The 71,749-nt window shown below is 35.5% G+C and overlaps 4 protein-coding genes and 1 long non-coding RNA gene across 13 annotated transcripts; 3 read left to right on the top strand and 2 right to left on the bottom strand.

The window, feature by feature from the left end:
* The first annotated feature begins 11,641 nt into the window (after nucleotides 1-11,641).
* LOC108994191 (mitochondrial substrate carrier family protein E) lies at nucleotides 11,642-16,906 on the top strand. Of its 2 annotated transcripts, none has more exons than XM_018969308.2 (9): nucleotides 11,642-11,750; nucleotides 12,436-12,551; nucleotides 12,788-12,851; nucleotides 13,120-13,269; nucleotides 14,013-14,223; nucleotides 14,888-14,933; nucleotides 15,947-16,067; nucleotides 16,181-16,253; nucleotides 16,489-16,906. In XM_018969308.2, the coding sequence occupies exons 1-9, from the start codon at nucleotides 11,681-11,683 to the stop codon at nucleotides 16,721-16,723; spliced, it is 1,086 nt and encodes a 361-aa protein (XP_018824853.1). In that variant the 5' UTR covers nucleotides 11,642-11,680; the 3' UTR covers nucleotides 16,724-16,906. The 2 variants fall into 2 exon arrangements, with proteins under 2 accessions (XP_018824853.1, XP_018824854.1); XM_018969309.2 differs by having other exon boundaries at nucleotides 11,644-11,750; nucleotides 12,794-12,851.
* Nucleotides 16,907-18,824: 1,918 nt separating this feature from the next.
* Nucleotides 18,825-22,120, top strand: LOC108994190 (DNAJ protein JJJ1 homolog). The gene is made up of 3 exons (XM_018969307.2): nucleotides 18,825-20,632; nucleotides 21,342-21,400; nucleotides 21,522-22,120. The coding sequence occupies exons 1-3, from the start codon at nucleotides 18,944-18,946 to the stop codon at nucleotides 21,577-21,579; spliced, it is 1,806 nt and encodes a 601-aa protein (XP_018824852.1). The 5' UTR covers nucleotides 18,825-18,943; the 3' UTR covers nucleotides 21,580-22,120.
* Nucleotides 22,121-23,106: 986 nt separating this feature from the next.
* LOC108994189 (histone deacetylase 5) lies at nucleotides 23,107-30,445 on the bottom strand. 3 transcript variants are annotated; one of them, XM_018969303.2, is made up of 14 exons: nucleotides 30,104-30,445; nucleotides 29,811-30,012; nucleotides 29,473-29,619; nucleotides 29,210-29,322; nucleotides 28,211-28,422; nucleotides 26,967-27,031; nucleotides 26,540-26,710; nucleotides 26,253-26,339; nucleotides 25,102-25,222; nucleotides 24,898-25,016; nucleotides 24,220-24,413; nucleotides 23,879-24,008; nucleotides 23,573-23,637; nucleotides 23,107-23,435 (listed from the first exon to the last, which is right to left on the bottom strand). In XM_018969303.2, exons 1-14 carry the CDS (start codon nucleotides 30,283-30,285, stop codon nucleotides 23,270-23,272), a joined length of 1,974 nt encoding a protein of 657 aa, XP_018824848.2. In that variant the 5' UTR covers nucleotides 30,286-30,445; the 3' UTR covers nucleotides 23,107-23,269. The 3 variants fall into 3 exon arrangements, with proteins under 3 accessions (XP_018824848.2, XP_018824850.2, XP_018824851.2); XM_018969306.2 differs by having other exon boundaries at nucleotides 23,320-23,435; nucleotides 23,859-24,008; XM_018969305.2 differs by lacking the exon at nucleotides 26,253-26,339.
* Nucleotides 30,446-36,725: 6,280 nt separating this feature from the next.
* Nucleotides 36,726-38,360, top strand: LOC108981666. The gene is made up of 4 exons (XR_001994595.2): nucleotides 36,726-36,793; nucleotides 36,951-37,040; nucleotides 37,399-37,494; nucleotides 38,104-38,360. It is a non-coding gene; the product is annotated as an uncharacterized LOC108981666 (long non-coding RNA).
* Nucleotides 38,361-38,558: 198 nt separating this feature from the next.
* Nucleotides 38,559-48,761, bottom strand: LOC108994206 (pentatricopeptide repeat-containing protein At5g61990, mitochondrial). 6 transcript variants are annotated; one of them, XR_001996655.2, is made up of 9 exons: nucleotides 48,563-48,749; nucleotides 44,122-46,948; nucleotides 43,544-43,665; nucleotides 43,038-43,328; nucleotides 41,889-42,163; nucleotides 41,749-41,819; nucleotides 39,801-39,996; nucleotides 39,543-39,630; nucleotides 38,559-38,898 (listed from the first exon to the last, which is right to left on the bottom strand). XR_001996655.2 is itself a non-coding variant. In XM_018969330.2 (3 exons), the coding sequence occupies exons 2-3, from the start codon at nucleotides 46,934-46,936 to the stop codon at nucleotides 43,321-43,323; spliced, it is 2,823 nt and encodes a 940-aa protein (XP_018824875.1). In that variant the 5' UTR covers nucleotides 46,937-46,948; nucleotides 48,563-48,749; the 3' UTR covers nucleotides 42,639-43,320. The 6 variants fall into 6 exon arrangements, 1 of the variants encoding a protein (XP_018824875.1); XR_001996657.2 differs by lacking the exons at nucleotides 38,559-38,898; nucleotides 41,889-42,163 and adding an exon at nucleotides 40,425-40,473 and having other exon boundaries at nucleotides 39,114-39,630; XR_004800897.1 differs by lacking the exons at nucleotides 38,559-38,898; nucleotides 43,544-43,665 and having other exon boundaries at nucleotides 39,114-39,630; nucleotides 48,563-48,761.
* Between the last annotated feature and the right edge of the window lie 22,988 nt (nucleotides 48,762-71,749).

Genomic DNA, 71,749 nt, shown 5'->3' with positions numbered 1-71,749 from the left:
TAAGACGCCCAATAAGCCCATACTGCCAATTCAGAAAATAATCCGAATGAAGGACTGGGGAGAAAGAGGATTATACTACTATTGTGATTCCAAGTGGAATCCAGGCCATAAATGCAAGAATCCAAAACGATTTTTTATTGATGAAGTGGATGGTGATGATGAGGAAGAGGGCGGTATACAAGTTCGGCTTTTAGAGGCAAACTCAAGAAAGGAAGCTGTCGAACTCCCTGGGGTGTCTGCTAAACCTAAGGTATCTCTCCATGCATTGATTGTTTCATCTAAACTTAGGACCATGAGGGTTAAAGAGACGATTTTAGGTCAATGGGTTGTGATCTTGATTAACACAGGCCGCACTCGTAATCTTTTAGACCTTGATATTGCAAAAAGATTTCAGATTCCTATCTATTTTGAGGAGAGAGTTAAGGTACGAGAGGCAAATGGTGATCAGTTGATTAGTGAAGGTAAAGGTTTGGGAGTAAGTGTGAATATTCAAGAATTCTCTTTCACTCTGGATTTGTTCGTGTTGGAATTGGCTGGCTGTGTCATGGTTTTAGGAGTGCATGGTTACAAACCCTTGGCACAATTTCATGGAATTTTGAATAGCTTGATATGCACTTCTCTATGGATGGTCAGAGTGTCACCTTGCAAAGGATGGTCTCAACCCAGTTGCTGGAAGAAGGCCCTTGCAACTAACTTAATAAATTAGGGAGGACATGGGTCATATTGCAATTAGTTGATAAAAGGAAACTTACACCTAAATAGGATCTTCCAAAGTATATTAAATGGGTGCTGGGGCAGTATGATGATGTTTTCATGGAACCTAAAGGTCTCCCCTCGTATTGATCTCACGGCCATGCCATCAACTTTTTGTTGGGAGCCAAACCTATGTTTGTAAGGCCATATAGATACCCTTTCTTCCAGAAAGATGAGATTGAAAAGACTGTTAAAGAGCTATTGAATTCAAAAGTGATACAACCTAGCCAAAGCCCCTATTCCTCTCTCTTACTCTTAGTTAGAAAAACAGATGGCACGTGGCGGATGTGCATGGATTGTAGGGCCCTTAATCATGTCACTATAAAGGACAAATTCCCTATACTAGTGGTATAAAAGTTGTTGGATGAGCTGAGTGGATAGAGGATGTTTTCCAAGCAAGACCTCAAATCTGGATACCATCAACTTCGGATCAAACCAGAAGATGTGCACAAGACAGCCTATCAGACCCATGAAGGGCACTATGAATTTCTAGTCATGTCTTTTGGTTTGACAAATGCACCCACAACTTTCTAAAACTCGATGAACGAAGTATTTAGACCATACTTAAGGTGATTTATTTTGATATTTTTTATGATATATTGGTATATAGCTGGAGTGAAGAGGAGCATCTCAAGCACCTAGAGCTGACCTTGGACATCTTGAGGGAACATCAACTATTTGCCAAGTTGTCCAAATGTCGATTTGGTTGTTAGGAAGTTGTGTATTTAGCCCACTTGATCTCAACTCAAGGTGTTCAAGCTGATCCAGACAAGTTAAAAGCCATGGTGGATTGACCATGACCCAAGACCTTAAGGGTCCAAAGGGGTTTTCTAGGTCTTACAGGTTATTACAGAAGGTTTATTAGGGACTATGGAAGTATTGTTACTGCTCTAACTTCTCTCTTAAAAAAAGATAGTTTTCATTGGAGTGAAGCTTCTGAATTAGTCTTTGGGAAGTTAAAGGAAATGTTCACTAACCCTCCACTATTAGCCTTGCTCGACTTCTCTAAATCTTTTGTCAATGAGTGTGATGCCTTGGGCAAGGGGGTGTGAGCTGTCTTAATTCAACAGGACATGCCAATCTCCTTTTTCAGCCAAGCTCTTAAGGGCAAAACCCTACTCTTATCTACGTATGAAAATGAACTATGCCTTGGGTCATTTGTGGTTAAGACTGACCATTAAAGTTTAAATACCCACTAAACTAGAAAGTTGGAACTCCCATGCAACAAAAGTAGTTGAGTAAATTGTTGAGTTATGACTTTGTTGTTGAGTACAAAAAGGGCCAGGAAAATAAGGGCGAATACACTATCTCGCTAGGGGGAGGAGGTAGAAGAGGTCTTCTTAGCCTTAATGTCAGTCCCTTATGTTGAATTGGTGGAAAAGGTTATGACAAGGACCCAAGCCAATAGGAATTGATCACTAAATACCACCAGGGTTAGTTATCTCAACATTACTCTCTCCAAGATGGACTCTTATTCTACAAGGGGAGGATTTACATCGCAAGCCCCAAGTTTAAGCTAAGCTTCTGCAATTCTTCCATGGCAGTTTTTCTGGATTTGACAAGACCATCCACTGAGTGAGGAAGGATTTTTATTAGCTTGTATTGAAGTCAAATGTCAAGAACTTCATCAAGAGCTGTGATGTTTGCCAACTTCACAAAACAGATCACTCATTTCCAAATGGACTACTACAACCCCTCCATATTCCTTCTCAACTATAGACTCATATTACCATAGATTTTATAGAAGGGTTGCTTAACTCTAATGGTTTCAGTACCCTAGGTCCCTATGGGTGGTTGTGGATCAGACTGTACAAAATCTCTGTTAACAGACCTTGCCCAAAATTTCCAACTAGTTCCAACTTGAATTAACTTAACCGAACTTAGAGGAACGGAATTTGAAAGTACCCATATGTGTTCCAAAAAGTTTTGGTTTGAATATCAAACTATAGCCGATTTAGGTGTTTTTCCAAATTAATTGAAAATCATTTGGTAAAAGGTCTTGTTTGTGCCGCTCCATAATACTTGCTCTCCTCGATTTACAAGAATAAAGAAATCACCTTTTGAGCATTAATGGCTCTCTCTCTCTCTCTCTCTCTCTCTTATACTGCTTGCAGTCGAAACCCTAGGTCCTAAATCAAATGCTATTTCTCTCTATCTCCTCTTTGTTTTATATTTCTCGTAGTGTCTTTTTTGTGCTTTGCTCTGTGTTGCCCAAAGCTATAAACCGTGCATTTCATCAAGATGTATAGAATATTGAGTTGTTTCTAATGTGAGCCAAAATGCATTTCTTAAAGAAGTATAGAATATTAGAAATGCAAGATTATGGCTGATGATAGTCCTTCCAGATCATCCACTCCAGTGACTGAATCCTACATACGAAGCTTGATTAGTTTGACTTCCAAGAGTGAGATCGAAGCGAGGGCGTACTCTACAACATTAACACTTAAGAGTCCAGTATTGGAATTGATATGGTACTCTTTTTCTTTCTACTTTTTTTACTTCCCTCTTGTGGTTTTCTAACCTCAATACCCCAAGGCCAAGAGTCCATTCTTGGAGGAGGACTGGGTGAGTTTTTTTATTTTGAAGTTGTGTGGTTATTTTATACGAAAACTTCATTTCTTCTTTTATAATCTGCTTCTCCATCCTTCTGCTTTCCAAGCTCTTCCATTTTCTTGGTAGCAATCCATTTCTTCAAAGGTTGAGACTAGACACGGTAGCGCACCTAGTTCGCCTATAACAGATCGAAGAACAGACCACACGACTTAGCCATTTGAGATTGTCTATGGTCAGTACCCGTTAGGAGTGCTTGACTTAGCCCCTATTCCACGTGTAGGTTGTTTCAATCACATGACCGATGAGATTGCAGAACACCTTAGGGGCATCTACGAGCAAGTGAAGCTGGCCATTTACAAGAGCAATGCCAAGTACAAGGTTCAAGCCAATAGTCATCATCGTTAGGTACTTTTTGATGTTGGTGATTTTGTTTGGATGGTATTAACTCGTGATAGTTTTCCTCTTAGCGAGTATAATAAGTTCAAAGAGCGGAAGATTAGACCCTGTGAGATTCTACAAAAAATCAATGATAATGCCTATAGGTTGCATCTCCCCAGCCATTTGAATACTTTTGATGTATTTAATGTGAAACACCTAAGACCTTGTTTTGTGGATGAAGCTACTGTGAACTCGAGGACGAGTTCTTTCCAATCCGGGGCAATTGATACAGGAGGATCCAAGTCAGATGATGCTGAGTTTTTAGATTGCAAGTTGATGGCACTGTGACACCTTGAGGAGGCAGATCAACACAAAGATGGCAGGAAGTTGTGATCTTTCCCTGACTGGAGCAGTTTTTGACACGTTTCGGTATTTTTGCCATAACTTTAGTTACGGGTATCAGAATCGTGCATATGACCTCAATTCGAAAAGTTCTCTTTGGCGCGCACGTCGTGGTCACCAGCTACGCTCGGTGTGTATTGTTTTCAAGGCCAAAATATACTGTTACCCCACTAAATCCCTATTTTTAGTTATTTTTTATCTTTTATGGTAATATTTCATTTATTTCCGAAACGTGCCCAAAACTGCCCCAATCAAGGAAAAATCATGATTTCCTACCAGCTTTGCACTAATCTACCATCTCAAGATATTTCAGCGCCATCTACGTGCAATCTGATAAATCAACATCATCTGACTTAGATCCTCCAACATCAGCTTTCCATTGTTTTCTAATTTTCTATGTGTTGCCAAAATCAGGAGGAAAATGAGAGAACCCATTTTGGGTTGGAATCGATTTGGAACACATTTTTTTGAAAAACTTCAAGTCAAAAATTTCTAAACATTTATTCGGGTTCAGAAAATTATTTCGACCCGTTCAAAATCAAGTCAGGTCTAAATAAATAATCTGGTCCAATCGGGTTGAGTGAACAACGCTAGTTGTGGATCGCCTAACCAAGTACGTTCATTTTATTCCATTGGGTCATCCTTACTCAGCCAAGTCAGTGGCTTAGTTATTCTTGAAACATGTATTCAAACTTCATAGTTTACCTCAATCCATTGTGTCAAACAGGAATAGCATCTTCACCAATCAATTTTGGAGGGAATTGTTTAAGGCTTATAGGATTCAGCTAGCCTTCAGCATTAATTATCACCCGTAAACCGATAGGCAATTAGAGGCAATGATTTACCACTTGAGGAAAAATGTTTGTTGGTCCAAGAAAAAATATTTGTTGATCCAACCATCCTCCTTTCATCATCTATAAGTATTAGAAAATAAAAAATACAATTTATACTTATTATTTTACACATATAATCATTCGTACAGACGTGTCAACTACTGAATTAGTGAAAATTTTAAAATTCAAAATTCGAATTTTGAACTAAAAAAAAAAAAACTGAAAAAATGGGCTTGACACTCAATACGTATAATATTGTGCGTAAAGTAATGCGTACATATAGTACTACTCTTAAAACATTCTCTCTATTTAATAAATAAATTTGATCAAATCACAATAACATTAACAATTCATAATCAGTATAATAGTGCCAATTTTCAAATAATTTTTTATTTTTAAATTGCAACCAACTTGCTTTTCTTCTGTCCATAACATGATAGTCATGAGTTGATATTGTCACAATTATTCAACTAAATTTAATTGTTAAATAAAAAAACTCTAAAATATTATTCGAAGTGATATTGGCATCAATAATTGTTTTTATCAATTTAATAAAATAAATAAAACTTCAGATAGAAGAAAAACATTTTTTTTCCTTTTTCTCTCTATAAAAGAAATAAATAAAAAATCTAAAAAAAAATTATTTTTTTCTTTCCCTTTCTTTTCATAAGGAGGGAGGGCATATTTTAGGGGATGTTTGGAAATTTTTTTTTATCTCATCTCATCTCATTTCATATTATTTTCTTCTCAAACTTCATTCAAATACAAATACTTTTAAACTAATCATTGCAACTTTTTTCAAATTTCTAAACAAAAAATAATTCAATCTTTTCAAATTCTAAAATAAAAATTATATTACAAAATTATATTCTAACAATATTTTAAGTTTATAATAGTTTTTATTCAACTTTTTGTCTCTCATTTATCAAAACTCAATAAATATTTAACTCAAACCCTCACTACTATTCACAAACCATTTTATTACTATTCATAAAATTCTAATCTCATCTCTTTAAGGGCCCCATTTGGATAGTGAAAGTGTTTTATCTCTTCTCGTCATTACAACTTTCTCAATTTTCCAAACAAATATAATAAACAATTCAACTTTTTCAAATTAAAAAAAACTATTATTAAAAAATATTATTTCAATAATATTTTATTCAACTTTCAATTTTCATATGAATCCATTTCATCTCATTTCACCATCCAAACTGCACATTAATTGTTGTCCAGTTTTTTATGGATATTATCTGGGATGTCTTATTAATGCATCTGATTCCCAAGCAGAAGCTACTGCAACAGAGTGCTCTCAGGAACGTGAGCGGCACTCCAATATTCTAACAGATTTTAAAAGGAATCTCTCAAACACAAATAAGGATATGTCATCTGTCTAGTGTCTAGAAGGTTCTCTTGTAACCAATCGAGTAATTGTACACCGTTTGATCAAATTGTAATCAAATTATCCTCCTTGAAATACTTGTATAAATATAGATAGGAAATGCAATGTAAGTGCACTACTGAATTACAGAAACACGAATGAAAGAATGCTTTCTTCATTCAAACTTTTATTCAAACACTTTTTTGTGTTGGCTTTTCGTACTCTGCCATAAATTTAATATGGTACCAAAACTACCCAAGGACTAACGTTCATACATTCATAATTTTTTTTTCCTTTCTCATAGCCAACCCAGAAAGTTCTGACGTCACTCACTCTTCTCCTTCCTCCTCAGCCAACCCCACCATCATTTCCTCATCATCTCACTTCATCACCATTAAACTTACACATGAAAATTATTTGTTATGGAAGGCCCAAATAGTTCCATTCTTGAAAGGTCATAGTATTTTTGCCTTTGTTTATGGCACTAATCCCCCCCTCCTTCGGTCGTTGACAACTTGCCGAATCCAGATTACAATAACTGGGTTTTGCAAGATCAATTAATTATTTCCACAATCAATGCTTCACTGTCCGACACCATCCTTGCACAAGTGTTAAATTGTTCTACCTCTCAAGAGGTTTGGCAAACGCTTCAGACCATATTCTTAGCTCAATCTTTTGCACACATAATGTAGACAAAATTCCAATTAGCCACCCTCATGAAGGGCTCTGACTCTATCACTACTTATTTTAACAAAGCCACATCTCTTGCATCAATGTTGGGCACTGCCTGGCCAGCCACTTTCAACATCTGAGTTTGTCATCTACTTGCTAGCTGGTCTTGCCAGTGATTTTGACTCTTTAGTCACCTCCTTAACAACACGCCTCGAACCCCTTTCTACTCCTCAAGTCTTTAGCTACCTCTTAAATCATGAGTCTTGTATTACACATCAGACTAATACTCAGCTTTCAGGAACTTCTCTTACAGCTAACTCTACTATTCGACAGACTCATTCAAGCTCAAGCAAACTGTGGCAATGGATCCTCCTTTCGTGGGTGAGGCAGAGGCCATTGTGGCTTTCGTGGAGGACATCCACCCCAATATTCTAATCGATCCACTCTTGGGCCCGTGTGTCAAGTTTGTCAACGACCAGGCCACTTTGCACTTTCTTGCTACAACAGATTCAACCATGCGTATCAAGTACCTGCTCTTCCCTCCAACACTGCCAACAACAACTCTATGTCTTCCTCGGCTCCTTCAAGTATATGGTTCCTAGATACTACAACGATGGATCATTTCACATCAAACTTTTCCAATCTAAACCTAGATGCAACGTCGTACCATGGCTCGACCAAGTCAGTATTGGTGACGGCAACACCCTTCCAATCCAAAATATTGGCTCTACTCAAATACAGTCCCCTTCTGGAAATTTCTTACTCCACAAACTTCTTCATGTCCCGTTAATTACTTAGAATTTACTTTCAGTTCGTCAGTTATGTCTTGACAATTCAATGTTTTTTTATTTTCACTCTGATTCTTTTTCTGTGAAGGATTTGAACATCTGGGCTCCACTTATTCAGGGTCATGTTAGAAATGGCTTATACGAGCTGCCCACTGGTGTTCCCACCTCAACCACAACTGCTTCTACCACTCCACAGGCCATGCTTGGTGAATAGACTACCTCTTATCATTGGCACTCCCGTCTTGGACATCCCAGTTCCCGCACCACTTCATTTACAATTAACAATTTCAAGTTTCCTATTAAAAATAATAGTCACATGTCACAGTGTTCCACTTGTCCCTTAGCTAAATCTCACACTCTGCCTCATCCCCCACCCCTTTTTGCTCACTCAAACCATTTCAACTTGTGTTTCTTGATGTTTGGGGACTAGCTCCTATGCCCTCCTTTCATGGTTCTCGATTTTACTTATCTATAGTAGGTGACTATTCCAAATATATATGGCTATTTTCACTTCAATCTAAGTCTAATGTGTTCCAACTTTTTCTAATTTTTCTTAATTATGTTTGTATTTTTTTCTAATATTGCATCCGTACAAATCGATTGGGGAGGGGAGTTTAGGCCTTTAAATAAATTTTTTTCAATCAAATGGAATTGTGCATTGTGTGACATGTCCTTACTCTCATGCCCAAAATGACAGTGTAGAATGACCACATCACATTGTGGAAACTGGGCTTGCACTAATGGCTCATGCTTCTATTCCACAAAAATACTAGGCTAACACCTTTTTAACGGCTATTTTTTTAAATTGTATGCCTACTTTCATTCTCAACAACAAATCTCCCTATCAAATTCTTTTTCATTGTGTTCCAGATTATCACTTTTTACGGATTTTTGGGTGTCAATGTTGGCCCAACTTGCGCCCATTTAATCGTCATAAACTTCATCTTAGGTCCAAACCTTGTGTTTTCATGAGCTATAACCCAGATCATAAAGGGTATCTATGTCTTCATATTCCCACGAGTAAAGTCTACATTTCACGTGATGTTCAATTTAATGAATCTCTCTTTCCCTTTGCAAACAATACTCACATCTCACATACGGACTCACTCTTAAATCAGCAGCCTCATGGACCGTCACTTCAACTCAGCCCATTTCCCCTTATCTCACCTTCCGCTACTCATTCTGTCAACAATCAACAATCAACCCAATCAAATGCCTCAACCCACAAACACGGAAACACCCGAATCATCTTATCTCTCTCCAACGCTTACCTCGGCCCAATCATCTCCTAATCTAACTCACAGCCCATCTCCTTCAGCTAGGTCTTCATCCCCGAGTTCCTCACATCCTTCTGCGCTACAACCTAATACTTTCCCAAATCCTTCACCGCAACCTTCATCTTCTTCCACTCATCCCATGCTCACAAGGTCCCAGAACAACATCCATCACCCATTTCACAGTACTGATGGCACCATCTCTTGGCCAACGTCCAAACCTTCTACAAACCTTGCTATTTCATCCTCTTCTCCGATGTCAGAAGAACCATCGTCCTTCACCGAAGCTTCTAAGTACCCGAAATGGCACTCTACCATGGCCTCTGAGTTTGATGCTCTCATTCTAAACCAGACATGAGATTTAGTCTCGTACTCCTCCAAGCTTAATGTTCTCAGATCCAAGTGGGTACTCAAAACGAAACGGCATGCCGATGGAACCATCGAACGACGAAAGGCATGCCTAGTTGCTACTAAGGGGTTCCATCAACAGGCCGAAATTGATTTTACGGAGACCTACAACCAGGTTGTGAAGCCAGTAACCGTTCGACTTCTTCTATCCCTAGCAATTTCTTCATCTTGGTCGTTGCACCAGTTAGACGTTCAGAACGCCTTTCTACATGGAGACCTGGAAGAGGATGTGTTCATGCATCAGCTGCCGATGTTTGCAAATCTAGATTTTCCCTCTTACATATGCAAGCTACGTAAGTCTATCTATGGCCTTAAACAAACCCCTAGGGCTTGGTTTTCGAAATTGAGTAACAAGTTGCTGTCTATTGGTTTCCATGCTTCAAAATCTGACCCGTCATTGTTTATATTTCAAAATTCCACTGATTCTGTCTTTATGTTAAATTACATAGATGACATAATTTTGACTGGCTCGAGTACTCTACTTATTTTCCAAATTCTTACTTCTCTGTGTGCATCATTTCCAATAAAAGATTTAGGATCTTTACACTATTTTTTAGGTATAGAGGTTCTTCGAAATGCTCAAGGCTTATTTTTGTCCCATTCCAAGTATATCATTGACTTACTTACGTGTACAAACATGCATAATCCCAAGTCAGTCTCCACTCCCATGACCACTACATCCAAACTCATAGCCTTAGAAGGATACTCAGCTCTATCGCAGCATTGTAGGGAGCTTGCAATATCTTTCTTTCACAAGACCAAATATTTCATTTGTTGTAAATAATGTCTGCCAATACATGCATAGTCCTAGAATTCCTCATTGGCAAGCTATTAAAAGAATTCTTCGTTATTTACGTCTTACCTCTCATTTTGGTTTACATTTTTCTGCCTCATCTACTTTTAGGCCTCGTTTATTTTCGCAAATGAGATGAGATGAGTTGAGATAAAAGTTACAAATTGAATAAAATATTATTAGAATATATATTTTTTAATATTATTTTTGTTTTAAGATTTGAAAAAATTGAATTGTTTATTTTATTTTGTGTGAAAATTTTGAAAAAGTTATAATGATTATCTCTCTACCTTTTCTGATGTTGACTGGGTTGGGTGTCCTAACGATCACAAACCTACTGGTGGATTTTGTGTGTATTTTGATTCTCACTTGGTATCTTGGGGCTCTAAGAAGCAACCTGCGATTGTTAGATCATCCACCGAAGCTTAGTACAAAGTGGTAGCCAATACTACCTGTGAGTTACTATGGCTACAATCATCATTACTTGGTGTGCTGGAAATTTTTTTGTCCAATCCTCCGACACTATGGTGTGACAATCTCGATGTAATTATGGTGTGACAATCTCGGTGCAACCTACCTGTCAATGAATCCAGTCCTTCATTCTTGAACAAAACATGTCGAACTTGACTATCACTTTGTTCAAGAGAGAGTTTCTGCCAAATCACTTTGTTCAAGAGAGAGTTTCTGCCAAAGCACTCAAAGTGTCCTTCATTTCAAGCAAAAATCAACTAGCCGACATCTTTACAAAGCCTCTCTCCACTACGCGTTTCAATTTTTTTCTCGATTAAGTCTTACCATCTCTCCGGTGTTGCTTGACTCACGAAGGGCTATTAAGGCACCTGATTCTCCAGCAGCAGCTACTGCAATATAGTGCTCTTAGGAACGTGAGCGGCACTCCAATATTCTAACAGATTTCAGAAGGAATCTCTCAAGCACAAATAAGGATATGCCATATGTCTATTGTCCAGAAGGTTCTCGTGTAACCAATTGAGTAATTGTACACCATTTGATCAAATTGTAATCAGATATCCTCCTTGGAATAGTTGTATAAATATAGATAGAAAATGCAATGTAAGTGCACTACTGAATTATAGAAATACGAATGAAAGGATTCTTTCTTCCTTCAGACTTCTATTCAAACACTTGGTGTGTTGATTTTTAGTACCCTGCCATAAATTCAATATTCCTTATGCCTTTATTTGATTTTTAAAAAACTTATGTATATATATTATATTGCTCAGATAATTTTTAAAAAACTCGTAAAATCAAAGCCACTCTCTCGGTTTCTTACCCTGGAGGCTGGAGGGTCACGGTCGAAAGCAACAGGATTTTAAGGAAATGGAGATCAAACGACGACGTTTCCATTTTTCTATATATATAATACAGATTGAGAGCTCAACTCTACGTAATATTCCAATCGAACTAAGCGCACCCTCTTTGGCGGTTCCATGGCGGTTCAGGGCCCAACTCTGAGGGATGTGCAAGCTTCAAGTAACACAGCTAGCAGTCCGTTCTTTGGTAAGCTTCACGAACTCGCTATTACCTGGGAAGAACATTATTTGGAACTTCTTGAGGTTTTTATTGTCAGATACAGTCGATCAGTTTTTATGCCCAGAGTAATGTTACATCTAGTGGAGTGGCATGAGTCGTTTTAAAAGTGGGTCTATTATTAAAAAAGTATTATTTTTTCACGTGGATGGTATTTATTCAATTTTTTCAAAGTGGTTTCGACGCTTGCGACTATCATTTTTCTTCCGAGAAAAGTAAGTTGAGGGAAATATATGTTGTTTTGCTTTAGCTTTTTTCCTTTTAGTTGTATGGAATGTATGTGTCCTGATGTAGTTTTTTATTTCTCAAATCATGAGCAGCTCCTAAAAGAGGAGATTGGGTGATATCTTTGTATATTTTGTATAGGTATGATGGCTTTCCTCTATGATGTGTAATTAAGAAACTTTGTAGGTAAAAAACTACACGAGCAGCACAAGATACTGTGTAGCTATGCTGCATAAAGAGGACATGGCTAAGTTTATTTAGAATTGTGTAAGCCAATGCTCTTGGATTGAATCTCTTCTCGGGTTAAACTGGGAAAAAGTAAAATGGCTCTACTGATGCTCCAATAGTTTCTTCTTAAAGCGATGTTGACGTGCATACTGGATTTGTTTAATAAAACAATAGAAAGTGGTGATTTTATCTTGTGATGTAGTATGGAGGGAGTTCGTATGGGGAGCTGTTGCTGGGGCTTTTGGAGAAGGAATGATGCATCCAGTTGACACAATAAAGACACGGATTCAAAGTCAAGCTATCATTAGTGGAAGTCAGGTATAGCCACAAACCATTACATTGTTATCTTTCCTTTTTCATGGCCTCCAAAAGGAAACACACTGATTTTATCATTATGGTTAATCTATAAGATTTTTTAAATATCAGTAGAAATATTTTTATGTGAGTTCTAAGAAAGCCGACATTACATCATCTCATCTTATTGTCACTTGCTAAAGCCATTTCATTTGCATGGGAATACCTTGGTTCCGGTTCCTGGCACTCTATGTTCTTAGTTTCAGAACCAAAAGAACATACTACAAATGGTACGAGCCCTCTGGGTTGCAGATGGATTAAAAGGTAAAAGTACTTAGTGTTCAATTAGTTTCCTGTTTTGTGTATTACATCAAATTTTCATGTATTACATATTTATTCACAATTTTTTAATCTGTCTGCATTCATGAAATGATTTTTTTTTACGATGAGTAGGGAATAAAGTATCATATTAATGTGTGATTATGCATCTTTCCAATGACTTGGACTTAAACTAAGGGAGTCAATTGTTTCCCAGTTTGAAACTAATGCATTTACAGAGTATGTCTTTTGTCTATACTGATAATTCTTGTAGGCTTTTATAGAGGTATAACTCCTGGAATTACTGGGTCTCTTGCAACTGGGGCAACATACTTCGGTATCATAGAGTCTACCAAAAAGTGGATTGAAGAGTCACATCCTGGCCTTAGCGGCCACTTGGCACATTTCATTGCTGGAGCTGCTGGTAAGCTGTTTGGTGCTCCAAGAATCTTTGTCCCACTTTGATTTCTAACGCGGCAATTTGAGTTTTTGCAACAAGAATCAGCTTTCTGATTTTGCTCTAAAGTTAATATCTCCGAATCATGGGAAGATTATTGTTAGATGGTATTTTTAACCCATCTCAGATTACAGTAGTGACTTTGCAGGATAGAACCTTTCAAATTAACCTTTTTTTTTTTTTTTTTTATAAGCGAGAACCTTTGGAATTAATAGGCTTTAGAAAGGCAATTCAGCTTTCTGATTTTGCTCTAAAGTTAATGTCTCTGAATTCTTGAACTTAGATTTAAGTCTTTTAGCGTCAAAATATACAATATAAGCCATGCATTGTCATCAATAGTAGAGCAACTCCCATGCTTTTTCTGCCTAGAGATTGTTTGACCTTCTGTTCTTGATTAAGGTTAATTTGTTTTTCTATCTCTTTTCCTTTATCTTCTCATCAGTCCCTTTGCTGCTTCTAAGCAAAGCTAATGCAAGACTTTTCCCTGTTGGATGTGATTCCTTATGCTCCAGCATTGTGTTAATATATGGAAAATGTGTTCTCTCCTCTGTTGTACTTGTAACCCCCCTTTTCAATTGTCAAATACTTCTTCTTTTTTCCTTGCATTAGATTTCTCTTTTAATGTGTGGAAACTTCAATATTTGTGCACTCAGCAGCCACTTGTGCATCAGAGGGCTGATAATTTCTTTCTTGTTCTTTGTTCATTGCAGGAGATACACTTGGTTCTTTTGTTTATGTTCCTTGTGAAGTGATAAAGCAACGCATGCAGGTTCAAGGCACAAGAACATCTTGGAGTTCTGTTTCCATGAAAGATAGCATCTCTTTGAAGCCTGGTATGCAAATGTATGGTTATTATACAGGAATCTTCCAGGCTGGCTGTTCAATATGGAAGGAGCAGGGGCTAAAGGGACTATATGCAGGGTATATGTCAGAATCTACCCTCTCTATTGCATTGAATAGTACGATCTTTCGTTTTATAAATACTAACCAGTTTGTAGACCCCTCTCTCTCACACATAGTGGCATTAGAAAATTTGAATTTAGGACTTTTACCCCAAATAATGATCTTGTGAATCGTGATCAGGCAAAGATCTCTGTGGTTAGTATCATCTAAACAAGCCAATTGATGCTGGAATGATGCAATCTAGTTTTCATCATGAGCCAAAACCCACCCATGCACTCACAGACTTTATATCTATTTGCTCCATTTGTATGTTAGAATCACTAGCTTTCATTTGGTAGAAAACATGGCATACAGTGGAAGCAACTCTCACTAAACATCCATTTTGTTTGTTTATGAAGTTTGGCATTTAGATTAATACCACATCATTCTAGCTCTATCGTCAAAATGGTAATCTCCTACTGCTGGTTTAGCTCCTCATGTTACTAACATTTATGGTGAAATATATTTTTTATAATTAAAATAGAATTTTATTAGGAATTAATACAAAAGGGGAAAACACAAAATCCTCCTAACAAATTACAACCAAAAATTGAGAAAAGCAATCAATTTCAAGGAAGATTGCAATGGGTGTAAATTTCTCTCTTCCATTGTATAATTTTCTGTTGTGGTGGTGCTCTGACAGGTACTGGTCTACACTTGCAAGGGATGTGCCTTTTGCCGGTCTGATGGTATGCATATTTATTTTATTTGGTTTTACGGTTTTTTGCTTTTGTGTTGGTTTCCTCTTACATTTCATGTACTAATCAGTGGTTAGTAAATATTCTCTTTTATTCAATCTTGTTGATATATTAATAAAACTTCTAATTGTAGAACAGGGATGGGATCTGCAGGTTCTGCCCAGGTTGACAAGTTCTTTAAAACACACTATCATTGAATAGGTTAGACCCACAATGACTGCCAATTAGGAATTCTAGTTTTGAAAATTTTCAAAATAATGGACTTAGGGATCCAGGTAGGGAAAGCAGAAGCTAGGATTTCTATGGAGGATTGAATGATGGTTCACTCCTTGGGAGGATAAGAAAGATAGACAGTAGCAATTGATGTCTCTGAAATGTTCATTCGTGTCCTTGTTAATTAATCACTACTGTGGAGTTCTTTTACGATTCTTGACTTGATAATTCTTGGAGAATTGCTTAGAATTGTTAATGAGTACTAAAAATAAAAGAAATTATCATAATGAAAGCTTAAAGCTCAGAGAAATGCCTTAAAAATAGTTATTTGTCTAATTGTTTTTTTTCCCTAATCTTGTTTCTCTTTTTGTTAGTTTATGTGGAGGCATAATAGTAACCCTGGCCTCTCTTAAACTCATCTCAGGCTTTCCTGGTTAACCCTTATTTGGAAACCTAAGGCAGTGATGGTTACAGCTGAAACATTAGCAAACAAGATTTAATGGTTGGAGTTAGCATTTAAAATTATTTAATCTTCTCAATGGCACATTTCTCTGTATCAATTTATCTTCTATTTATTTTTCCAACAAGGAAAGAAATCATTGTTGATCATTGATGTTTCATTGGGCAAATGATTTTATTTACAGTAATTATGTCTAGTTTGTTATTATCCCACCCATAATTCCAAGTAAGCCAGTCCATGGGCATATATAATGGCAAAGCTGGCCCTTTTTGCGTGTATTCTTTTGCCCTCTTTTGGATTGGGTTTTTGGTTTGAGGCTTGCACTTGGCAGGTTATGTCTTATGAAGCCTTGAAAGATGTCACAGAGTATGGAAAGCAACGATGGATACCCAATCCAAAATACCATGTTAATGGTTCACTGGAGGGACTTTTATTGGGAGGGTTAGCTGGTGGTATGTGCCTTCCATGAACTGCAACCTAATTGGTGCAGTATTAAATCTTTTAAATTGAAGTCGGCAACCTATCTTGCCTGAACAGAAATTTACAGTTTTTAAAAATTTTACAGGTTTTAGTGCTTATCTCACCACTCCCCTGGATGTCATCAAAACAAGGTTGCAAGTTCAAGGATCGACTGCTAGGTACCTGAGTTTTGGTGGATTGATTGCCTCTTGGGATGCAAAAAATCAAATCGATCTATTTTCCTCTTTTATCTTGTTTAGGAAGGAAAACCTTCTTGGTCTTAGCATGGTTTATTTGCCTTGGATTTTACATTGATGCCTGAAAGTAGTCAATGTTTCTTCTTTCTGATAAAATGGAAGTTAGAAAGGATAGTGACTACGAGTTTTTTTTCCTAATATTGTTTTCAACTCTTAGGTACAATGGCTGGTTTGATGCGATTCGGACCGTGTGGATGACTGAAGGCATAAAGGGAATGTTCAGGGGTAGTGTTCCCAGGATTGCATGGTATATACCAGCTTCTGCCCTAACCTTCATGGCTGTTGAATTTCTCAGAGACCACTTTAATGATGGACAAAACAACGATAACTCGCAAAAAGTAGCAAACTTATCAATAGACAAAAAGGGATCTTATTTACAAAAAGTGGTCTAGCAAATTACATTGAATTACATTGTTCCTACCATATCTGTTTCTTAGAAGAACTCTTCTATCATAACAATTTACAGGCTCCTTTGTAATTGAATTGCATTGGTTAAGGCAATTGTAACATGGTATCAAAAATATCGAGTTCATCAAACTCACCATTGGTTGATTTGAAGTAACTGAATTTTGAGATGTTCTTGTCTCTTTGAGCATGCTTACATCTTGTTTCTACAATATGTTGTGTATGAGTTTGAATTGGTGCAATACAGGATCATTCCCAAGAGGGGTAACTCAAATTCTCACCCATTCAATCAGACAATTCACCAAAAACATTCCATTGAACTCCTTGACCCAATCTATTCCTCTTCACCATCCCCAATGAAGATGATTTAGATCGCAGTCTTTACTAACAACCATGGAACCTAAAAGGCAAAATCCTAATTCTCAAGACATAGCTCCCTCACCCTTTGTTAGAAAGTTCACTATTAGTATTCGAGATAGTCACTCTCTAGAAGTTGTGGAACGAAGTAGAGAATGGAAGTCGAGAGAGGAGAGAGAGTTCAGTAACATGAATCAATTTTCAGTTGAGGACTTTCACTCCAACTGTCTTTATTTATACTCAATGTTCAACAAAAAGCAGTGTTTTACAACATCAACTAACACTTCAGTAAGCAAAACGACCTTGTTACATTTAATAAGAAGAAAACATATTAAACGACAACATTCCATAAAAGAGATGACCAATTGAGTCTATATCAACACGACGTCGTTCCAAGCTTTCCTCTTCGCGTATAACTGCTAACAACATCCTTTCCCTTTCCTTCTTAAAGCACAACAGAGCACCTTGCCCACTGAAATCTTCCCACTCCAGCACCACAATCCTTTTACTCCAGCACCTTCTCAACCCATAACATATTAATCCCTCATATTAAGGTTATATTTCGAAATGACCCCTCCGTCAAAACTTCGTTATTAAATTTTTATTTTATGCATTTTTTATTTTTATTTCTAAAATTTAACTTTTTTTGTTTGTTTTAAATTTTTTTATTTTATTTTATTTTTTACGTGTTTTTATTTTTAATTTAGTTGATTTTTTAAAATTTTCTATTTATTTATTTATTTTTCTTAGATTTTTAATATTTATGTTGCTGTGGTATATTGGCTGTAGATTTTTAATTTCTTTAATAAACTAGTGTCACATGTTCTGTTATGATTAGTCATAACGCGGTAGTTATGCCCAAGTCTTTTTTTTTTTTTTTTTGAGTAGATTGATAGAGAGATTATTTTAACTTGCGCAACCCCAAGAATCAAGATTGATGGATAGTGGTATATTAACAAAGCAATATAAAGATTAATGGACAATGGCACATTAACAAAGTGAATGATTGTGTGAATTGCATAATTAGTTTAAAAATGAGGTGTTATTGCAATCATATTCTCTAGATTTAATTTCATAGTTTATGACATGATCCTGTTTCTTTTTTTAATTAGATTCTTAGGTTTAAATTCAACTTGTACATTTCTATTCATATCTATTGAGAACTTTTCTCTCCAAATAAAACAAAAAAAAATTAAGAATAAAAATCATATCGTTTTTTAATTTAATTAAGAGTAATTCTACATACAACCATGAAGTACGCCGCGTAATCACTTTAAAGAGAGTGGAGTTTACATTTAAAAAATTAATTTTTTTAATATAGATTTTATATTTTATTCATTTTATTTAAATAATTATACAACGATTGTACAATTTACGATTGTAAATATATTTTCTCTTTAATTGAAATACAAAAAATTACATTATCAAACAGTATTTGAATTAAAAAGTGTAATGCTAGGTACAGTCCCTAAATGGGGACTGCAATGTAAGCCTAGGCTATTTTAACTTTAAAATTTTTTAAAATTATAAAATTATCCCTTCTAAAATGATGTTTTCTCTCATTTAATAATGTGTTTGTACATGCAATCTCTACTTGAGGACTGCAAATAGAATTTCTCAATTAAAAATTGGTTTTGAAATAACTCGGCCCGATAGAAAGCCCAAGACTAAAAAATCCCTAGCCCAGCCCGTCTGCAGGAGAAAGGAGAGAAGAAAAATCCAAACACCTCTCGACCACCGCCGGCCCTTGCACACCAAGGTATTGCCCGGTCACCTAGAATACGAATACCGCTGCCCTCTTCCAAACCTATTTAACGTAAAAAACCATAAGAGATCGGACTAAATCGGGCATGGCATCGGAGAAGCGGTGCCACTATGAGGTTCTTGGCCTGAGCCGCGACTGCACTGCCGAAGAAATTCGCTCCGCATATAAGAAGCTGGCTCTCCAGCGCCATCCGGACAAGCTCGTCCAGTCCGGCTTCTCCCAGGCCGAAGCCACCGCTCGGTTCCAAGAGCTGGCACACGCCTACGAGGTCCTCTCCGACCCCAAAGAGCGTGCCTGGTACGATTCCCACCGCTCCCAGATTCTCTTCTCCGATCCCAGTTCGACCACCAACTCCGCCGTCCCCGACCTCTTCTCCTTCTTCTCCAGCACCGCCTTTTCCGGCTACTCCAACTCCGGTCGTGGGTTCTACAAGGTCTACTCGGATCTTTTTGGTAAAGTCTATGCCAACGAGATCGATTTCGCCAGGAAATTGGGTTTGGGGCTGGACTCGGTCCGCGAAGCTCCTGTCATGGGGAATCTGGAGAGTCCGTACGCGCAGGTGACTGCGTTCTACAACTACTGGCTAGGGTTTTCCACGGTGATGGATTTTTGCTGGGTGGACCAGTACGATGTGATGGCCGGCCCGAACAGGAAGTCAAGGAGGGTGATGGAGGAGGAGAACAATAAGCTGAGGAAGAAGGCGAGGAGGGAGTACAACGATACTGTGCGTGGGCTGGCGGAGTTCGTGAAGAAGAGGGACAAGAGGGTGATCGATATGGCGATGAAGAAGAATCTGGAGATGGTGAGGAAGAAGGAGGAAGAGAGGGAGAGGAAGAGAGCGTTGGAGAGGGAGAGATTGGAGAAGCTTAGGGATTACGTGGAGCCAGAGTGGGCGAGGGCAGAAGAGGAGGGTAACGGAGAGGAGGGAGTAGAGGAATTGCACGAAGAGGATGAGGAGAGTAAAAGGAGGGAAGGAAAAGAGTTTTATTGTGTGGTATGTGGGAAGAAGTTCAAGAGTGAGAAGCAATGGAAGAACCACGAGCAGTCGAAGAAACATAAGGAGAAGGTTGCTGAGTTTCGGGATTCGCTTGCTGATGATGAAGAAGGATTAGAAGAGGATAACTTGGAAGAAGAATTGGGAAAGGTAGAAGAAGAAAGACTCGAGGCGGAGGAAGACAAAGAAAGAGTTGTAGAGGAGATGGGAGAGCGAATTAGAGATGGTTTGGAGATTGGGACAGAGGAGGAGAATGGAGCTGAATCCCATGAAGTGGAGGAAGAGGATGAGGTTGGAGCAGGTGGGTTTGCTGATGGTGATGATGATGAAATGGGTGTGCTTGAAGCAATGGTGGCTGGGCATAAGGGTAGGAAAAATGTGAGTTCTCAGCAAGAGGTGAAGGAGTCGGGGAGTGAGATTCAAGTTGAGAATGATGAGAGTGATGGTGTTGGGTTTATGGAATACGATATCAGGAAGGGCACAAGAAGGAATCGTGGTGGTAGGAAAGACAGGAGTAAAATGAATGGTGAAGAAGCGGAGATGGATCCAACCCGACAGATCAGTAGACAGAAGGAAGAAAGTAATGGACATGATGGCTCAAACTTGGAAGAATCCTCTGCTCATTCTTTTGCTGAAAATGAGAGTAATGGTAATCGGGAAGGGGATGATCAATCAGCTAGAACTAAAAAGGCTTCATCCCAACCTGTTAATAAAAAAGGGCCAGGGAAGAAAGATACAATTGCCAAACCAAAGAACTCATCCAAGCAAAAGAAAGCTAAGGTATTATGCTTCATGAAGTTTCTTCTTTGCCACATTATTTATTTTCAACGTTGTGCTTGAATTTGCTGTGATTAAATTCAATTGGCTCGTTGAATTGAAAACCTGAAACTTGCTGTGCTTAATTTTCCAGTCTCACTATTTGTATGTCTTTTTTCAAGAATTTATATTTTGCTAAGTCTGTTGCTTTCTATCAAGTAAGTGCATAAGTCTGTATCCATAATTCAAGTAGTCATAATGGATTGTGACTATTGTTTTGGGATGTTTACATGGTCTTCGATCCTCAGTGCACAACTCTACATTATGAAAATCAAATGCAAAGAGTGGAAAAAGATGAGGGGAAAATGCAAAGTACACAGGACGAATTCAAAGACAGCACCTAGTTAAGAAATAAAAATAGAAACATGGAAGTCATAAAAGCTCAGTCCATTGAAATCTATAGCTAGCGTCCAAAGGAAAAAAGTGTTGAAAAAGAGGCTTTTAAGCTCCTCCACTGTCCTTTCCAATCTTCAAAATACGGACCATTTCTTTCCTTCCAAATGCACCCCAAAAGACATATTGGAGCCATCTTCCACCCAACTACAATTTGTCAATTGCCATATTTAGCTCTTGTTTCCGTCATCTTTATATTTAATGGGTCTTCCTTATCATTATTAATGTTGGTCACTCTTTGCTTTCTTTCTAATATGTGATGATCTCTCTCCCTAATCAGTCAACATCAAAGAATTCTAGCAATGTATGTGACACATGCGGAGAGGAGTTTGGATCGAGGTAATTTATGTCTATGCTTTACCTTTGTCTTTCCTAGTAGATCTGCAACCTGCATCTGTAGTGTTTCCTGTCATTTGTCTATCTAGATTTTCATTATTTTGAGGATGTTTTATTCTTCCAGGAATAAATTACACATGCATTTGGGTGACACAGGCCACGCTTCACTAAAACATCGATGAGGAAAAAGATTGCAGAATATTTACAGAATGCGAGTATCCAGCTGAGGAACATTGATCAGCCTCAATTAGTTATTCTTTTAAGAGTAATTTTATAAACAACAGTAAAATGCGTAAATGTCGCATAATCGCTTAGAAAAAGAGTAATCCGCTATTAAAAAATTAGTTTTTTTCATGTGAGTCTCATATTTTATTCACTTTTTTCAAAGCGATTACGCGGCAGTTACACAATTCACGGTTGCAAATATTTTTCTCTTATTTTAATTCTTTATTTTTGTCATTTACAAAGCTAAATTACAAGGAATTGTCTGCAAGGGTATCTTAATGTCGCATATCATAGTTTGTTGGAGGATGATGTGGATTAGAAAAGGGTATGCCATGTATCAAGGAATGATTTCTGTAGTAAAGCATTTTGATTGATGGCGTCTTTGAAATTCAAGGATGTCCTGCACCATTTATGACACTCTCTCGTCGTTCATATGACTGTTACGAGTTGCAGATATGCATTGCAAAAGTGTAATGATACTAGTAGGATTTGAGCATCCTTGAATGTAGTTATACAGTTTTGTGTATTTTGTGCCTGAGGTAGTAGAAAAAAGCCTCGGAGTAGGGACTGACTTGCAATTATGTTAATCCCAATTCGATTAGACACACAATTTAAACCCCAAACCCGACATTGCCTCGTTGTTTTTGTAGATGAAATAAAATGAATTGAGACAATAGTTAAAATTTAAATAAAATATCGTTAGAATATAGATTTTTAATATATTTTTATTTTGAAATTTGAAAAAATTGAATTGTTTATTTTATTTTATATGAAATTTTTTAAAAAATTATAATGATTAAATAAAATAAGATGAGAATAATTATAAAAATAAACAAATTCTTAGAAGCTACGATTTTTGTCGGTCCTCCAACTTTCATCAAGCCCAATATGAAATCAGTAGTTATTTAATTAAATCAATCCAATTAAGATTAACTCGGATTGTCCAACAGTACTTCCCAGACATTTGGCTCTTGGTAGTGGGGGAAAAACATTACGAAGGTTTCTACGTCAAACGCATACATGTTTAAAAGACCAAGAAGTAGTGGGGGAAGATCACCCTCTCAAATGAACTAATATTGCCATGGATACTGCAGCAAATCTCTACCAATATGACAGGAGCTAACCTGGATTTGGGTCATGCCCGATGCTACAAAATTGTATACGCATTTCACTCGGTTTGTGATTGTGATGCACAAGTTTGATTGACCAACAGGGGCACCAATTCATCGGACTAGAAACAGAGTTAGAGGAAATTCACCAGTTATATGAGCTCTGCTGCAAATCTCTGCCAACGACACAAATTGGCATTGAGTACTAAAAATGGGTGAAAGAGAGAGAAGCTAACGAATCTGGATCTCCTAATATAAAGTGGAGGTATGGCTTTAGAGATAGAGAGAGAGAGAGAGAGAGTAGTGGGAGATGAATTTTGTCACTTGATTTCTCTCTCTCTCTCACAAAGGATTGCCAATAGTAGGAGAACCCAATTGAATATGAACTCTGTGAACAAATACTGTAGAAGCCTGCAAACGAATATTTCTTAACAAGATTGCATTCAAATATATACATATGCATTACATGCCCTTAATGCTCCCATTCGGTTGACTTTGTCTGTCTACAACGAGAAAGAGATACAGAGAGAAGCTGCAATCACAATGGTTTAGTAGAAGCTTCTTGTATGTACGCCATGGCTTCCTCTTCTGAAAGCAGCCCTCCTCCCACCAGGCCCTTTATCAAGGTGGCTGCATATGCTTTGCACGGTCCCCGCAAGGGAAGCTCCCCCGATTTGAAGCTCTTCACATCCAAATGCGAGCATCTGCATTAAGGATCCATTCAGGATTACAACAAACAATTAATATACAAATTATACAGAGGTGAAAAAAAAAAAAAAAAAAGAGATGTTGAATAGTTGCAAACAAGGGTTTAATGAGGGAAGTATTCTTTGGTGCTTACGTCATAGTCAGTATTGGAAAGTTGTCCTCATTTCCCAAGTAAACGACATTTCGATACCAACCCCTCTGCACAAATATTAAGCAGTTTCCACAGAGTAAGGCAAAGCAAGAATAAATTTATGATGATAACTAGCTACAACTACTTTTTTCTCTCTTATTTTATAGAGTAATTACAACTAATTAAACCTATATGGGATTGAATCCATGGCCTCACATTCTTCTATCCTGTTGTGAGACACATGTTTTACATCCAATGGGTCTAATCTCATCGATAAATAGATCCAGACCTCGACCATAAAGGGCATACCGGGAGAACGTCTAGGAATTTGGGCTCTTTGCTTGTGATAGATGTTAAAGCAGCCAAATCAAACAAAGGAGAAGTCATGTCATGACTTGAAACGTTCTCCTGAGCCAAAACATCATTGAACTGCTCCAGCCTGTAAGAGAAGATATATAATAAGACAAAAAAAAAAAAAAGAAGAAGAAGCTCTCGGTGATTGTCTAAAACTGACAGTTCAATTTCAAAGTGCCATAATCAAATAGGAGATATTTGCTAAAACGACTAAAATTTCTTACTGATAAAAAAGAGAGCCATAATTTCTTATCTTAAAAATAAAAAGAGAGCCATAAGAAAATAAAATATTGTACGTGATTCTATAGAGGCACAAGTAAGCTTTATCCTGGCTTTTGCTTTCAGGATCTAGGAAAGCAACCCCTCCAGGACCCCATGAGCTTGAAGAGTCACGGCCAAAGAACAAACGATAAGGGTAAGACTTCCATACAATCTCCTTTGGTGGAGTTCTATCCATTGAACCAGAACATGGCTTTTGCATGCCTTCCACCTTAAAGTCATTTCACAAACAGTAATAAAAGAGTATGGTGCAGTAAAACACAAGATATAAAATCAGCTTCACAAAACTTTATAAATTGCAATTGTCATCCAACAGCATGCCTAAGCACAGTTTAATTATGTTGTTGGAGTACTCTAAATTTAACTTCCCCACAAGGAAGCTAAGGTTTCCACAACTAACACAAAGCATGTATACTTCTAACAACAGATGGCAAAAACAAGAAAAGCAAAACCTAAAAGACATGGGAGTGAGGTAAATATTAGCACAGACTAGTTGCCTTTTCCTTTTCCTGAGACCCTATCAAGCAGCGGAAAAAGAAGGGAGAGGGAAATGTACAACATTAGTGGACTCATTTCCTAGAATAAACTTGTGATAACACAAACTAAAACCTGATTACAATTACTGAACCTCATATGTTTCCAGATATCTTTAAAGTCAATATCACAGGAGTTGTTTTGGAATATTGTAATCATACCTGTCCACCTTCAATATAGCACAAGAATCTTGGTTTCCACATATTTGATCCAAAAGTAGCGTACCAGATGTCAATCTTTGAAAGCTCCGATCGCCAGGGGTTAGGAGTGGCAACTTTATCTGCACTCAGTTTGGAACTCATCATTTCAAATGAAAGAGACCAAGAAAATCAATACCTGACAGGAACTTTTGACTCTCTCTTTACCCTGACCATCTTCATCAACTTTCAGCTTCGACAGGGGCTGAAGAACCTCCTCAAGATCTTTCAATCTTTGAGTGCCATTGTCGTCCTCCGCTTCCGAATCAGAGCTCGAGATCAGAATGTTCTAAAGGAGAAAACAATTGTCTTAATATACTAAGTTAGAGAACGAGATTATATTCCATGCAAAACCTGTAAAGAGTTAAAGCCCCAAGGATGGGTGGCACAAGCTACCAGGACCACATTTCAAAAAGCAGAGGTTACTAATCCACTCTCCCATTCCCACACTCGGGAAACTCATGAAAAATTAAAAAAAGAAAAGAAAAGAAAAGGCAAAAGATATGCCCCGTTGAGGTCACTTGTTTACTCCCCTCTCCCTAGGGGACATTCACGAAGAAGGAAAAAAAGTTTACCCCACGAAGGAAAAATCAAGCATAGATCTTCACTCCAGAAACTAAAATATAGCATCCATTACTAAGGCTAGGCACGCATACACAAGGAAGAGAACAATTAACTGAGTAACATTATTACTGTTGATTTGTATCTCTTTCACAAACTGATCTCTCAAAACACTTTAAGGGCCCTATTTCTGAACTGCGAGGGTGTTTTCTGAAATTAATATCAGGGATCTTGGTATAAATAGTATATTAATAATTTTCATAATCTGAGGGGAAAAATGCATGCATGCATTTATGCATATTCGTAACATAATATAATTTTTTGTGCTTATGGTTAAAGACTTACGGGTTGAGTGAATTAAGTTTTGTATGATACTGAATAATTCTTATTTTGTGAAATTGCACTTCTTTTTTAATATGATAACTCCTTCTGAATGTATTAACAATATATCAAACATAATAGTATACAAACTTTCTTGTTTAAACCACTCAAAAATCTGCTTTTAAAGTGATTACAATAATGCCCACTATAAGATAGATACTTATCTTCTCTACATTACTTACATTTCTTTCTTCAGAAGCTATGCAAAAGAGAACATTTGATGAATTATCATGCTTTTCAGTCATATTCTACCTCAAAAATCCACTACTTTCCAAGTAAACATAGTTAAATGGAACCAACCACACGTTATATTCACTGTTGCAAGTTTGATGAAACAGAAGTTAAATTATGTCCACAACTAAAAAGAGAAGCATTACAGGAACAGAAACTGCGGTTTGACTAATTAGATTGGCTGGTAATTTATCTGCAAGTGTTGGCCAGAAGTCACTTAACTCATGGCGCACCTGTAAAACAGATTATATCTGCCTCAGTTAAAAAAAAAATCAGATACATATGCCACGTTTAAATAGTAAAAGAAAAAAAACAGGGAAATTGATACAGGAGAGGTTTGTATATCCTAGCATAGAACTTAGAAACAAATAAGTCCTCATCCCTAACTCCCCTAAAAATGAAGTAAGAAAAGAAGTGCCTGGCATCATTTTACCGCTTGTATTACACGCCATGTGGACTCAAACGGGTAGGCCTCTGATGATCCAGCAATAGGTTTGTCTTCTAGCAAAACTTCAACACATGCAAGTGCTGAATTTGCTATAGAGTCAAGATTGTATCCTCCTTCCAATGCCAATACAATCTTACCTTGGGCAAAACTCATCAGCTGAAAAATAAATAAAACGAAGAATATAGACAAACTCAAAACACAGAGACAAAAACACAAAATATATTCCTCTAATCGCCAAGGATTCTGCTATAGTATTTGCTAAAAAATATAAACTGAACAGAATTAACGGCATAACTTGGTTGAACAGTTAATCATGCAATTTATGCTAACAGCAATATGTATCTTCATTCACTAATAGTAAAATTATCATGACACAAATGTAGAGATAAGATCAAATTGAATATTCACTAACCTTTTTCAACATAGCCGAGTAACCGTAGGGTGTGACACGACAACCCCCTAGAGGATCACCAAGAGCTGTTCAAAGCAATGAATTCAAAGAGACTTATTCCCAAAAACTAAAAACAAACACTACAAGCACTCTGTGAGTCATCATACACAGAAAACCAATTCTCTATTGCAAAAGTGAAAACAAAAAAGAAATTTAACCACAGTAAATGCATAGAAAACAATAATTAACAATTACATGTAATTTATAAAAAGAATGTCAGCATACTGGCAAGTTAGAATTTTATTTTTATTTATGATAAGTCCGATAGAATAGAATCCTATTGTTCTCAAAAGTTCTGAAGAGAACACTCCTAAAGACCTCTTTTCCTCTTGTCCATGAGAAAGAAAGTGCAGGTGGAGCCTAAGCTTGGGCCAAGACTCATGCTCAACTGCATGGTCTCACCATTACACCCTTCCAACTAAATTTGGTTTAATTGAACAGGCCATCCTCAAATGACATAATTGAATATAACAACTCAATCAAGAAAATCAGGATAAATGAAATACAGCACAATTAGAAATTGAAAATTCAAATGTTGTTTTGTTGTGTAAGTTACTGCAATTATGTTCATGCCAAGGAACATAGGATCATGCATTCCATGAAGTTCAGTGGCTACTTGTATGCTAGGTAATTATAATAATGATTGTGTCATGGATATAGTCATCAGTTTTATCTCCCTTTCTCAAACAATGATAATCAAAGAGATCCTTGTGATGTAATTTTTACCTTGATAATTTTCCTTTTGGCATGAACTGAGGTCAATACACTTTCTGATCACCTAGAGTAATCTCTAACTTTCACTACATTTGTAATTGTTTCATGGCATTATAACAGAGCAGGCATTTAATAACCTGATCCACAAATTATTGTTAGTTTCATCCTTTCATCTTCACTGTATTTAATGAGTGAAACTAAATCTTTTATTCGATAAACATCCGAAGGCTTCATGGAATGAAGTTAATTTCTTTACAACGTTGAACATCTTCAATATGTAAGTTGATTCTACATTCCGGTTGAGTTAGTAATTAATGATGATTGTACACATTTTATTAGATGCATGATACTAATTCTTGGGGTACCACCAAGGCTATTTAGGTCATTACCATGACATTTGTCAGAAGTGCATGAAATAGTAAAGTAAGACTGAATGTCTACAAATGTCAAAGCAGGAAAATTGGGAGGAATCAAAGTTAAAACTACCAAACCTGCATCAAATCCTGCAGAGATTATAATTATGTCGGGATTAAATTCTTTGGAAACAGGAATTAATATATGGTCCCAAACTGCAAGATAGTCGGCATCTCCACATCGACCATTCTCCCAAGGGACATTAATGTTATATCCTGCACCTGGACCTTCTCCAATCATTGTATAGAAACCATCATCATTAGCTGGATAAAAACTCCCAAATTCATGCCTGTATGGAAGGATAGCTATATATAAGTCTCCATGAACAGGAACTGCCGATAGTAACACAACGTCAAGAAATTCAGTTTCAATATTAAATCTCCAATGATAACCCCTAGGGGTTGGCCCAAGTGGTAAAGACCTTGGGCTTGGGATATGCTCCCCCCAGGTCTAAGGTGCAAATCCCCCTAGGTGCAAACAATCTCTAGGGGCCATTGGACTGGAGAATTTTTCCCTTAAATTACTTGAGGTGCCCTTGCGGGAAACTCCTTACCGAGGGCCAGTGCACCCCTGGGATTAGTCGGGACCCTGTTCCTAGACACCCGGGGCCAAGAAAAAAAATATATTAAATCTCCAATGAAAAAGGTTTAAAGCTGAAAAAATATCTAAGCTAAAACTTGTTAATGTATCATGAGTCCCTGACAAGCATGAGAACCTACTTTATGTCAAATAAAAAATTCTTTAAGAAAAACAATTTAATGAATACCGTACCAAAGCTTGTTTCGATAAGTGATGGTTTTTATAAGTAACCACACAAAAACTTTTTTTTATTGGTACCAGGTATCTGAGAACAAAGTCCTGACTAATCCCGAGGGTGCAAAGGCCCTCGGCAAGGAGTTTCCCGCAAGTGCACATCGGATAGTTCAAGGAAAAGTTTCTCCAATCCGACAGCCCCTAGAAATTGTTTGAACCCAAGAGGAACCACACAAAAACTTGTACATACTAATATATTGATCAGCTGAGATGATGAAGAAAGAAAAGATCTATCAACTCAAATGGTCAAATGTACAACAAACCTGTGTACAGAGAAGAATAAAACTCGAGGATCCTTCCAGAACATCTTTTGAGTGCCATTACCATGATGTACATCCCAGTCAACAATCAGAATTTTGTTAATACCCAGCTCTGGCTGTCATATTTAAAGCAATAGACAAGCAGTGAGGTGACAACCTAGCGGACGGAGCAAAAGAAATATGAATTCTAAATGCCCATTTCTCTCTTTCGATCATTTTAAAAATGAACATTTTTAACTTCTGAATTAGGAGAAATTGGTCCTCACTCTTTCGTTCAAAAGAAAACTTGCAGCGACAGCCACATTGTTGAAGAGACAAAATCCCATGGCTTCATCGTGTTCGGCATGATGTCCCGGGGGCCTAACAATCGCAAAAGCAGAACTCAATTCTCCTTGGGCAACTTTCTCCGCAACCTATTTAACCGAGACACTAAACAGCCTGATTAACACGTTTAACGCTGAACATAATCGTATAATCGCCAACTTCTCCAGTATGAATAAATTTGAAGTGCTAAAAAGAAAGATAAAACGAAGAAAAAGAAAAGACAATTCCAAAACAAGTGTTAAAAATTGTATAAGGGTAAAAATTTGAATAATTAGAGTACCTCAATAACAGAGCCGGCAGCAAGAAAAGCAGATTCGGAGGAGCCCTCGTTGAAATAAATGGAATTAAATTTGGAAGCAATCCTATTTCTTCGGGAATTGAACTGTTTGGAGCTAATATCTCTGATCAAGTCTACGTGTTTCTTGGAGTGAACAGACAAAACGTATTTGTCTTCTGCCTCTTTGGCATCCAAAACCACGCATCTGAAAGAGGAAGAAACAGCAGCTAAACTCATTAAACAAATAAATGAAATTAAAGAAGAAAAAAAGACGAGGAAGAAGAATTCAGATTCACCTCTGGGGAATGCGAGAGGATTGGAGTTTGTTCCAAATAGCACGAATCCGATTAGGGTTTTCGGGATGGTAATCGTTGTCGGGTGTATGATGCGCACACATTCGATCGTCGTAGAGTAGTCCCACCCGTTTCTTCTGGAGGTCACTACTACTAGTGGTTCGGCTGCCAGTGGGGATCTCCATTGGCTGTGGTGTGGGGTGGTGTGGTGTGCCCCAGGAAGGAGAGAGAGATAGAGCAGCCAAATCAAAATGCTGTGGAGGGAAGGTGCCGTAAAGCTACTGGTTTCCCTCCCCAGAAGCGTGGAAAAAGTAGCCCAATGGCCTGCTCTGGCTGCCAGCCACTCTTTCCTACACGTTGACTTGCACTAGTTATTAACAATGAATAGTTTAAGTAAACAATATCAAAAATTTTATTTATAATTTTTACACACTACACATCTTATATAATTTTTTATTTTTTTTATCAAATATATAGTATATAAATAAAAAATAAAAAAGCTCAATTAATTTAAGAATAAAAAAATAAAAAAAAGTATAATGTGTGAGAATGATAAATAGCAAAACTCTTACAATATTTTAGCTCTAGGATTATGCTACTTCTTGACGTGGCACTAGTTCGATGTAATTTATTAAAAAAATATAAGTTTAAAATAAAATAAAAAACTGTTTGAAAATATTAAAAGAAAAAAATTAAAATCTTAAATTTTGTCTATACCTTTTGTATTTGTATTTGGTGTCATTTTAAGAGGGTCATCTAAATGGTAGGTTTCAGATGATCAAGTAGCATTGTTCTAATTTTAGTGTTACTTCATCAAAATACTTAATTTTTTTAATTTCAATTTTATATAATTTTACTTTATTTAAAATAAATTTGTTAAAAAAATTGTGAGTGTATTACTTCTCAATGTGCTCATAATATATGAAAAGAGAAATTATATTTATAGTTATAGAATATGTAAATTTTGTACACTCTCTTTGAAAAAAGTGATAAAATTTGAAACCTACATAAGAAAATTCTTTTTTGATAATAGATATCACTTTTTTTAAAGGAGGTCCGTGAAACTTACGTATCCTAAAAATTGTATCTAATATTACTCTAATAAAGTCTATCATGGGCACGTGAAGAACTAGCAATTGAGGGAAGAGAACTGATCGTTGGAAGACTAAAAGGAAAAATGGGGAGTTTTGATTTAATGAAATGGATCATTTCGAGTTTTGTAAAGGGCGAGTTGCGTAAATAAAACAGGGCATTTTGTAATTGTTTTCTTGTAAGTGAAACGATGTGTTGAGAGCTTTCTTCTTTGGAGAGTTTTTGTAATTATGTTGGTATAAATACATAGAGGGAAAGGAGAGGGGTATCGAACAACTTGTTCGTAATCTATGGAGATTGGAATTACCTCGAATAATTCCATTTCTTGATTCAATAAAGTCCAAGAACATTTCTTCCTATCTTCTTCTCTTACTTTCTTGATCTTGATCTCTTATAGTTGGTACAAGAGCTCATCTCTTATCTTCTTCTCTTATCCCATACTGTCTTGAATCTTTGCTAGCCTAAAGGTAGCACTCAAACTCATAGGATTGAACATTCTAATGGGTAGCCCGATCTCATCCCTCAAGCCACTCAAGAAGCAACTCAATTTGTGTTTTTCTAAAAGACCCTTGAGTTTATTAGACAAACTCTCAAATTGGTCCTTATACACTGCTGCTATAGATGTTTGTCTTTTTGAAAAACCCTCGAGTCTATTAGACAAACTCTTGCTACATACAACTCATCTAGGAGCTCATCTATAACAGGGATAGGGAATTATCCTTAATTGTTTGCTGGTTTAAAGCCTTATAGTCCACACACATTCTTCAACTCCCATAAGCTTTCCTCACTAACAACACAGGAGATGAAAAGGGACTCTGACTAGGCCTAACTACCCCTGACTTCAATAATTCTTGTACAATATTCTCTATTTCAATCTTCTAGTAGTGAGCAAACCTATATGGCCTCATTGAGATAGACAGTATACCATCCTTCAAATTAATCCGGTGGTCACAATGTATGGTTGGAGGCAACCCAACAGGTTCCTCAAACACATCTTGGAACTTGCCCTCACTGCTTCCCTCCACCTCATGTATCAATTGCAACAACCAGCCGATTTCCTCATGGTTGAAGACTTAAAAAACTGAATTTCATCTTCCAATCTTTGTCACCATAACATAACCCTTGTAAATTGATCTCCTTTCCAACCCAATGGAATTTAATTGTCATCTTCAAAAAATCTCATATGATGGGTCCTGAGGTTCTGAGCCATTGAACTCTCAATATTATATCACATCGTCCTAATGTCAATATGTGAAAAGACATAGGAAATCTGTTTCCTTGAACCATGATACTAGTTTCCTCACATTTTCCCAAACTTAGCAGCTTCACTCCATTTTCTACTTTCACTTGCAGCCTAGGGCCTTCCTTGACTTTCGACCTTGCTAACTTTGCTCTAAATTAGGATCTAAGAAGTTATGGGTATTCCCTAAATCCACTAAGATAACCACTGTTTTTGTTTCAACTACTCCCATCAGCCTCATAGTGTTAGAGCTAGGGAAGCCTGAAAGAGAACGAATTGAAACTTCCAACCCTTCTTGATGCACTTCTGCCCCCATTGTTTCTGAAACCACCCCTAACTCATTTACTCTCTCTAACTCTTCTTCACAACCTTCATCATTCTCAACCTGCAACAAATCTACTCTAGGATTCTTACACACATATTGAGGATTCCACTTCTCCTCGTAATGATAGCATAATCCCTTCCTTCTTTTCTCATTCATTCACATTGAAGATATCTTTCTAGGCTAAAAGCCCTCTGATTACCCTTTCCCATATTGTTAACTGTCATTTGAATTTGGCTATCACTCATCCTTACAGCTAGTTTGAAAGCCTTCCTCGAACTCTATATTACTCTTCTTGAATCTTTGCTAGCCCAAAGATAGCACTCAAACTCATAGGATTGAGCATTCTAATGGCCAGTCTGATCTCATCCCTCAAGCCATTCAAGAAGCAACTCAATTTCTGTTTTTCTGAAAGACCCTTGAGTTTATTAGACAAACTCTTAAATTGGGCCTTATACACTACCACTGTAGATGTTTGTTTGAACCTAGTTAAGGCTTCCATGAGATCATCATATGTCGTTGGCCCAAATCTAGTGAGTAGGGCCTTAACAAATGATCCCCAGCTGGTAAACTGTCCTCCATCAACATCATCTTGATACCAAATCAAAGCTTCTCCCTCCATGTGGTAAGAGGCCATAAAAAACCTTTGGATGGGAGGAGTTTGATAAAACTCAAAATACTGGTTGGCTTTAAAAATCCAACTAGATGGATTACTCCCATCAAATTGTGGGAAAATCCAAACTTACACCCCTGGGCAAGATGCCCCTATCTTCTTGCATAATCACCCTAGGTTCTTGCACATCCACCCTAGGTGAAACTATGCGATCGTTTTCAATTAAAGTTCTAAACATGTCTGTCATCTGATGTAACTTTTATATAATCACATGAATCAATTGATGTTGATAATCTAGTTGACCCTGCATCATCTCCTATTGCCTCTAACTACTTTCCTACTACGCCTTCATTGAAGTGGCTTGAGTACCTTCATCCATGAAAGGATCTTCCATCTTTGATACTAAGATTAAGATCAAGAAAATAAGAGAAGAATATAGAAAGAAACGTTTTTTGACTTTATTGAATCAAGAATGGAAATAAGAATGAAATTATCCAACCTCCACAGACTGCCAACAAGTTCTTCGATACCCCTTTATTTCCCTCTCTGTATTTATACCAAAAGAATTACAAAAGCTCCCCAAAGAAGAAAGCTCTCAATGTACCATTTCACTTACAAGAAAATAATTACAACATTTTCCGGTTTACTTACACTACATATCCTATACAAAACTCAAAACGACCAGTTTCATTAAATCAAAACTCCCCGCTTTTCCTTTAGGCTTGGTTTGATTTGGCAGATGAAACACAAACCATCTCACTTGGTTTGTACAGCTAAAACCCACCAGAAGTCCATTTTCCCCCTTGATCCAATCTGGCCAAGCACCAAGTTGGGAGAGCTTCCTTATCCATAAAGGTGACCCTACAACTCTTTTTCCAGAGGGTGCTAGGTAATTTTGTTTTTTGCCCCATGCAAATCTTCATCTTTTCCCTTTTGAGATATTCGATAGTACAGTGGGCAAGAGATTCCTCTGGCCTCTATGATTTTTCTTGGGGAAATATTGTTTTTCAAGATTTTCATTAACAGCCGCACTCGGTTTGTCTGGTGTAGTCTAAAATCATCTATAAATTGAAAATGATGAAATGTGCCGTTTGGATAGTGAGTTGATATGAAAATTAAATAAAATATAATTATAATATTATTTTTTAATATTATTATTGTTTTGAAATTTAAAAAAGTTGAATTGTGTATTATATTTTATATTAGAATTTGAAAAAGTTGTAATAATGAGATGAAACACTTTCACTATCCAAATGGGGTCTGTCACGTACCACTACCAGTATCTGCAATCGTTGCACCTCTACACCTAACTCGACGCATAAACGCCATTTTTCTTGTTTGGAAAACACACAAACACCAACGATGGCAAACTAAAGTAAAACGAGCACGATCGAGCACACGACACACAATATACGTGGTTCGGCAAATTGTCTACGTCCATAGAGCTGCAGAATTATTATTAACCAAAGGAGATTACAATTACTCAATCTCAACTAACACTCTCTAGGGTTTTTTGTTCTCTCATACAATATATACTCATTTGACAATTATTCTCTCTCAAAGTATGTTGAAAGTCGTACAAAACAAGTCAAATAGAACATATTTATAGTAAACGGCATTGGAACCCTAATCTGACAAAAACTGCGTTCTTCGCTCGAGCGGCATGTCGAGTGCGCTTCAAACGAACATCCAATAAATATCAGCTCAAGCGGGGTGTCGAGCGTGGCTTGAGCGAACACTAGGGTTTGTGTCTCGCTCAAACCCACTGTCGAGCACATCACAAGTGAACTCACGGGTTGAACTTCGCTCGAGCCCACTATCAAGCGCATGTCAAGCAAACTCACTATTCTTCGATTTTCTACTCATAGATTAGTCTCCACATGCAACCCAACATTTCTTTCTCCACCACCACAGCTCCGAACACATGGTTCTTCAAGGTAACCATGCTAGTTGTGTCCTCCATAACTATTATCATATCCTGGGTTAATTTCTATTTTTTGAAATTTAACACTTCAATAAAGTTTCATCTTGTTTTTATATATGTTTTACATATTCTCTGCTTATCATACGTAATTGAGTCGTGCACTATGGTTAATTTTCATGCTTTGTAATAAATTTCCATCTTGTTTTCATATCTGTTTTATATATCCTCTTAATTTTTGACACTATAGATTGATGCCAAAGAAGATTGGAAGTAGATGTCTTTTCACCTTTCTGTATGAAGATATTTTGCCCATTTTTACACAATTAGCGCTCTTCACGAATCATGTATGCTTTTTTGAATTTGATGATTTGGTTATATAAAATTAAATTATTTTATCTTATTTTATCTCATTATTATAATTTTTTTAAACTCATATAAAAAATATAATTAACAATTTAATTTTTTTAAATCTCAAATAAAAATAATATTATAATAATATTTTATTTAATTTTTAATAAAACATATCATTTTATCTGAACTGTATAACCAAAAGAGACGTAAGGTGGTTTATTTATTTGATATATTCTCTGTTTTATCTTTTATGTTTGGATGACAAATGGATGAGCTTTATTGAATATGCTCATACTCGTTGAAGCTAATAAGGGCCTTTTTAGATTTGGAAACGATTCCCTTTTGCCTTTCGTAGCATTTGGAATTGGCATTAGCTCTAGCCTTTTAGTTTATTCTCTCCGTTATCCGTCGTCCTTTGATACAGATGGGATTAAAAAGTAACACTTGAATCTTTTCCACCGTATCATATCAATATTCTATATGTAAGAAGATCCACTCACCCTATCAAAATTAGGGATGTAAAAATTAATTGAAAAATCGGCCTGAACCGGTAGAACCAATCTGGTTCGAAACTAGTTCTCTTATTCTAAAACCAGTTGGTACCGCTCCGATTCCGATTATATACTTTTTAAGATGGGATTGGACCGGACCTGTTCACTATATTATATATTTTAAATTAATTTTTTTAATATTGTATATAATATTTTTTTATATATAAAACATAAAATATATATTAATAACATTTTATGGCCCAATAAATCCTCAACATATTCTTTTTGATAAATATCTAATATATTAATAATACTAATATACATTAGTATATTAATTAATAATACTAATACTATTAAAACCAACAAATCAGGCCGAATAGGATCGGAACTAGTAAAATTGGAGGTATCGGTTTAGGAGGATAACTAGTACGCAATCGATTTTCGAAAATACAAAATCGGTGCATACTAATTCGGTCTTAAATTTTGTCCAAAATCAAACCGGTTACACTCCTAGTCAAAACTATCCATAATCCATATGTACATTGCTCAGCCACCTAGAGACTGAGTGTTTTTTGTCGGTGGAGGGTAGCTTCTAGTACTAGACAATGTAACCTTTCTTTAATTCTGTACTTTGTGTGTGTTGTCTGCCAAAGTTTTCAGGTAACTCTGTTTGTAACAAACTGCTGAGCCTGGAACTTGTTTATTCGACCATATTATGACTTTTACATCAAATGAAACTGTAGTAGCTTGTTTACTAGATTGAATTGTACACTACAATGGTTGCTAAGTTCCATCATTTGTAAATTCTGTGTAACAGAACTATGGCTGGAAATGCGCAAGGCAAATTGGCTTCATTTATCACTCATATTGGAATTGACATCAGTACTTGGATGATGAAATTTTTCAGGTTTTCACCCACTCTGTTTCAGGTTTAATGAAATTTGGGATGCAATATTTGGGGGTTTCAGGTTATCTCTCGGTTAAGACTTAAAAGTTCATCCTTACCCCCAAAATACTCTAGGCCTTAAAATGTGAAAATAGAAACCCAAGTCTGAATTCCAAGACTTATCCAAAAAAAAGTCTGAATCCCAAGGTCATACAACAAGACAAATAAATGTCTTTCACTATGTCAGTAGGATTGTGCAATACACACATCTTTTTTATTTTTTATGGTTAATTAATTTTTTAAAGACTTCTTTCATTCTTTTCTTCAATTTTTTTTTTCAATACTAGTTTGTGACAATTACTGAATTTTGGTTTTCCAGCTTGGATGCAAAACAGAAGGTTTTGAATATTTGAAGGAAAGGTGTTTGCTGAATTGCCGCAGTGTGAGGACTAAAGAAAAGTCATCGAATTCCATAGTAAGTTTGAATCATTTTGATCTTCTACCATTTCATTGGCAGCAAGTGAACCTTCAATCTTCTACAAATCCATCACACATTGAGATTATCTCAAGTTCTTCACTATTAATACTCATCTTCAATATCCTACAAAATCATATTAAAAGAATATTCAATTTAACTGGTTGATTTTTTTATTCACTGCTTGATTTTTTTCTTGATAAGGCCTGAAACTTTGTTTTAATTTCCATAGCATCAACACATAAGTTTTAAGGCCTGAACCTTTGTTTGGTTTTTGGACAAGGCCTGAACCTTCATAATTCATCATAATTTTAATTTCCATGTGTTTGACGGAAATACTGAACCAAACAGCTTGAGATTATTAGTTCTTGCCCATCATCAAGCTTTGATTTATCAGAAACTGACTTCCGTTCATGCAATACATGTAAATGATTTAACCACAACAAAAGCATACAATCCTTTTTTAATGAGTTAGATGTATATAAAATTATAAACCCAATAGGGAGTATTTGAAAAACATTATTTGAAAGCTATTGAGTCCTCACTTTTTAAAACAATGAACGCTATTCAAGTAATGCTCACCGTCCCCTGTTTTGTTTTATGGTGCAGGAGATGAAGATAAAATGTGATGAAAAGAGGTCCTTCAATGGAGAAGCTGAGGCCATTTCAGAATCTGTATTGTTTTCATTTAATTGTTATTGTGGAGTAGTTGGTTGTAATGTAATTTGCAATTTGTAGCTTGTTGTAATACTCTTTCTTGGCATGGATTTTATGTTCTAGCCCCGTGTTTACCACTGTATGCCAAAACATGATATTTGTGTGATTGGTAAGTAAATGTAATGGTTGGAGACTCCAGATTAGATTTTGATGATTGCTAGTTGTTGGCTATTGCACTTTATTTTTTGTCTAACCATGATTTATTGTTCAGTCAAAAGAAAGAAAAATGTTGCTCAGTCATGGTTACTTTTGCAACGATCAACCAGGTTTAACTTTGCTTAAAAGTTTAGTACATTACAATCATAATCTCAGTCACATCCTGAGCTTTGCACTCTTATGAAGCAATAGAGAGAAAAAAAGGAACTAAATTCATCTTCAGCAATAGATAAAGTACACATTGATGATAAAACCAACCAGAAATAGTCTGAACCAACTAGAAACCATTACAATAAATAAAACTTAGTACAAACACAATAATATATGTGCACATTTATTCTCTACTATCCGCTTTCAAAGTTCGTCCTCAAGCTTGTGAAGATCATTCTCTCTTTCTATTAGTTTATCTTCTTCTGATTGGCATAAACCCTAAGTCCAGAAATCAAGAGCAGTTTCAAGACTGGAATTGATGCTGTGATGAAGAGCTGCAAAAGCTTCATGTTGTGATTCCCTTACAATCTTGAAAATGACCTTCACCAACCATACCAATAGCCAATATTTTCATCCCGAGCATTGCTACTCATAAGCCATACACCACACACCATAATTTTTTTTATTTTTTTTTTTATTTTTTTAAAGTTTTTTTTTTATTTTATTATTCTTAAAATAATTGAATTATTTTACTCATAATTCATATACTATACATTTGATAAGAAAATAAAATTAAAAAAATTATAAAACTGATGGTGTGTGGTGTATGAGGCTTAGGAATAGAATTTTTCATCCCTATATTGTGCAGAAAACGTAACAAAAAAAAAATTACATTCTTAATAAAAGAAACACCGTGCATCAGCCCTTACTTACACACTGTCAGAAGACTCAGAACCTCTACTAAGGCACATGAGCTCAAAGAATCAACAAGCACGACCTTTGACATATCAAACAAATCAATTAGCCTCAAAATTCTCTAGGCTCATAAGCACAAAGAATCAACAAGCATGACCTTTGACATATCAAACAAATGAATTAGCCTCAAAATTCTCTAGTCTGAAATACATAAAGCAAAAAAGGTTGTTTTCAAAAGCCCTACCCCAAGTTTCAAGCACAATAATCAGGACCACCAGACTTTATAACCTCAATATCCTGAACAATATAATTTTAAGTGCATGCCTTACGTTGCAAAATCCCGATGCCGCACTCCATCCCAACCTTGGCAAGGAAGAGGTCTTCGCGAAAAAGGTTATTAATTTCAATTGCAGTGACCTGTCACAACAGAACAATGTAAATTAGCCTAGAACCAAGACTTTTTTACAATTGACATTCCACAAAAAATGTTGTTTGCAAGATATTTTATTTTAAGCGACTAAATAAATGTAAATTAGCCTAGCCCCAACTCTAAATAAATGAAGAATTGATGCGTTTGTAATTCTTACTTCAGGTGGGGTAGCAAGTTTTGGTGATCTTATGGTGGGCTTCAAGGGAACTGATCGTGGAGACCGATCAACTGAAAGGCGTGAACTTTGCAAAGGAGAGGGTGAATCAGATTATGATTTAGCTACTCCCCTGCTTGGTCTAGCAACTCTTGGAGTTGCTGGTGATGCTTTGTGAGGAGTTTCAGATAAAGCGGACCTGTCAAGTTCAAAATCACAAAAATATGGTGCCGTAAACAGAATGCATTGAACTGGACTCTGCTTTGTGAGATGTACAAACATTAAACATGTACAGGAAAGGCAAATTCGAAATTAACAAAAATACAGATGGATCTAAGCCAAAAGTTCCCTCAAAACATACTGTAATAAGTAGAACAAATTAGATAACTACATCCTCTAGAGAACATACTCTTGACATCAACAGGGTTATTTAGTATATAACATCTGATTTCATTTACTTCTCCACTAGGGTTATTTGAGTTGTTCCTCAATCTGAATCTCTCTAAGAACTGGTCATAGTGGACTATATATGCTTGACTGAAGGGAGCACAAAAACCCAACCAAAATGATTTTAATGTCAAGAGTGAATTACTTCAGAAATGTTGAGAGCAGTTTTGATGAACTCACATTGTCTATGCAATTCTTCAACCCATTGTTTGGCTCGAGTGAATGTATCCTGAAGCCAATACAACCAATTTTCAAAGCAATTTTATTCCTGGCACAAGAATAAAATGCACTAGGAACCAGTTATTCTATTTATGTATATATATGTTCTACTCCGTATAATTTTATATACATTATCAGTTTTGTATATATCTATATTTATAAAGACAAACCTGAAATAAGACAATCAATCATTTTGTTCTGATGGACAGCCTAGAGATCTCAGGACTCCATATGAACCTGAGAAGTAAGGCCATTGGGTACTGAGGTCTGCTGGCTGTTTAAAATGGTCATAGACTTATTTACCTCAATGCGGAAAAGATGCAGAAAAAAAGCCTAGAAAGAGCAACTAATGTTTGAAAAATCTAGAAGAGTCTAATTCAAGTGAGAATACAAGAAAACATAATGCGCAAGCATGGTGCCAGACAAGAAAAATACTAGCAAGACAAACTCATGACTGGGAAAGAATCTTGGGTGCATCTTTCGTTCAAAAAATGTAGTATTTGCAATCTACATCAAAGAAATAATTGGAATAAATAATGTACCAAACATATTCTTTCTCATTCATTGGAACAAGTTCATTTAAAGAGCAATTGCTTCTCAAAAGAATGGATATAATAAAAATGAACAAAAACTAAAAACGATTTTAGACGCCTTCCTGGCAATAGACATCTTTAACAAAGTGTATCTATGACCAAGGCATCTCAATCATATTCTTTAATTGTTAGGTGATTTATGCATGTAATTTCCACCACTGTAGCAACTTAGCACCTTGATTGAATGCAAAAAAAAAAAAAAAAATCATTTCAATTCATCTTATACAATATGTTTATGAAGTTAATTTATGACGTCTTATACAATATGTTCAAGAAGACAACAAATTTAGGAACACAGTTCTCTGATTGGTCTAGGAATACAATATGTCAACGCCTAATTCTAGGGTTTTTTTTTTTAAAAAAAAAGAAATAATTGTTAGCAACGATGTCGTTTGATGGCAGCTGGCCAGCTGGGTGGTCTAGAAAGGAAAAACCACATGCAGGCCTAGTACGGTGTACCTACATCGAAGAACACAATGTAATAGAGTTGTGGCTCATTTGACCTTTTCTTCAAACACTTGCTATGCTTACCTTTTTTCTTGATCTTATTACCGTAGCAGAGGGACAGATTCTAACAACATTCCCTTACTACATTCAAACCAACAGAAACTAAATCCCTTACATTCCCTTACTACAATCTTCAATTTAAGAGAATCATAACAGAGGGACTCTAGGGCATCGTAACCACTCACCTGGCTGCCAAGATGTAGATTCATTGATGTCGATTCTGAAGCAGGGACTCTAGGGATCGTTGATATCAATTCTGAAGCAGGGAAGATGAGATAGTTAGCAAAGAAAAGAAAAACAGGGAGAGAGAAACGCACACACGCACCTGGGACGATGAGGGCAACAGGGAGGGAGGAGAGCTGTGGGACGAGGGCTGGGCGTTTAGTGAATCCGGTACACTGGCGCGGGTGGGGGGAGATGCGAGGGGTGGGGAGAGGAAGAAAAGGAGATGGGCTGGCAATGGGGAGGGAGGAAAGCTGGGCGACAAGGGGTGTGGCGAAGCTGTGCAGACGGCCTCGGTGTCGCTGGAAAGAGATGGTGTCGCTGGAGGCGGTGGGCAGAGCACAATCGACGCAGGCGAGGGAGCAGTTTCGACTCGGGCTGAGATCAAGAGGCAAGAACACAGGGCAAATTCGAATCGGGGAAATACAAACCAATAAAAGTTACAAAACGCAAGTTTTGGGTTTAAAAAAAAAATGGACACCACGTAAGGTGTGTGAAGAGTGCAATGCTACGGGGGCTGATGTATAGTAACATTCGTTTAAAATTAACTCATATGTACAGTGCTTATGGCATGTGCAATCACAACCTGTATTGTTGATGTGCTTGTTGAACTAAAGATCTTCAATATTAATTGTTGAGCTGTGTTTCCGTTATAAGTGATTATCTTTTATGCAATTGAATCTTATCCCTTTAAGTGCATCCACACCAATCCCTTGAAAAACCTTTTGTTGATGGATTTTTCAAATTTAGTAATCAACGATAACTACTTCATAAAAACACACTATTAAAGTTAATGGAAGCATAGAAAAAGACAGTCAACAAAGATCTTCACAAATCTGGAAAAACACACAAGTTTGAAAAAGAAGTCACAAGCAGTCTCTCAATTCAATTTTGAGCCATAGCTTAGACTCCATCTCAACTAGGGAATTTAATATATCTTCAGACAGCTAATACTAATCATTTGAGGTGAATCTATATTCGAATTTAAAAACAAGACCTAGTACATGCCAAACCTCTTGGGAGTAACCGAGGGACAAGGACCATTAAGCCACCACTCTTGAATGTGGACGTTTTACATTCAACTTGAAATAAAGAGTATCTATTTAGGGCAAAATAAGGGGTACTTTGATTATTGTGTTTCTTACCAAAAATGATTAGATAACAATACCCCCTTAAATTTCAAGAGATATAGATAAGAGGCTATACTTTATTATTTACAAACCACCAATGCAGAACAAAAAACTAAACCTACCAGACCCCGTTTGAGTGCTGTCAAAGACTTTTGTATTTCCATGGTCATGCCACTGTCCACACTTCCTGATTAAAGATTCTTGTGTGATTTCTGCGAATGAAGCTTAAGTGAACTGCTGCTCAGACCGGCCTTCTTCCCACAAATGGGGCAAACTTTCATCATTGGCTTTCGTTGTCGCCATTCCATGGATGCTGTGTCCCATGTAATTTCCTATCCAGATCCAAAAGGATCCTAGCAAAGCCATCATTGCGCTGGGCTCAGTGGTGAACTCGTTTTAGTAGAGTTAGGTTCCTGCATCACAGAAAATAACAGTTTTAAAAACAGAGCTTCCTTTAGATATCTACACTTTTTGATAAGTCCTTCAGATATCCGCACAATCATATTTCAATATCACGTATGGACGCACAAGGCAGCTGCCAGGTGGCGTCTGAAGGCTACCATAAGAGAGATGTTGATGGTATTCTCAAAATTATATTCTAAGATGCATGACTATATTCTTCACTTACTTCCTGAGCATTAAGTACGCCATCACCAAGGTGGCACTTCTACCTATTTGTTCAACATGATCAATAGAATCAGAAGCTTCTTCAAAGATACTACTAATATTTGTATCTTCATTGTCAGATATCTGTTCAAGTGGTAGGTAGTACAATTAGTAAAAATATTGGAGATTGAGTTACATAATCAACAAAACCTTTTGCTCTTACAAATACAAAAAAATAAGATCTAAAAACAAATAAACATTTTAAATATTATATCAGCATGTGTTATTATGTTCAACACAAGGTAAGTAAAAAACAAAATTCCCACTTTTTTGGGCTTCTTTTATGTTCAGTGAGAGAGAGAGAGCGTGTGTAGGATGAGGTAACTAAAACATCATGAACCGCATCTAACTGGAGATGCAAGATGAGTTGGAACCATTTTCAACAGAATAGATCAAAATCTAAGTACAAAAGAAATGGAAAGGCATTTACAGAAAAAATTTTGTGCTCAAATAGTTCAGGAAACTGAGAATCTGACTGCACAATTTCTTTTGAGCACAAACATAATAAGTGAGTAATTCTCAAGTGCTACAGTGTAATACCAGATCTTGCAGCCAGCGCCCCACCAATGAAAAGGCTAGTTGTGATTGAAGATGGCCTCTCTGTATTTGCAGCCTCAGATATCAACGGAATTCTCTCGAGCATGCCATATGTTTCTTCATCAGGGTCAATCCCCGCTGCCACCATTTCATCGAAAAGAGCACACATCTTATCTCTGCTCCCTATGTTGTTGTACCCATGCAGGAGTGCAGTGTAAGTTAAAATATTTGGCTTGAGATTTCTTTTTTTGATCTCCAGAAAGAGCTTCTCAGCTTCCTTCATTAATCCAGCCTTGCAGTGCGAATTGATCAGAATTGTGTAGGTCACATCATCTGGGGTCACATGCTTATCAACAATGTCTTCAAACAATTGGTTAGCTTCATCCAATTTCCCGGACTTGGAGAAGCCATCAATCAAAGCATTAAAAGAAGGTGTGGAAGCAAAGCCCTTCTGCACCATCTCATGAAATAAGGAAAGGGCCTTCTCCATGTTTCCTGCTTTGCAGCACCCATCAACAAGGGCACAATAGATGAAACAATCAGGTGGAACCCCCATAGATGGCATCTCATCCATTAATTGAAATGCCTCAACTAAATTTCCAGATTTGCAGTATCCATCTATAATCGTAGCATAGGTCACACCATTCTTAGCCAAACCCTTTCTTGAGATTCCATCAAACAGTTCCCTAGCTCTCTCAATGTCACCCGACTTGCAAAGTCCATTGATCAAGGAGTTATAAGTAACAATGTTTGGAGTGATGCCTTTCTGGCACATCTCATCATAGAGTTGAAAAGCTCTGTCTAAATCACCTTGCTTACAGGATCCAGAAATGAGAGAGGTGTAGGTAAAAACATCTGGCACCAGACCCTTGTCAAGGACTTCAGATAAAACCTCCATTGCTTCCTCAATTTTTCCATTCATAGAAAGACCATGGATGAGAACACTATAAGTCTGGATATCTGGGATGACCCTTTGTCCAAGTAATAATTGAAATGCAGAAAGAGCTCCAGTTACGTTACCATCTTTAAAGTGCCCATCAATCAAGGCCGTGCAGATCAAACCATTGGGCGCTATACCCCAACCTAGCATTTCTATGAAATAACCGTATGCTAATTGCATATTCCCCGCCTTAGCATATCCATCGATGAAAGTCCCATATGTATATTCATTAGGTTTAAGACCCCTCTCGATCATTTCAACCAAGAAATTCTCAGCATCTTTCATTTTTTTGGCCTTGCAGAGGCCAATTATAAGAGAATTATAACAAAACATGTCAGGCAGAACGCCCTTTTCCTCCATTCCTTTTAATATCGTTATTGCCTCGTCAAATCTACTTTGTTGTACATGACCTTTGATTAGAGTTGAGAATAGAACAGCATTTGGTTTCAAACCCCCTGCAATCATCTGCTCCAAAACACCATTAGCTGCTTGCAGATCTCCACAATGGCATAGGCCATTTATTATCACACCATAAGTGAATATTGTGGGTGCCAAGTTCCACTTCTTCATCTCAAGAAGAAGTTGATAAGCCTCAACCATATTTTTCTTTTTGTAATAACCACTAATTAAAGAGTTAAAAGTATAACTATCTGGTTTTATTCCCATCACACTCATCTCATTGATGAGAGCTTTGGCCTTCGTCATCTCACCAACCTTACAAAACCCACCGACAAGTACATTATATGTTACCAAAGTTAAGCTTACTCCACGGGCAACCATCTCATCTTTGATTCTCAAGGCATCTTCTACCTTACCTTGTTTCATGAACCCATCAACCAAAGCAGTGTAGGTAATGTGATCAGGACGTAAACCCATACCAAACATCTCTTCCAATATCGACTTTGCTTCTTCTGACCTTTTCTGTTTGCAAAACCCATCAACAAGCATAGAGTAAGTATAGGCATCTGGGATCAACCCCTTCCCAGCCATGAACTTCTTCAACTCAAGAGCCTCATCAACAGCCCCATGTTTGCACAATCCGCCAATCACCACATTGTAGGTAACCAAATTAGGACTACAGCCCTTCTCCTCCATACCAAATAGCACCCTCCTACCCTCTTCAACATTCCCAACCTTACAATGCGCATTTATCACAGTAGAATAAGTATAAACATCCGGACTCATCTTAGCCTCTAACATCCGATCATAAACCTTCCAAAACAACTCCATCCTATTACACTTTGCCAAGTCCTTCAACAAAGAATTACAAAACACCAAAGTAGGCAAAAACCCATCATTTTTAATTCCCAAAAACACGCTAGCAGCCTCATTCAACATCCCCACTTTCCTATAAGCATTCACCAAAATCTCAAAAACTACCACATTAGACCCACCACATTCTACAAAGAAAGTAACAATGGAATCAAGAATTTCCAACGGCGGCTTCCGGGTTCCCACCATTCGCTCTAAGACGCCATTAGCATGGGCGAAAAGCCTCGAATTACATAGAGCAATTGCAAGAATCGAGAAAGAATACTGATTTTGAGGAACGCCCATCAAAGAAGCGGACCAATCAAAAAAATGAAGGAGGCGTTTGGGGTCACTCACCCAGTTATGTTGAAGAACAGACCGAACCACCTCTGGGTTCAGCTTCTTGGGTATATTTGACGATTCCATGAGGTACTGCCAGTTGCTTTGCTTGAGAAAGGCGGAGATTTCTTCGATTGTGAGCTCTTCATTCTGTTTTGAAGTCTGCGAGGTGCAAAAGCTGAAGGATTTGGCATAAACAAAAAGAAGTCTTGATGGTTGTGCTTCTGCGACAACATTTCGATTTCGGAGTGCAAATGCAAGGAGGTTTCTCTGAGAAAGTAGACCCATTTTATTCCTGACCTGATAAAAAAAAAAGGTCGAGGGACAATATGTAGTTATACACCATTAAGGAAGTTGGGCCAGTTGGATTAGGTAAGCTCAAATGAAATTATAATGCTTGATAACCAGTAATTTTCAATTAAAAGAAAATCACTAGAGACACTAAGGATCCCACAAATTAACCCACAAACTGATTTATCACGTTTGGATCAGTTAAGTTTTTTTATTCTCTTCCATTCCCCCCTCCTTTTCAGTGAATGTCGTGAATGCCAGTGCTTTTGAGGTAAGCTCAATTCTAGGAGGTGCTCTCACTTTGCACACCATCAAGGCGCTTGCACTTTTGAATAGGGGTGTAACCGGTCCAGTTTTAAACAAAATTTAGGACCAAACCGGTATATACCGGTTTTGCATTTTCAAAAACCGATTACGCACCAGTTACCCCCTAAACCGGTACTTCCGGTTTTACCGGTTCCGGTCCGGTTTTCCGGTTTTAATCATCTACCATAAAAAAATTCTGCCATAAAAAAACTGCTCCCATGTAAAAAATCTGCTGCCATAAAAAATGTGCTATAAAAAATGTGCTATAACAAAAAAACTGCTATAGAAAAATCTGCTATAAAAATATAAAATCTAATATTAAAAAAAAAAAAACCGTAACAACAAAATAAACCCTAAATCAGAAGCTCATTAAAGTTTTTACAATATGCAGTTATGCACATATTGATGCCAGTTCACAAAAAATACACAAAAAAGAAGGATAAACTAAAACTGACTTTTTTTGTAAGTGTTCAATGGACACCAAATAAATTGATATAAAGGAATCTCAAGTACATGAATTGCAACGACAAGCCAAAAGGGCAAAGTACCCCGCCTCTCGTTACATAGCACAAGAGAAAAAGCTTCGGGTAGCACAAGAGAAAAAGCTTTGGGGTTCCTTATATCAATACACACAGAATAAAGATTAATAGAGAAAGAAAAATCATCAATGCAATAGCAGAAAATTCAAATAGAGAATACACACAATGCAAAAAAGATTATAAAGAATACACACAAAAAGAATACACTTAGAATACACACACAAAGAAATTCAAATAGAGAATACACACAATGCAAGAAAACATTGTAATGATTCAAGAAAACACAGACACACAAGAAACCAAACCAGTAGAATCACTGATTGACATCCATGCAACCCAAAAAAATTTATCGGGTTCAAATCTACTAACAGATATATATATGAACAAACAAACAAAATTACCCACATAAACAAAAAGGAAAGAAATCAAGCTATTTTCAGCTGGATGGGGAACTATACATGTTCATCCTCGATGGGGAGCTGTACAGCATATATAAACCCTAAATCCTAAAATATAAAATATAAAATATAAAATTATACCTTCCACAATTATAAAACACAGATTCAGCTTGATGGGGAGCTATACCAAAAAAAAAAACTATAAAATATAAACCCTAATCAGATTTCGAAATCTGTAAAAAACCCTAAATCTCAAATCTGTAAATTCGATAAAAACCCTAAATGAAATGAATCAATTAGCAATGAATTGAAACATTGTAATGATTCATGAAGTAAATGTAAGATTTTGAAAATTAAAAAGCATATAAATGTTCACATACCGATTAGCTCGCCGAGAGAGGGGAAAACAATATCTGTGATTCTGTAGCCTCGGGAACAACTGGAAGCGGAGGAGAACAGAACGGAATAACAGTGTCGACGGCGAGGGGCTGTTGACGGCGTGAGAGAGGGGCTCGGCGTGAGAGACGGCTGCGGGGACTCGGACTCGAGAGGCAGAGCAGAGATGGTCGAGCCCGGGGTGGGGGGATATGTAACCGAAATATATATATAGCCCCATTAAACGACGCCGTTTGGCCATTGGGACTAAAATTTAGTCTATATGCATAATATATATATACTATATAGTATAGTATATATTATATATACTAGTAAAGGGCAAACACGTGCATTGCACGTGTGCCCAATTAAATAAATATAAAAAATATTTTTAAAAATAAGAATTTTTTGTAAAAATATGTAATAATAAAAAATAGATTAATATATATAATTATGAAATGTTATAGTTTTATTGAAATAGTTTGTGTATATATATGTGTAATATGCGTATATATGTAATAGTTTCAATTGCCCAACTGAAATGTATTTTCTATTGCCCTGGAAATTTGAATTAATAATTAAAGCAAAACATTGAAATAAGAAGAAATACATGTTAGATATATATAGTAATAAATCGAGAGATTTTAAAATTATTTGTAATAAGATGTAATGTTCAAATTTTATTTTTTTTTAATCTTTAAACTGCTTTTTCTTTTCTTACATGCAAACATACAAAGCACAAAAACAAGAATCTAAAAAATAAACAATTATCTATATTTAAAGCATAAATAAATATCATCCAATCAATAAAATATGCTTAATATTAAAACCAAAGTAATTAATGTAATATTGAACTATTTACAATTAAAAATCTTAATATAGATAAAACAAATATTGAGCAATTCTAATTAACAATCACAATTCTATATATTTGCAAGATGCCTCGTAGAAATAAATGCATTAAATATTATAAAATATAAATAACAACATATATTTGTATAAACAATAATAAAACATACTTGGAGATAGGGATAAATAAAATATCAGTGAAAATAGAGTCAAACAACAAATAGAAAAATAAGCACAAATGACAAAATCAAAATGCCTGTTATAAAGAAATATATTATACAAGATCACGTAATCATTTTTAATAATATATCATTTCATTTCAATCATTTCATTTCAAGAGGGTAGCTAAAAGAATAATGAAAATAGGAGAAATTGATAATAACCAACTTGAGTGTGTGTGAATTGAGCCCAGCACTTGTGTGGAATGAGGTTTGCTTGTTTGGGTTTGTGTGTGTAGATTAGGGCCCAGCCCGTGTGCCTTCTGAAGCCCACATTTTCAAGCTACGTTTGGATAATGAGAATACCTGAGAAGTGTTGAGAATGTTTATGAATTATGAGTAGAGATTGAAGTGGGTTTGTGAGTCCCATTGAGAATATTTTGAGTTGTTTAGATGTATGAACTATGTTGAGCTGTTGACTTTTGGATAGATAATTGAAAAATGTGTGGGTCTCATCAATGATTGATTTTTTTTAATGATGATTTTATTTATATATAATAGTGATAAATATTATAGTGATTTTATTTTTTATTTATATATAATAGTGATAAATATTATAGAATGTTTGTGAATAGTTATGAGTAGAGATTGAAGTAAGTTTGTGGGTCCCATTAAGAGTATTTTGAGTTGTTTGGATGTATGAAATATGTTGAGTTGTTCACTTTTGGATAGATAATTGAAAAAAGTGTGGGTCCCATTAATGATTGATTTTTTTTAATGATGATTTTATTTATATATAATAATGATAAATATTATAGTGAAGAGACTTTGGTACGAAGATGATTCATTGTGTTTGACATATGAAGTATTTTCATAAGTACGAGAATACTTGAAAAGTGTTGAGAAGACTTTGCTACCCAAACGTAGCTGAACGGTGCCTTTTTTAAGCACATCAATATATAAACCCTAGTCTTTCATTATTTCCCCGTCTTTCTCCTACGCAACGCACACCGTCTTTCTCCTCCTCCAGACCTACTCTCTCTCAACTTTCTGTTTTTTGCCGATTCTCTCTAACCTCCAATCTCCATCTGCTTTTCTAACCCTCACACACTCAGTCGCACTCACATACAACATTTTCTATTCCTCTTTCTTTTGCTCTCTCACACACTGCACTTCTCACCCTCATATTTGTGTTTGTTTTTATTTATTTATTTGTACAATTTTATTCTTTTTAAATCTTACGAGTTTCATATTTTAGATCTGCGTGTTTTTTTTTTTTTTTGTGTTTTTCGGTTGCTATTTGTTCGTTTGCTCTTCTTGCTCTGTGTTTTTTTTTTTGGTGTTTTTTCGGTTGCTGTTTGTTGGTTTGATCTTCCTGCACTGGTTTTTTTTTATCTGTAAAAATCAACATCTATGTTTATTTTTGTTTTTTGACTTTTTAGAAATAAAATTTTAAATCTAACGGGTCTGAAGCCTCATCTTTCTGGTATGTTTTTTTTTCATCTAATGTGTGTTGATTCTCTCTATGTGCTTGTTTCTTTTCTTTTCTTTCTTTTTTTTTTTTTTTGTTAACACATACAAATCTGAGATTACATTTCTCAAAAATCGCCATCTGTGTTTTTTTCCTATTTTTTTACTTCACTTTTTCAAAATGTTATGAATCTAAAACTTCATCTTTCATATATGAGTTTTTTTTTTCGCCTAATGGGTGTTGGTTTGTTGTTCCTTTTTTTTTTTTTTTTTTTGAAATCTTCTCTGTTGCTCCTTTTTTTCTGATTTTTTAGAAAGGAATTTTTAAATCTAACAAATCTGAATGCTTATCTTTTAAATATGGATTTTTTTTTTCCACCTAATGCGTGTTGATTATCTATGTGCGCTCGTTTCTAAATATTTTTTGACAATGTGCACGAATAAGAGATTTATTGTTGATTCATACAGATCTTAGATCTGGATTACAGAATAAGAGATTTATTGTTGATTCATAAGAGATTTATTATATTCTCAGATCTGGATTTATTGTTTCTTTTTTCCTTCTATTTTTGTGCGTTGGGTTGCTGTGATGATTTGTTTTGGTTGAATTTTTTTTTGTCAAGTGGCTACAGATCTTGAGTTTAACAAATCTCTGTAGATGTAGAAATGTATTACATCTAGGGGTGTAAATTCAAACCGAAAAACCGGACCGGACCGAACCGGACCGATTTTACCGGTTTTGAACCAGTCCGGTCCGGAACCGGTTTTTAAAACGTAAAAACTGGCCGGTTCCGAGATTTTTTGGACTGGACCGAACCGGTTGATTAAAAAAAATAAAAAATAATATTTTTATATATAAGTTTTATACAAAATATTTTTTATATATTAAATATTAATATATATAAGTTTTATATATAATGTATAATTATAAATTTTTATGTGAAATTTTATATATAACATATATATTCATATATGAAATAATTTCTTATTATAATTTATAAATTATTACATAAAATGTTAATACTAAATCACTAAAAGTTTATAACTAATACTAATATATAACTTATAACTATACCAATAGTCTAATATTAATACTATTATATAGTTTAATATATTAATAAAAGTATAAAACAGTTTTTTTTCAATCAATTTTTTTTTTTATAAACAAATTTTTTAATGACAAATTGTGAAATTTACATTTTAAAAAAATTGAAAAATCGGACCGGACCGGATCGGAAACCGGTAAAACCGGAAGTACCGGTTTAGGAGGGTAACCGGTGCGTAATCGGTTTTGAAAAATACAAAACCAGTACATACCGGTTCGGTCCTAGATTTTATCTAAAATCAGACCGGACCGGACCGGTTACACCCCTAATTACATCTTTTGATTTTTTTCAATTTTTCTTCTTTCTCGCATGTCACTGCAATATTGTTTCATATCTAACCATCTTAGTTGTATTTTTTTTCAGATACTCTATTGCTAACAATTACCATCTTCTGAGATTTGTTCTTCCTGATATGTTTCCTCCTTATGTCTATGCTCATGTCTAAATTATTTTTGGCAACAAATACAGATCTAAGATTATATTAATGAGATTCTGATTTATTTCTTTCTTTATCATTTTATTTTAACAGTTCTTCTCAGGTTTAAGGCGGTTTTGAGACACAAAACAAAATATAAAATTCTCATCTCATCTCATCTTATCATTATACCCTTTTCAAATCTCCATACAAAATATAATAGACAATTTAACTTTTTCAAATCTCAATACACATTTTTCAATTCCCAAAACAATAATAATATTAAAACATAATATTTTAAACACAAAACAAAATACAAAATTCTTATCTCACGCCTCAAATCTGCCCTACTCTTCCTGATCTGTTTCCTCTTTATGTTTGTACTGGTATCTAAACTATTTTTGTCAATACATACAGATCTGACATTATATTTATGAGATTTTGGTTTCTTTCTTATTTTTTCATTTTATTTTATGCGTTGGGCTGTTGTGATGATTATTTGGTTGCAGGTTTTTGTTTTTTGGATGCTTATAAATTTTTATCTCTGTGTTTCTTATCTTCTGATTTATTTTTTATATATACTTTTATGTTGTTTTAGCATACTTTACCATATTTGATATTTGTTTAGATGTGACTTGAACATGTGTAATTTGTGGGTTTTTGAGATTTTTTTTTTTTTGGCCTATATTGATAGTTGTTTTTTCCAAGTGTTAGTTTTCTTTTGAGTTTAATCAATATCTGTAGATATCTGAAGAAAACAGTTAGGAAATGAACATATAAAAACTGACCTGTGAAACTGGAGAGTTGGGAGGCAAATTTAGAATTCAGAGTCGAAAGAAACAGATTTGGGAAAGTTAAAACGAGAGATATGAAACAATAGAAAATAAAGAAGATGAAAACTACTCTAAGAGCATTTTTATTGGTTTGGCCGAATTCATCTTTAAATTTAGTCAATATCACACTTTTTTATATTTGTCTATTTCATTTAAATTCAATCTTCACATTGAATTAGCCATTTACTCTCTATATAATAATAAAATATTATTAATTTAATAATTTTTTTATTTAATTTATTTGTATCACATTTATAATTATACCAATTTAATATTAATAATAATTATATTCTAATTAAATTAAATTAATATTTATTACATTTATTAAATATTAAATTAACATTACATATTATTAATAATTATTATTATATTCTAATTAAATTAATATTAATATTTATCAAATATTAAATTAATATTAAATATTAATATTAATAATAATTATATTATAATTAACTTAATAATTAATATTCTAATTAATATTAACTAATTAATTTATTTTTATCATAATTTATATTTAATAATAATAATATATCGAACCAAATTTCTTAATTACAAAAAATATTTATATATTTTGTGAGAGAAGTGAGAATTGAATATTTTAATGTTTGGCTAACCTACTGTTCACCTACAAATTTGGAGAATCACTGTAGCAGAAGTTCAAAATTTTATAGAGATTCACAATCCAATGTGATGGGTTTTTGGCACATATTGGTTAAAATTTAGTTATCATTGGACTTTGGCCATCTCAGTGAGGATAATCTTATACGCAGTGGTTAGCGGTAGAAAAGATAAAAAATAAAATCAGATTCTGATAATTGTAAAAATGAAGATAATTATTATACAAAGAAGCACGCAGTGTAAGCAGTGAAGAAATGTAAAAAAATTTGAGAATGTGATAAGAAGAAAAATGATGGAGGCGGTGGGAAACAGATAGAAAAAAAAATCTAAAATCTGATAAGATGAAAAAAAAAATGAAACCTAGAAGGTGGTGGAAATCGGGAGAAGAAAAATGTAGAATCTGATCAGTGGCAGACCTACACAGGGGCAGGGGGGCCATGGCCCCCCCAAAGTTTGAAAAAAAAAATTGTATTAGTCTTTTTATGATTTAATAGGATTATATTATCTCATATTGTGTTGGTTTTCTCTCTAAAACGTTATCTTAACCTTTTCTACAAAATTATTTTGATCTTATAAATTATTTTGACTCAAAAATAGAATAAAAAATATTTTATTATAATTTTAGCTTTGCTCGCCCCCTTATAACAAATTTTTGATTCCGCCACTGTAGATTATAAAATGAAAACGTAGGAATTCGATAATAAAAAAAAGGACAAAATTGTAAATTGACCAAGAGTGGCAAGAGGGACAGAAATGACAAACAAATACCAATTCAAGGACAGAAATGGAAAAAAAAATATAAACAAAACTTGTCCAAAAAACACAGGAATTCGACACTACCAAAAGCAAGGACAAAAGCGTAAATAGACCAAAAATGGCAATACATGCATAGAGGGAAAAGAAATATAAAGCAGAGATAAAAATGAAAAAAAAGATAGACGACAGTTGTCTTTATTGGCACTTATTATATATAAGATATATTAATTATATATATAATATATATAGTGATATTAATATATAGTATACTATACTATATATTATAATGCTAACTATATATTATACTATTATAGTGATACTATCATAATAATATTATATACTATACTAATACTAATACTATATATAGTTATATAAATTTTGTTATAGTGATTTAACCTTTTAAAAAAAATTATAGTGATTTATATCTAATACTATAGTATCATATTAGTTATAGTGATTTAGTATAACTATATTAGCATAAGTATAATTATAGTTTATATTAAACTATTAGTATTAGTATATATATTAGTATTAGTTATAGCTATATAATATATTAGATTATATAATAGTATTAATATTAAACTATTAGTATAGCTATATATTAGTATAAGTATAACTATAGTCTGTATTAGATTATTAGTATTAGTTAGACTATATAATAGTATTAATATTATACTATAGCTATGTAATATAAGTATAACTATAGTCTATATTAGACTATAAGTATAACTATAGCTATAGTGAGTTTGTTAATTTTTATATTAGTATTTGTTAATTGTTATAGTGAGTTTAATTTATTATAACTATATTATTGATAGTATTATAGTGATAGTATTAGTATAATAATTTATTAGAGTAATAGTATTAGCATAGTAACTTATTAGAATAATAGTATTAGTATGGTAATTTAGTATTAGTAATTAGTATTAACTAATTACTATTTCATTATTTTATATGTGATTATTTAATATAGTGATTATTTAGCTATATATAATTTATCAGTATAATTAGTTATATATTAGTATAGCAATAAATAAAATGTTATTAATAATTTAAATATATATTTTATGTTTAAAGCATATGATAAATTAAATTTTCATATTTAAAATTAAACTTTAATTTTATAAATTATAATAAATTATAATAACATTATCTTATATATAATTATATTAATAACATATAATCAAACAAATTACAAAGGTTCATATTTAAGATTAACATTTTATGTTATAATTTATAAATTATAATATGAAATTATTTCATATATAATTATATATTATATATAAAACTTATATATAAAAAATATTTTGTATAAAACTTATATATATAAAATATTAGTTTTTTTTAATTTTTTATTTCCAAATGGGGCTGGTCCAGTCCGGTCTTGGAAACCATGGAATAGGGACCAGACCGGTTCAAAACCGGTCCAACCAATCGGGTCCGGTCCGATTTTCCAATTTCCTGATTCAAATTTACATCCTTACTTTTGAATATCTAATAGATACTTTTCAGTTGTAAAGAAAGAGATCTCCATAAGAGATGTTGTATTTCATTCGTCACAACAACCATATGGAAATGATGATGATTAGGGATGTAACTGATCTGGTTCGGTCCGATTTTCGACATATTTTATAACCGAAGCGATATACACCAACTTTAAAAATTTAAGAACCAATATTGAACCGATTCATCACTGAAACAGAAGCTTCTAATTTTTCCGATTCTAATCTGATTTTTCTGATTCAGAAAATTCCCAACTAGAACATTGCAATTTTTTTGAAATTCTAAATCAAATTCTGTATTTTTAAGAATAATTTTATTTGATAGCTTTTATACCATATTATTTATTTAATATAATTTAATTTAAAACATAAATTTTAAATTTTAAAATTTATAAATTAAATTATATTAACATTCAAATAGTATGTCGGTCGGGTTGTAGCATGTAAGTCTAGTTTGAATGTATAGGTGGAAGTCCTCAACTCATCTACCATATTGCACCTGGCGCCGAGTCGAGTTACGAAGAAAGAAAGAAGTTACTAATTAGGGCCTCATTTGTTTAACAGTTAGATGAAATGTTTTATTAAAAGTTAAATAAAAAATATTATTATAATATTATTTTTGAAGATTATTTTAATTTTAAAATTTAAAAAAATTAAATTATTTATTATATTTTATATGAGAGTTTGAAAAAATTATAATAATTAGAAGAAATAATATGAGATAATTTAATTTTATGTAATCAAACCAGTCTTAAAGTAGTCATGAAAAAGATGAGACATTGACGTGTAGGGTTGGGGTGAGGTGTGGACGTATGAAATTGATGTAAAATATCTTAAGATTTTATAAATAAAAGTGAAATAATTTGTAAATGTAAATAATAATTAAATGATTTTAGTTAATATATTTTATTAAGTTTCGAAAAATAAAAAAAATTAAACAAAAATATGATAAAGTTAAAAATCTGTTTAAATATTATTTTATTTTAAAGTTTGAAAAAGTTATATTGAATTGCGTTTTGTTTTAAAATTTATAGAAGTTATAAATTATAATTAAAATTTATAGAAGTTATAAATTATAATGATTGGATAATGATAGATAAAAATGTTAAAAATTTAAAATTTAAAAATATTTTGTATTTGAATTATATTTAGAAAAAATTTTGTGAAAGATTTTTATAATTTTTCATCTTATCTCATTACTTGCCAACAAAAAACGTTAGGCGCATGACTATCTGTTTGAAAATGAATAGTAATTTCACTGTTCATACGAGTATCCGTATGCATAGATACCATATGGTAGAGAATAGATCATATTACATACATACTGAGTATTTGTAATACTATAATAAGTATTGGTAATATTCTAAAACCAACAAAAATCCAATCAAGATATATATTAATTATATCATTCTACCTCATTAAACATGTTGATATGGATTCTATTACAGATCATGATGTTGAGATCATGTGCGTTACGCACCTTGTTAAAATGATATTTACAGTCGTGAATTATGTAAGTACCATGTAATCTTTTTAAAAAAGTAAATAAATACGAAATTTATATGAAAAAAATTAATTTTTTAATAATAAAATTTATTATTTTTTTAAAACAATTACACAACAATTATGAATTTTACTACTGTATATAATATAAAGGGGGGAGAAGGTGTCACATCACATAAAAGAGAAAAATGTTGTAAGTTTTAAAAGAATCCAATTATAGGAGGTGTGGCTATCTTGCAATAACTAGGGTGATGAATATTCACTTCTTTTATTTTTTCTGATATATTTGTTATTAGAAAACTATAGTTAAATCAGGGTGTGTAACATAACAGTGGTCTGCATCTGTCTGCAACATAAGTTGTATTTTCCTGTGACATCAACAGAATTTAATCTGGGACCTTTGGAATCTGATGCATCCATTTGCTGATTTGGTTTTTGTTTAAGGTAGGTTTGGGGGGTGATATGATACAAAATTCTCATCTCATCTCATCTCATCATTACATCTTTTTCAAATTTTTATACAAAATATAATAAATAATTTAACTTTTTCAAATTCTAATACAATAATAATACTAAAATATAATATTTTAAACACTAAAATAAAACACAAAATTCTCATCTCACCTCCTAAACATGCCCTTACTCTTGCTGACACCGCACCCGCAAATGAAGCAGTGTACTTCGAGAGGTACTCTCATTGAGGTACGAGATGGATACATTTCAATCTTTTCTTTTATATTAAGCAAGAGAAGGCTTAAGATATTTTTTTTAATAATTAAAAAAAATACTGTTAGAATATTATTTTTTAATATTATTATTATTTTAAAAAATTAAATTGAGATTTAGAATTGTTTATTATATTTTATATAAAAAATTTTAAAAATTATAATGATAAGATAAAATAAAATATTTTTTAAATATAAACGGTACCTTAATTTAATGGATGCAGACAAAAATAAAATAAATAAAGCCAAAAGTTAAAAGGAGAAAGAAAAGAAATATAATAGGGCTGTGCTGCGCATCAGCCGGAAGCCGCAGCACACCGCCCAATTTTTTTTTTCACTCAATGCACTAGGTGTGCGCTGACTTCTATAAACAATAGGCTTACATTTATATTTTCTCAATATAATAACCTATATTATACACAACTCGTAAAGATTAAACAAATAAATAAAGCAACAAAAGTAACTGTTATAATCTCTCTCTCTCTCTCTCTCTCTCTCTCTCTCTCTCTATATTTGTAGTTCAGTTTTGTGCGCCATTTCAAGTACAGTTTAGATCAGTGTTTTAAATTTCGTACCATACCGGCTGGTATGGCCGAAATTTTTCGTTTCGGCCGTCCGGCCGGTACAGGTACTATATCTGTCCCGTACCGGCTAAAATACCGGCCGTACTGGCCGGTACCGGCCATACCGGACTAAATTTCGGCCTGTACCAGCCTATATTTCGGCCGGTACCGGCCGATATTTCGGCCTGGGTGTTTTTTTTTTTTTTTCGTTTTTTCAAACTACAAACTTATTTTTTAACCCCTAATTCAGACTAGACTATTTATAATTTATATATATATGTATTTATATATAATTTATTTATATATAGACTATTATTTTAGAATATAATTTATATATATATTTATATATATAATTTATTTATATATCGATTATCCTGAAATGTTATCCCGAAACGCTATTCGAAACGATACCTGTACTGAAATATTTCGTTCCAGTACCTTGACCGGTACGACGTCCGGTATGGTATTCAAAACATTGGTTTAGATACCACGGTTTGCGACCAAGCAGCATTATAGCGATAGAACATCAAAGAAGAAAAAGAAAAGAATAGAAAATCTCAACATTCTTGAGAGAGCGCAGCCAGAATCTCGGGAAAAGAAAAAAGAAAAAAGAAAAAGCTATACCCACTTCACCCAGAATACTATTCAACAACAAAGGAGCTTACCCGCTCGTGGTCAAGGTATTTTACTATCTGAACCTATTTCGATTCTTGGTAGTAAACGCTCCATGAACAATCTGGTTGATATGCCTAATTTAGTAGAGGGGGTAAAAAAGCATAAAAAAGTGTTGGTCACTCCTGAAGAGAATACTAATGCATCGGTGGAGGCTGGTAGTCAGCCCCGCCGAACAAAATGAAACTCTTAAGCTGGAACTGTCGGGGGCTTGGGAACCCCCGTACAGTTCAAAGCCTTGGTCTTCTGATCAAGGAAAAAGATCCTGACATGGTTTTCTTAATGGAAACCAAGTTACATGGTGATCGGGCTAGGAACATTGCTAGAAGATTCAAATTTGAGGGTTGTATAGCAGTTGATGCAGTGGGGAGAAGTGGTGGTTTTTTACTCTTATGGAAGCAAGACATTCAATATGAGTTGTTTAACTATTCTAAACGACACATTAATGGATTTGTTTATAATGAAAAAGCTGGCCCTAAGTGGATGTTATCTTGTTTCTATGGTGATCCAATAGTTAGCCAAAGAAGTGAATCCTGGCGTTTGCTAAAATCTTTCAAGCCAGATAACATGGGTTGGTGCATCATTGGAGATTTCAACGAAATTTTATCCAATGATGAGAAGAAGGGGGGAAGGACTAGGGGAGAAAACCAAATGAATCTATTTCGGCAAGTGGTTGAGGATGGACAGCTCTTTGACCTTGGATGGAAGGGTAAAAAATTTACATGGAGCAATCGGCATGAAGATTCTTCTTTCACAAAGGAGAGACTGGACAGGGCCTTAGCCAACAAAGAATGGAAGAATATTTTTACAGCTTCTAGTGTGGAAACCATGACAGCTTTGTGCTCAGACCACAGCCCTATTTTTCTTGACTGTAAATCTGGACATGGATCAGGATCTCGAAAGGTGTATAATCAATTTAAGTATGATGCCAGCTGGAGCAAAGAAGAAGGTTGTGCGGACCTAATATCAAATGAATGGTTGAAAAGGGCTGATTGTGGGAGTCGAATGAAGAATGTGCAATGGAAACTTGAAGCCTGTGGCAAAGGTCTAAAGCTATGGAGTAAAAATTTACTGAGAAACAGAAATCGAGCCATAAATGAGAAGATACATGAGCTTAGTTGGCTCCAGAGAGATGAGAATGCGGCTAATATGAGTCTGATAAAATCAATTCAATCTGAGCTGGGTTTCTTATTAGACCAGGAGGATACAAGATGGAAACAAAGAGCAAAAAGTCATTGGTTAGCACATGGAGATAGAAACACTAAATTCTATCACGCATGTGTAAACCAAAGAAGGAAAAAGAATCTTATTAAAATGGTGATATCAGAAGAAGACAAACGGCTGGAGGGTCAAGAGGAGATTTCAGAGGGTTTTCTGCAGCATTTCTCCAAAATTTTTACATCTTCCAATCCTTCTCAAGTCTCTATTTCTCAGTGTATTCAAGGAATTGACCACATTATACCAGGGGAATCGCAGCATCTTCTCGAAAAGGCCTTCACCCGAGCTGAGGTAGAGGAGGCTCTTGGTCAAATGTGCCCTGGAAAATCTCCTGGGCCTGACGGCTTCAATGCAGGATTTTTCAAAGACCATTGGGATAGAGTGGGGGAGGAGGTAAGTGAGGCTGTGCTGGATTTTTTCAGAACTGGTATTATGCCCCAAGGGCTAAATCACACCCTCATTGTGCTTGTTCCTAAGGTTAACTCCCCTACCTTTATGCATCAATTTAGACCAATCAGCTTATGTAATGTCCTTTATAAGCTGATTTCTAAAGTTCTAGCCAATAGATTAAAGGGTGTGTTAGCAAATATCATTTCTTGGAACCAAAGTGCTTTCATTCCTGGTAGATTAATTTCTGATAATATTATGGTGGCGTATGAAGTGCTTCACTCTATGAAATCTAAACAGAAAGGCAAGGTAGGCAATATGGCTATAAAACTTGACATGTCTAAAGCCTTTGATAGGGTAGAATGGGATTTCTTAGAGGCCATTTTAAGGAAATTGGGGTTTAACGAGAGATGGATTAACCTTATCATGTCTTGTGTAAAATCTGTCACCTACTCAGTTTTGGTTAACGGGCTTCAAGGGGATTCTATAATTCCATCAAGAGGATTGAGACAAGGAGACCCTCTATCTCCATTTCTTTTCTTGCTTTGTTCTAAAGGGCTCTCCTCCCTACTGAAACAAGCTGAAATGAATGGTAGGATAAAAGGGATAGCAGTAACTAGGGGAGGCATAAGGATCAACCACCTTTTATTTGCTGATGATTGTGTAGTGTTTTGCAGCGCAAGAATCGAACAATGGTATAACCTTATGAGTATCTTACAACAATATGAGCTAGCTTCTGGGCAGACCATTAATAAACAGAAGACCTCCCTTTTATTCAGCTCAAATACTGGTACTGCAGCAAAGGATTTCATCATACAACAAGCAAATGGAGTCTCCTGTGATAACTATAATAAGTATTTGGGCCTACCTACTGTGGTGGGAAGGTCAAAATACAATTCCTTCAAGAGCTTAAAGGAGAAAATCTGGAGGAGGATAAACAGTTGGAAGACCTCTTTCTTATCTACAGCAGGTAAGGAAATTTTGATAAAAAGTGTGCTACAAGCAATCCCTGCCTTCACTATGAGTGTTTTTAGGCTTCCGGGGACTCTGCTAAAGGAAATTGAATCTTTGTTTGCAAAATTTTGGTGGAGTCACAATAAAGATGGAAGAGGGATACATTGGAGAAGTTGGTCCAAACTTGGGGATTCCAAAACTAAGGGAGGTTTAGGTTTTCGTGATCTCCAATGCTTTAATCGAGCTATGTTAGCCAAACAGGTATGGAGGATCATTACTAATCCTACTTCCTTGGTGGCTCGGATCTACAAAGCTAAATACTTTAAAGAGGGGCTGTTGTTGATGCTAAACTAGGGGGATGCCCTTCTCAAATATGGCGAGGCTTATGGTCAGTCATGGACCTTGTTAAGAGAGGCATGGTATGGAGAGTGGGAAATGGGAAAAGTATAAAGGTGTGGAAAGACAAATGGCTCCAAAGCCACTCTACTTTCCAAGTCCAAACCGTGCCTAATAGTATCAGTTCAGAGTCCACTGTTTCTATTCTCATAGATGAAGAGAGTCATACTTGGAAGAAAGGGATGATTGATGAGATCTTCAAACCAGATGAAGCCAGATTAATTTGCAACATTCCTATCAGCTCTAGCAACGCAATGGACAAGCTTATATGGGGTTATTCTAACAAGGGCGTCTTCTCAGTAAAGAGTGCCTATTTTTCTGACCTAGGTACTAAAAATTTGAATCAAGGGGAATCCTCAAGTTCTTCACAAGATCAGATTCAATGGCACAGAATATGGAAGCTTGGTATTTCGGGAAAGGTGAAACAATTTTTGTGGAGAGCTCTAAATAATCTATTACCTACCAGACTTAACCTTGCAAAGAAAAAAGTCATTGAGTCTTCTCTATGCCCTATTTGTAATCTAGAGGTGGAGACTATTTTGCACATTCTGTGGTATTGTCCAGCAGCAGGAGATGTGTGGGGGGACGGGGCCAGCCCTATGAAGAAATGGAGTGGGAGCTTTGCTGACTTCCCAAGTCTATGGTATGCATTTCTTGCCAAACTAGATATTGACAGTTTGGAATTGATCACTGTTATCTGCTATAGACTTTGGTCTCGCAGGAACCAACTTATTTTTGAAAATCAGTTTGCCAGCCCTTCTAATGTGCTCAAGTCAGCAGCTGCTGATGTAGAGTTATTCAAAGAGGCTAGACCAGCTCCAAGCATGGGGGCTGAGTCTCTGGCCGAAATGGCTCCAATAGATCCCAGAAGAACATGGAGGGCTCCCCCTCCAGGATGCTTGAAAGTAAATCTAGATGCTGGTTTTGACAAGACACGGCAGCATATGGGCATTGGTATAGTCATTAGAGATTCCTCAGGAGATGCTCAAGTGACCCTTGCGGCTCCCAGGTCTTTTGTTCCCTCTGCATACTTAGCTGAATGCTATGCCCTTTTTAGGGCTGTCTCTTTATGCCAGGAACTGGGTTTTGAACTAGTTGAATTTGAAAGTGATGCAAAGAATGTAGTGGATGCAATCAATTCAAATAGCTCAGATATGTCTTGGCCAGGTCAGATCATTGAAGACATAAGGCTGATAATGGAGACACACCAAAACTGGAAACTTTCTTTTATCCGTAGGGTTGGCAACCAAGCTGCCCATGTTTTGGCAAAGCTTGGTTTATCTCTAGAGAGTGAATTAGTCTGGATGGAGGAGGGACCAGATGTGGTCCTTCCTATCATTGCTCTCGACAAGTTGTGTATCTATTAACCTATGAAATGAAGGATATCCTTTTCAAAAAAAAAAAAAAAACAAAGGAGCTTACCCAGGACAAAAAGAGAAAGAAAGAAAAGGCAAGAGAGAGATTAAACAATGGCAGAGTTGACGGATTTTGCAGTGTGTTTACCGAGTGGGTTCTCTTTCCAGGCCGTTGCATAGTCGCTATATTCTTCTTTAGTCTTTATATCCTCTCCTTTCGTCCTTATAATTCTCCTCCATGGAGAACAGCAAAAGATCATCCTGGGGGGACAAGTTAAAGAAAAATACGGAAGAGAGAGAAAATGTAAAGAACTTAGAATGTGCGTTTAAATACAGAAGAGTCACCATTTCGACTACCACTCCGAGGGCTGCTGTAGTATCAATTAGATTCTAGCAGGCGATCGCCAAAAATCGGTGGCCAGCAGATACCATTAATTTTTTTTTTAAAAAAAAAAATATAAGTTTTATTTTTCAGAAATGCTGCTTGCAACCGAGCTGCAGCACCCCCGCGTTATCGCAGTCCAACGTGGCAAAGCAACGACGTCGTTTGCACTCTGTCTTCGTTCTCATTTCACCCTCATCTCCACGAATGCTACTCTGCACTCTGTCTTCATTTCTTCATCTTCTACATCCACACGAAGCCCTATTGTCCTCCACAAAGTCGAAGCCCGCCGCAGTCTAATTTTTGTCTTCTCCACAGTCAGTCGTCGTATTTTTCATGAACCCACGGAACCCACACGAACACCCGAAGTCACTGTCATCGTCTTCTCCACCACTTCCCTTGTTCCCGTGTCTCCAGTCTTTTGGTAGAAGAAAGACAACACTGCAACGAGTTTAGACTCGAGATTCAACCAGACCCTAAAAAATGTTCAAGGGTTTGGATTTTTAATTCCCAAAGTTCTCATTTCCCATTTCTTAATTATTTTTGCTTGGGAGAAAAGCTTCTGATCTCTCATGGAGATGCTTGCAAAGTTCCTCAGTGGAGCTACTGCAATCTGGGTCTTTTTTTACTCTTGTATAAAAAAGACTCCACCCCAAATCCCAGAAGTTCATCTTCCCGAGCTTCCTCTTCTTGCAAGTTACTGATGCTCTGAGAATTGAAATTAATTGAGGTTTTGTAGTCTTGCATGATATTGTGACTGGAAGAGATTTGAAGAAGTTTCTCATTATCATTTCTGACTTTTCGGTTCTTTCAATTGTGTGTTATTTTTATATTTTTGGTATAAATCAACAAGGGAATTTGTATAATTTATACCATCTGTGCATTTGGATTGGGTGGGTTTGTTATGCTCTGTTCCGTTTGGATTTTGGGAAAGTTTGGGTAAGTATCTAGAGTGAGATTTAGACCATGGGATTCAAAGTTATCATGATTTGTGGGTGTTCATGCATTCGTGGAGAAGACAAAGGTTGACTGTGGAGACGATAGGGGCTTCATTGGATGTGGCTTTGTGAGGTGGTGACTTTAATGGAGAAGATGAAGACGATGGGGGCTTCGATAGGGAGAAGATGAAGATGATGGGGATGGCTTCTGACGTCGTGGGGATGGGGGTTTCGATGGGCAGAGTTGCAGACTGCTCTTCTCAAATTAGAACGATGTCGTTGCTTTGCCACGTTGGACTGTGATGATGCGGGGGTGCCGCAGCTCGATTGCAAGCAGCACTTCTATTTATTTTTACCCTACATCCTAATTGTAGATTTTTTCATAACTTTTTAATTTCTAACCTGGTCTAAAAACTATTTCTTCTCATCATTCTTCTCTATTTTTTAACATCAATAAATAATTTCACATATTTAAAAAGTTTTGAAATTTTAATAAATTAGTTTCAAAGAATTTTTGTTTGAAAGAAAGACGTTTTTCTAATATTCCAATTCAAAATAAGAAATATTCCTATAAAAAAAAATAGTAGAACCAGAGCTAATTTCACATTAGATTGGAAGAAGAAATTAGATAAAATTTATGAAAAATACTTTAACTACAAATGAATTACACATAAATAATTTTAAAAACTGATGTAGTTTCATATGATTCATGATATTGTAAAATTATTTTTATAAGAGAAGCACAGTACAGATAATAATTATTATTATTTTAAGATTAATTTTATCTGTTAATATGATATCTTCCAATACTGTACTCTAAATCCGGCCAGTACTCATATGTATATATATATATATATATATATATATATATATATATATCACCTTAATTAGTTTTGTTTTTGAATTATATAAGGTCAATGTACACTCCTCAATGATCTAGTCTCTCTGTCGTACGTTCTCCATGCACGCACCCACTGCCACTGGACTCCATCCAAATCTCAGCCAGAGCTCTTAATTCGCCCTTCTTCTTCCAGCTCGATCTAACACTTGTACTGCTGATCTCTATATATTATATCTACTTTCTTTCTCATTTTACTTTAGCTTTTACTCCGATCCCTAGATATAGAGTTTTTGGCCCACCAACTCATGTCACCCTCGCCATTGGAAGAACTGCATGCGCGCATGCATTGCCTCATTTTCATCCAACCATGAGTACGTACCACCGCTAGAAAGAACGATCGACCTGATCATCCTTCTCTTAACACCAAACACTTATAGCTGGCCGGCCACTTGGCTTTCCAACCTTATTATGAGTTTTTTCAAGATCTTTTTAGCCTCAGATCATCGATCGATCTTATTGCCTAACTGCCGCCCAGTACTGCTATATATACATCATGAGTACTTCATTAGGAGGAGTAATATTCTGGTGTCCTGTTAAGGATATAAAAGCATCATCACATTATTCTGGCACACGAGAGGCAGCAAGCAGCAGAGGAGTGGTGCTGCAGAACAGACAGCAGAGTGGTGGAAATGTACAGCAGTACCACGGGACCACAAAGAGCTCTGTACATTCCCTTAGCACACGGCATGATCCTGAAGAAAATTCCAGCAACAATAAAATCAAGTTGAGAAGACACATGGCATAACATCCGCATCTTGAGGAAAATTGTTATGGTAAATTTCTCTTATAAATACTCTGTACAAAGCTCTATACCTAGATGTAGTTTTTCTGATATGAAATGAAAACAAAGTTCTCTTTCTAGACTTCCCTCAAACACTGAGAGTGCATGACCTTCCATAATTTAATATGGTAATCAGAGCCACATAAAGACTCACGTCTACTTTTTTTTCTCCTTTCTCCTTTCGGTTTCAATGGATGACAACACTTCCTCTGATATTTCTTCCTCCCCTTCTCACTCAGCCATGGTCAATCCAAATGTTCTCAACTCAGCGTCCCATTTCATCAAAATATTAAACTAAGTATTGATAACTACTTGTTGTGGAAGGCCCAAATGGTCCCCTTCCTGAAAGCTCATCAGCTTTTTCACCATGTGGATGGCTCTACTGAAATGCCTCCCCCCATGGTTAATGAGTCCGAAAATCCTGCCTATACAAAATGGGTCTTGGAAGATCAACTCATTTTATCTGCTCTTAACTCTTCCTTATCTGAACAAGTGCTTGCACAGGTCTTAGAATGTACTACCTCCAACGAGGTCTGGTTCCTCCTTCAAAATCTTTTCTCTGCACAATCAAATGCTCACGTAATGCAAACACAGTACCAGCTTGCCACATTAAAGAAAGGGTCTGAATCAGTGACTGACTATTTTCATAAAGCCAAAACTTTGGCTGCGTCTATGGGTGCTGCTGGACAGCCTCTCTCACCCACTGAATTCTCTGTTTACCTTCTTGTGGGTCTGGGCTCAGATTATGATGCTCTCGTGACCTCTCTTACAACCAGAGCAGACCCCCTCTCCTCGCATCAAATATATAGTTTCTTACTAAATCACGAGTCACGGCTTTCTCACCAAACAACTACTCTTCTCGGTGGAAATCCATTGACTGCTAGTCTCACCACTACTCAGAACTCTGCCTATTTCTCTCCCTCTTCACGTTCTTCAAATCGTGGTCGAGGTGGTCGTCATTTTCGTGGCAGACGAGGAGCTGGCCGTGGACCGCATGGGCCATCCAAGACTGTCATCATGTCCTGCCTCCACAAAATTTGTTATCCATTTTTGTTTTGCCACGAGTTCCATGCTTCCTTTCAAAAGTTACATGATTCATATATATTGCAGCTTGCTTCATGATCCAACAATGTGAGAAAAAAAATGATGCTTTTGCAGAAGATCAGGAGGTTGTTATTGAACTTCAATCTCATATTATTAGTTTGGAGTTCAGTTTTGAGCTCCTTAAAAAAAGAGAAGAATAAAAAAGCCAAAGTCTTGTTTGCATGTGCACATGTCAACCCATGCACACCAAGACAACATATATGTATATAGAAAAAAAATCTATTCATCATCAATTTTCTCATCATTATCCCATGATGTGATATTAGATAATAAGCTCATGCGTTCAGGAACAATATTAGAATTAGTCAAACACAAAGTTGGAAGACATTAGAGGACACATGGACATGAGTAGTAAACAATTGAAAAGGAATATTGTCTTATAGAGGTAATCGTATTTGCTTCCGTAGATATGCACTTTAGGCACTTGAATGTAGAATGAATGCTTTCGTTTTTGCCATTTTTTTGTCTTTGAATTTTTAATGAACTCACTCATTAATTCGGATGAAGCATAACAGATCTGATATTGAACTTGATCTTTTGGACAAGGAAGAGAAAAAACAATAATGAAAAGTACAAAAAATCAGAGTCGCTGGAAATGAATTAAGGAATTAGTGAATTTGGTAATTATAGAGGAGCTAGCCTCCACCCCAAACATATACATAAATATATATATATATATATATATATATATATATATCTTTACTATTATATAAGTGGCTATGTAACGATCAGTAAACGGAAATTCTTGTTTTCCGTTAAATTTTCATTAAATCAATGTTAAGTCATTGTAGCTTTGAAAACAGTGGGTAAATTTTTGTTTTACATCTTTATCCGTTGGGTATTAAAACATTTTGGGTTTATTATTTTTTTCCTTTATGTTTTGCCGGTCGTCAGTCCACCACTTTTATGCTTTTTCACTGTCTACTTTTTTATTGTCTACTTTTTCTCTTCTGCAGCCTTTATATTTTACAGTTGTGTCAGTATATCATTTTAGTGCTTCTTATCTATTTGTTGTTAGCGCTTTTTATCTCTTCTACAACCTTTATATTTTACGGTTGTTAGTATACTATTTTAGTGCCTTTTCTCTTCTGCAGCTGATGCTTTTGTGTCATGCTTTTTTTCTTTTCGCTAGTCGTTTTTTGTCTTATATGCAGGTAGAATCAGTGCATGCTTTTGTGTGTTATATTGTGTCTTTTTTGTCCTTCTTCTTTATTCCTTTGTGTCCGTTTTTGTGAGGATGTAAATGTCTTTTGGGTGTTGGCAGCTTTACCTTCTTTTCTCTCCGTCTTCCTACTTTCCTGTTTCTCTTCCCTCTTCATTTTCTGTTTCTTCTTCTCACCGAAAGTAAGCTTTTTCTCTCTTCTTCTTCTCTCTCTCTCCCTCTCGAGTTCTCTCTCAACTGAGATCCTCTCTTTTCTGTCTCTTCGTCTTCTCTCTTCTGTGCATCTTCTCTCTTCTTTTGGCTCTTCGAGTTTGTTTTTTAGTGTTGGGTTTTTTTTCCTTTCATTTGGTTGAAGCTGATTTTTTTTGCTTATCTGATGTGCATGTTTTTATCTTCAGGTTTGTGGTGTTCGATTTGTGTTGATTGACTGCATCTTCAGTTTTGTTGGCGTCCAGATCTGACTGGTTTTGACAACCTAGAGTTTTTTTTTCCTTTCATTTCGCTGAAGTTGATTTTTTTTGCTTGTCTGTTGTGCATGTTTTCATCTTCCACTTTGTGGTGTTCGATTTGTGTTGATCGACTACATCTTCAGTTTCGTGGGAGTCCAGATCTAATTGGTTTTGACAACCTCAGAGCCATGATTGAGGTCGAGGCTCTCGAAAGGAGGAACAAGAGGAAGATAAATACAAAGAAGGTACCTGTGCGTGGATATCTCTCTGTTCTCTTTTTCTTTTTTCTTTTATCCTTTCATCTTCTTTCTTTCATTTTATCGGCCGCAACAAATGGAATATTGGAATTCATCAATTTACTTACTCCTCTTAAGCCATCATGACATGGGGCTGCCTCAAGCCATCGTTTGACAGAAAGAAGAACAAGCAACATGCGAAATTGTAGAAGGAACGAACTGGGCAACTCACGCAGAAAGAAAAATGTAAAGAACCAGCAAGAGTTTTCGTTTTGAACGCATGACACCTTTTGCAGTTCTATGCTATCTAATCTTAGGGCATTTTCCAGATACTTTGGGCATTTTCTTGTTATTTCTGTGGTATCTAATCTTTTTTTTTTTTTTTGCATGTTCTTGAAGATGATCCAAGATCTGATTTTGAGTTTTTTGTTTTTTATTTGCATGTTATTAAATATCAAAAAATATATATTTTTTTAAATTTGTATTTGCATGATTCTGTGAATCATGTTAGGTAGAGAAATGGTGGTGAGTAACAGAGGGGAGAGAAAGAAACGTTTTTGAGAAATTTTTTTAATTTTTGTTACTTCTTGATTTGAAGATCTATTTTGAAATTTTTATTCGCTTCTTCTGTTTGTTGTATTTTTTCCTTGCATTCTATTGTTTTTTCTCTCGTTGAGACGATGTGAATCCGAAAGCCAAGTTGGGAATATTTTTGCTTTTTGTTCTTCCGTTCGTTGTGGGTTCCGTTTGTTTTTCCTTGCAGTTCTTCTTGAAGGAGCTCTCCGTCGATTTCTGCACAGTCGCCGTATAGTCACTGTAAGGAAGATCCATCGAGCTGCCAACCACCGTTGCAACAAATCCAACCTCTGGTTCATTGCTTTTCCATTTGAGCTTCTTGCTGTTGTTGGGAAATCTTTTGCAATTGCCCATTGTTGAGGATCTTGTACACATGCACTTACCCCCTGTAAGTGCAGACTTGAAAAAAGAGGAAAGAAATTTTAGTCTAAAGGGATTGGGCCTCCATTTTTTCTTCCTCTGGAAAATGAATTTTTGTTCGTGGGATTGATTTATAAAAGTATTGATTTTTATGGCTTGCACGATTTCTTATTATTGTTATGATTATGATTTTGATTGTTATTTGATAAGCAGTATTTTTAAATTCCTATCTTTTATGAATTTGACAGTGACAGTGAATATTATGTTTGGGATGATTTTGTTTTCAGTAATGAGGAACCTAGAGGAAGAAAAGGTTGAGCAGACCCTTCTACAACTAAGAAGTTTGAAGAAAACTGTAAAGAATATGTGGAGATAGGGTCTTTGAAGCTTTGGTGTATGATTTTTTTCTTCTTTAACTCTCTTTTGTTCAAAAGAGGTAGGGTCTTTGAACCTTGCTTTGATGTTTGGCCTTGATGGCTTTGCTTATGTTTGTCTAATGTTTTTTGAAAGATGGGTTTGGGTCTGAATGGTGCTTTTGAGTGATGGTACTTTTATTTGGATGCGATACTTTACCTTTATTATTTAAGGCTGCAATTCAATTTAAGGTTGAGATTGTATCACCTGCAAAATGGGAAAGGTCACATTTTACTCTATCTTGTCTACATGTTTGTTTGCCATCAATTTTAATATTCCAAATGCCAAAAGTTCCATGTGCAAGACTTCGTTTATGAAAAGAAAGAATGCTTCTCGATAATTTCTATCAAACATAACAGGTTCTTTTATTGGACTGTGGAGCAGTTCAGGCAGATGCATTGACAGTGGA

This window comes from Juglans regia, chromosome 2 (genome assembly GCF_001411555.2).
Source record: "Juglans regia cultivar Chandler chromosome 2, Walnut 2.0, whole genome shotgun sequence".
NCBI lineage: Eukaryota > Viridiplantae > Streptophyta > Magnoliopsida > Fagales > Juglandaceae > Juglans > Juglans regia.
The sequence above is the reverse complement of the archived record's forward strand: the minus strand, read 5'-3'. Positions and strand labels throughout refer to the sequence as shown.

Excerpts from the sequence above, each read along its gene's own strand:
- LOC108994190 (XM_018969307.2), top strand. The coding sequence starts at position 18,944 with ATGGCATCGGAGAAGCGGTGCCACTATGAGGTTCTTGGCCTGAGCCGC. Across the intron at positions 20,633-21,341 it reads CCAAGCAAAAGAAAGCTAAG|TCAACATCAAAGAATTCTAG; the intron begins GTATTATGCTTC and ends CTCCCTAATCAG. Across the intron at positions 21,401-21,521 it reads GGAGAGGAGTTTGGATCGAG|GAATAAATTACACATGCATT; the intron begins GTAATTTATGTC and ends TTATTCTTCCAG.
- LOC108994191 (XM_018969308.2), top strand. The coding sequence starts at position 11,681 with ATGGCGGTTCAGGGCCCAACTCTGAGGGATGTGCAAGCTTCAAGTAAC. Across the intron at positions 11,751-12,435 it reads AGCTAGCAGTCCGTTCTTTG|TATGGAGGGAGTTCGTATGG; the intron begins GTAAGCTTCACG and ends CTTGTGATGTAG. Across the intron at positions 14,934-15,946 it reads TGCCTTTTGCCGGTCTGATG|GTTATGTCTTATGAAGCCTT; the intron begins GTATGCATATTT and ends TGCACTTGGCAG.
- LOC108994189 (XM_018969303.2), bottom strand. The coding sequence starts at position 30,285 with ATGGAGATCCCCACTGGCAGCCGAACCACTAGTAGTAGTGACCTCCAG. Across the intron at positions 26,340-26,539 it reads CATGGCGTGTAATACAAGCG|GTGCGCCATGAGTTAAGTGA; the intron begins GTAAAATGATGC and ends TCTGTTTTACAG. Across the intron at positions 24,414-24,897 it reads GCTATATTGAAGGTGGACAG|GTGGAAGGCATGCAAAAGCC; the intron begins GTATGATTACAA and ends AATGACTTTAAG.
- LOC108994206 (XM_018969330.2), bottom strand. The coding sequence starts at position 46,936 with ATGGGTCTACTTTCTCAGAGAAACCTCCTTGCATTTGCACTCCGAAAT.